This window comes from Podarcis erhardii, assembly GCF_964252035.2.
Source record: "Podarcis erhardii genome assembly, chromosome: 11".
NCBI classification, from domain to species: domain Eukaryota; kingdom Metazoa; phylum Chordata; class Lepidosauria; order Squamata; family Lacertidae; genus Podarcis; species Podarcis erhardii.
The window spans coordinates 24,038,036-24,110,124 of record NC_138501.1 but is presented as its reverse complement, the minus strand read 5'-3'; the positions used below and the strand labels follow the sequence as shown (position 1 = coordinate 24,110,124).

Sequence of the window (72,089 nt, the reverse complement as noted above, 5' to 3'; positions counted from 1 at the left end):
GGTGCCAACAGAATCTTTTTCCTAAGGATTCTTGCAATTGGAGGATATTAGTTTTGATCACACTAGGGATGAAAGACACAAGCCCCTATCCCTCCACAGATAATGAATTCCAGACGAGAGTCACTCTTCCATTCTACCATGTACCTGTAATCTATCTATTTATCTAGTCGGAACTCTCCAGAACTCTGTTCCAGCACCACTAAGGGGGCACCATTGCCATTGCCATTCGGAGAGAATGAAGGAGATGTTCATGGCGAGTTCTGGCACCTCTTTTTCTACAAAGATAGCACTGTAATATATAATTGATTTTTCAGTAGCAAATAAACCCAGAAGCGAAAAGAACAAATATCAACAACATATAAGAATACGGAGTTATCACAAAAGAGAAAATGTGACATGAAGAGATCTTGGGTAATGTCTGCTGATCTTACATTAATTAAATAAAAGTACAGTGGTACCTCGGGTTAAGTACTTAATTCGTTCCAGAGGTCTGTTCTTAACCTGAAACTGTTCTTAACCTGAAGCACCACTTTAGCTAATGGGGCCTCCTGCTGCCGCGCCGCTGGAGCACGATTTCTGTTCTCATCCTGAAACAAAGTTCTTAACCCGAGGTACTATTTGTGGGTTAGCGGAGTCTGTAACCTGAAGCATATGTAACCTTAAGTGTATGTAACCCGAGGTACCACTGTATCCTTCCATGGATGCTGGTGGGTGGAAGCTGTGTTTGATGATTTGTACATATTCAATAAAAGGATATCGTGTTGTGGAAAAGTTTGTGTTTTTTCTTTCTAGAACTACACTCTCCTTGCAGGGCAGTTTGTCTGCAAATAGAGTGTCCCATGCCTGCAACACACAGCCCTCATGTGTTTGTTATTTTAAACAGGGAGAGGTAGCTCACACTGCACACAGAACATTTGTATGTCACCTTTTCAAATAAAAATTCATTTTGGCCTGGCATTATGATTAAATGTTTTGTGACCTGGAAGAATGGCAGATGCAACTGACAGACTATATGGAACTGGCTGAGATGACCGGCAGAATCCGAGACCTGGGAGAGGAGAAGGTTGAAGAAGACTGGAAGAAATTCAAGATTTATTTACAAAAATACTGTAATTTGGTTGAATGTTAAGAAGGATGCCAGATCATAAATAATTGAGCACCACTAAATTAGATGGAATTAGGATGACAAGTGAGATTGAGGAAAATATAAATTTTTTGGAGAATTATTAGATTATATTTAAATGAGCGGGACATAAGAACGCAAACAAGATGATAAATTGCTGGTAAAAATCTATAATGATGTAAGTGGGAACGGGAGACGTGAGGGAGTCCAAAGAAGCTATGAAACTATGTTATGAAACATGTTACATTGTTTATTATTTTTGCATTTGTATTTAAAATCTTAATAAATATTTATAAAAAAAAATTAAATGTTTTGTGACATGAGGAGAAGTATGATTTTGGATTTTCATCCTAAGACACCATAATGTCTTGGAATGGCTCTGCTCATTCAGTCCCCTAAATGGTTTTTGGTCACTTCGCTGCCCTTTGAATTGTTCTTTTCCAATGGAAATCATCTGGTGGAGGGATTTTTTTTTAAAAAAAATTTGGAAACATATTTTTGAGTTGCTGCAGGAATTTAGTGGATGACTCAGATTAACCATTCCTGATTAGTCACTCCCTCCCCACTTCCCCGTGGCCTAAGCATCTGTGACCAGTAGAATAACAGAGCACCAGCAGCTCCCAGAACAAAAATATTAGTCCCTTTGAAAAATTCCATTTCTTTTAAGTGCCCTTGGCAACACGGCCTCTATGTTCGTTCGGTCACAAAATCCATGTCTGAAGCTTTTATGAAAATGAAATTAAACAAGTTGACTGTAACTTTCTTTTCTTTTAAGGCACACTTTAAAGGAATCCACTTGTTCCTCACCTCCACCCACCCCACCCGGGGTGTGCCAATGAAATGGATCAAGTTACATAATTGCTGTGAAGGAGAAAGTATAGGTCAAGACCAAATAAAAAAAAATGAAATAAGATACCCAAGGGAAGAATTTCGCCTTTGATCTGTTTTCTTAATGAGCTAATTTTAGTGGTAGGTGAACTACACTGCTTTTTTTAAACACTCCCCCTCAAGTGTTAGAGAAAATGATTCACACAGATTAATACAGAAAAAGAACATTGTTTCTAAAGAGGTGTTTCTCCTTGACATTGAAAGTTTGAATGCTGTAACAAATCCATGGTTTTTTTATGAAGGAATTTCACAGAGGTCCACATAGATAAATAGTCACCACTTCATATAATTCTATAGCATCAATCCTTTTCTTCTTCTTTGAGTGCATAAGTTCCCAAAATGGAGCCTGTTGAAACTTCATGAAGAATGTTACTCATTAAATTATTCTCAGGAAAGTGCTCTTGTAAGACATTGTTGTGGTGAAAGTCGTCATGAGCCTCTGCCCAAGTGTAATTGAGGCAGAGAAAAGCATCTCAACACACTCAGAAAGTGCTCATACATTTGCCAACAGAGTGGCCAGTTTCATACATCACTTAGCTATGGTAAGTATGGTGAACATGCAGATTGCTGGGGCAAAATCATCGATATTTTTCTCATCCCTTGCTTCTGCTCTGCTCTAGTACTGAAAGCTGAGCCCAGGATTGGTTTAACATTACATCCTAATCAGCACTCATAGTTTCTCTGTCTCCGAACAAACCTGAACCCAAACAAACCATGAGCTATAGCCAAAGTTTGTCTTTGGATTGCCACATATGGTTTGTTTGAGGGAGACATGAGTTTGGGTTCAGAAATAGCTTTAAGCCAAACCTTGGCCTAGTTCTAGTAGTGCAGTAGGAGGAATGAAGCACCACAAGTTTCTCCTTGTTAGCCAACATGTTGGGCATTCACATTTAAACCATTGTTTCACTTAACTATAGCTTAGCTTAACTATGGTTTAAAATGACATGTGATAATTTAGCTTAACTGTAACTTAAAGTGACACACAAACAAGGCTAATGACTCATTAAAACATCTCATATATTTTCTTAGGAGCAATACAACTGCAATGAAAAGCACTGGGTCACAAGCAATGACTTTTCCTGAAATAGAAAAAGAATGTTGTCGGGATACTGTTGAAGCAAGATCTCACAATAAGAAGCAATTGTGAATTGTGTCAATTTGCATTTTTACAGAAGTCAGTCCCTCTCTCTCTCTCTCTCTCTCTCTCTCTCTCTCTCTCTCTCTTTCAGGACACATGAGGCAAATGAAAATTCCAGACTTGCAAATGTGATTATAAAAATTAGCATGAAAAATCCAAGCTAGAGGGGGCTTCTTACATATGCTTATGTAGTTCTGGAGTCTAAAAAAGCCACCTGTCCTTTAGGGAGGAAATGAGTTCTTCACAGGAATGGAATCCAGTAGAAATCCTGCTGTAGGGCAGGAAACAGGCAGGAAATCATCTGTTGGGCAGATGGAGCTTGAAAGTTGGCTTGTTGAACTTTGGCTGGAAAAACTATCTGACTGAGGTTCGTCATGAAGAACAATTTGTAACTGAGAAATGTTGCACACTAGCATGCAGAAAATCTTTCCTTGAATGCTTAGAGAGGCTGTTTGTTTCCAAGGACCAAGACTGTTGAAAAGGAAAAAGAAAAGTGCTGGAGAAACAGATTTTGAAGCAAAAAGTATAATAGTTGGAAAGATGTGTCTCTTGTTTATTACTCTTTCCCAGTTCAGCACATACACATTTAAAACAATATTCCCTGCTCTCATGGATTTCCTGCTTAGGAAATTATGTTAACGAAGATCCACTTTAACTGAACTTCTGAAATCCTGGTGGTGTCTGAGGAGCTGGCATGTGGCAAAATGTTCAATCCATCCATTTGCTTGTTATATGCTTCACCATGTACTCACATAAAAACAGAAAAGAACCCCAAAAGACCATCTGCTGTCAGACAGCAGACAGCTGCGAATCTTTGCCACCCTCTATTATATCATTTCTCAGGACAGATGCCTGCAATAACTCATTCCAGCCTTGATGTTTCTGTTTCTGGCTATTTCATCTTTGCCTCTGGAAGTCTCACAGTCCTGTGGTAATCGGCCCTTCTCTTCCACTTGCAAAGACTAAACGTCTGGGTTTTATGACACTCAATTAAAAGCGCAACGTCCCTACAGCTCTGGCTGGTAAACATTCTATTCCTCTGACAACATGAGCAGAGAACGACTCTTGCAGTTGTTGATACTGAACTCAAAGGATGCTGTGCCTAGGTTTGCCATTCTAGTATGCAGAGATGAGTCCTCCAGTTGTTGTTGTTGTTGTTGCTGCTGTTGTTGTCGTCGAGATACAGTATGACGTCTAAACCACTTAACATTTCCCCCTACAATTCTAATCTCATTTGCCATTTTCTGTTGAGAGAGGCTTAATATGAGAGAAAGGTCCATGGGGATAGCACAAAAAAACCCTTTCTTTTCAGTACTGGGACCTCTGAGATGTGACAAGATGATTGAAAGAGTGCCTTTGAGTATGTGCAGAGTGGTCCTTCCTTTCCTTTGACTAAATTCAAGCACTCCCCAGCATCTGGAATGAGAACATAGCATCAAGGTCAGAGGATGAGAAGCCATCTAGGCATTAACCCTCCCAGTATTTTAGCAATGAAACACTGATCCTTCCAGGTCCAAGTGAGGTTTTTCTTCTTATGAGAGGGATGTCACAACCCCCATTTCATGCTCCATGTTGATTTTGTAAAATGTCCCTCAGCCCAAATCCATCCAGGCTAGACACCAATAAAAGCCTACTAGAACATTAGCACACCTGGCGAATTGTGAGCATGGCTACAACAACCATTAAAATCAGTTAAAACAGTTAATAATAAGATGAACAGGGTGGTTCATAAAAGGGAGGAGTTCGGGACACAGTGTTAAGTCTTATTTATGATATATAATTTTGTTTTGTTGTTATCTTCTTTTTTAAACAAAATTTTACTGTCTTTTGTTGTATTTGTATCCTTTTTTGTGTAAGTTGCTCAGATTTTCTCTCTCTATTAAGTGTATTTTAATAAATAAATAACTGGGACAAGCCAGGCAAAATTCAGATAGGCCCAGAAATAAGCGTTTTGGGAAATGCCTTGTCTTATTGCTAAGACACTCTGGCATGAATTGGGGTGGGAGTGGGGCATCTGTTGTTAGTTGTATTAAATCCCCAGGGTGACTGAAAATGTTCCTCAGGTTTTGGCAGTAACACCACTGTTTTTGTGCCACAGTTTCTGTGCCCCACTGGAACTTATGGTGTTAGGTTTTTGGCATAGAAACTGAGATAGGCCCCATGTGGTTTAGAAGTGAACTAATTTGTCACACTAAAACAACAAACCCTAGTTTCTATAAAACTGAGGACTGCAGGGAAATTATTCAAATCAACTTTATGTTATGGAACATGAGATCTAGACATGTATATTGCTCTTACAGTGTAGCACCCTGCTTGTGGTTAACGCTTAGCTGGAATGAAATATTCAACGCAGCAATAGAGAAATTAAAATAATAATTTATTTGTCAGACAAATAAATGATAGGCACAGTGGTATATGGTTACCAAAGCTCTGCCCCTTCCAGCCCTGATGGCCAGCACTTATATTTCCTCAGCCCAGCCCCCTTGCTCCTCCTTTGGCTGCCTCTGTCCAATCAGCCTGGTTAAAATTCCTATTGGCTGTTTGCTAGAACCAATCATAAAAGATACACCCATTTCCTATTACCTTTTATGGGAGACAAAGAGCTATATTTCCTTCTATCCATAAATGGCAGACAAGTAGCCATATATCTTACATTTGCTGCGACAAGGCACCTTAATTACCAGATCACCTTTTGCCCCTGTTGCCCCTGCATTCCAAAACAAATGGCTAAAACAAATGGCTCGTGGTATTAAATTCTATCTAAACAGAGATCTTGGGTTCACATTCTCACACACCATCAATGAAATAAGAATCTAACATTTCTTACTTTCTAAATCCTTTGCATAATTACATTAAGCCAACAAATCTCATACATAACATAGATAGCTTTTTAGAAGAAAAGGCCTTTGCAAAGTAAAAAGGAACTCAGTAAAAAACAGCTTCAAAAGAAACCTCTTCAGTTTACACCCCCCTTTCCCAGCCAGCTGCTTTTCCCATTAGCTCTTCCCAAAATTTATTGCCCTTTAACTCTCTCAGTATACCTTATACCTTAGGAAAATATGGCTAGAGTCTAATGGGAGGCACATGGTATCATTTTCTGTTAAACAATAAATCTTACTATTTACCAACTCTTAATTAGTGTTTTTGCAGCTTGATTGTATTCTGTAATATGTAGGGTCAGTGTAACATTTGCTCCTAGCCTGTAATTCCCTTTTACAACTTTGAGAAACTTGTCTCCTGCTACTGCTATAAATCGGGGGGGGGGGGCTTGTTCAGGAGAGCAGGAAGATAAACAACTTCCAAAGTACTTAGCCAGCTGGTTTCCGCCTGGCATGAAACATACAAACATTTGCAAATATATCTTTAAGCTCATTTTAAAATACAGGCCTTGATCAGATGCCTCAACAGTATTCACAAAATTGGAGGCACCATTTTTGTTTATCAAGGAGGACAGTGGTGGTCCAAGACAATTTCATGTGGGGGCCAATATTCACATATTCAGTGCCTGCTTCTGCCTATCTTCAATATCAAGTTGCCAAAAATAACAAGCAGCATGTTTTCAGAGCATCTTGAAAAAGCATGTCTATTTTGTGGCTAAATTATGCAGAGATTGACTTTTTATTCATGATGGCAACAGCCCCATCAGAAGGCACAATTTTTATATTTATTTACATTTGATGAATGCTGAAAATCATAATGAAAATTATTGTGTAGCCCCTACTTGAATGGCATATGTGTTGTGTTACGTTAAGTAATGTTCACTCTGAACATAGGAAGTATTTGAGCAGCCACACCTAAATTGATAATGGAAATAGTGGGGCGACGTTAGTCACCAAGTGCAATCACTCAAAGAAGACCTCATTACACATAATAGTCCTTTTGCCGTATGGAACTATGAATAAATATTTTTTCCCTATTAGCGATTCAGCGGACACTGTAAATCTACCCAGCTGAGTACATATGCTAAGCAAATTTCCCTTGGGTAATAAGCAGATATTATTTCACTACTATGTCTTGAAAATTGCACTCAGAATGGCACAAATTTGAAGACAGGCTCATTGTCTTCCTGGTTTTTATTTTTATTTATTTGTTAATTTCCGTTGCTCAATAACTGTTAGCTTTCCCATATCGTTGGTCATGTAAAGCCTTGGTAACTGACTTACAAAAGAGAGAGAGAGAGGAAATGTTACTCTTTGTATTATTAGAGAGTAGCTGGATGTAATCTCAACTCCTAGCATTTCCACTCCTCCCCAATACAGTCTTATGGGGCACAATCCAGCCAAATGGAACACTTTCCAGACCCATTGATTTCACCGGGAGAAAGTTAAGCATGTGTTTATCCCTCCCAGTGAAATCCATGACTTGTTGTACACTCTTATTCTTCCTTTTCCATTTTTGATCTTGCGCAGTCTGGGAACTTGGCATAATGTATGTAATTTATAACAAATCTGGCACACAGCTTGCCTGGTTTAAAGCAAATACGTGTCACAGTTTCTCAGGTTCTTAAATACCACAGCTAAATAATATACAAATGTGCATTAGTGAAAATGCCAACAACTGCGGTGAGAAAAATGGGAGAAAGAAGGTGGGCTAGCAATGTATTAAATGGGCCAGATTTTCAGTAAGGTCCTGAATTATACTGTAGGGGGTGTAATAAAATCTTTCTTTGATGTCCTTATTTATCATTATCTCAAATCCTCATCTATTTTTGTAGTTATCAAGCATTTCAGAGGACTGTGGAGGTTAAATAGTTCTGCATATGAAGGACAGCAAGTTCTTCTCCACAAGTATTGGCAACAATCCCGTGGAAAATATCTTCTTCTTTTTCTCAAGGATCCAGATGAGACCTTCATCTTCTGAATAGTTTGTAATTATGGAATCTCCAACTTCGTGGTCTTTACAAGAAAGGCACACACATACACAAACAAAGCGCGTTCTCCTTCATGGGGTCTGCCGAGCCACCCCTCTGTTACCAGGCAGGGTCTCTAAAGATGGCCTGGAGCAGCGATTGGTTCACTGGGTTGCTGGGGTAAAAGTTATGTTGCAATTTTGGTGGGAGGGGTAAAATGTTTAAATACTCTGCACACAGCCTGGAGCTTTCTCTTTGCTGCGTGCAACAGATCACCCGCCCACCCGCCCTTGAGTAAGGGGTTGTTGCATTGACCTTGCTATGCCTGTCATGGGGTCGTCTGCCGTTGGGGCAGGGGCCTGGTAGGAATTTTGTCCATCTGGCTGATTGGCTGGGCCATTTGGTTTTTGCCTACTGCATAGCAAATTGTCACAACTTGTAAGGTTGCGGTTAGGCATTGGTTATAAATTGGTGGAGGAGGGGTTAGGATAGGCTGGGCCTGCTGCAGAAAGGGAACTCCGTTAAAGGAATCCTGGGGCTTACCATCTTTTCGTCCAGTCCCTGGAATGGGACTAGGACCGGCAAGTCTTCGGGGAGCATGCGGGTGAGAATTGAGGGTCTGTGACTCAGCTCCATTTCTCCCCGACTTACTTTCCCCCGCACTGTCTTTCGGTGGTGCCCGGAAGTCAGTTCTGTCGCCAGGCGGGGGGACAGATAGTCTTAACCAATGCCTAAACAACCACTCACGGTTTTGTATTTAAATAAATTTGTGGCCAAAATTATGCCAAAAACCTTAAACAAAAATTAAGTGTGCGTTGTGAGTTATTTGGGGGGTGGCTTGGGGACCTCGACACACACACACACACACCATACACTTTCTGCTGGAATGACAAAGAAAGAACATTTTGAAATTCAAAATAATTTGTTAAAAAAGAATACTGAAAACCAAAAAAGAGACAGTAGAGAATTATCTATTATGGATGAGGACTCTAAGATGATTTTCTAAGCAGAGACTAAAATCAACTCCTCAAGAAATATGCAGAAAGTTTTCCCTTCCTGTGTGTCCAACCCCCAGTGCCAAATATGGGCTTTCTGTCTTCTGTAAGAGAAAATAGATGAAAATGCAAGTGATAAAGAAGCCCAACTCTTGTTATGTTCCCACTTAGAATGTAACATGTAAAGAAACAAAATGATTTCAAATGTGTGGGTAGGCATAGGTTGTCTTTTTTTCAGACTGAAAAAAAAAATGCATCCCCTCAAAAGAAAATCATATTTAAATGGTATGCACTTTGTAGACCATTTCTATGGATTTGTACTCTAAAAGACTATTTTTAAATGTTTTTAATGCACCCCCATGTATGCATTTTTATGTTAAATACACATTGTGGTGCACATTTTTTGAGATGTGCATCATCCATCTGATAACTGGATCTTGGATCAGGAAGATTATGTTGTTTTGCTTTAAAGTTTGAACTGTGCAATTTTTCCCTCCATTTCTACTTCACTGCCCGAAGATTGCTTTTCCTACTAAAGAAGGGTCAATAAAACTTTCAAGTTATGAAAAAAAATATGCACTCCCAATATCAGAATGGTCAGAGGGAGTCCTGTGCAGAACAACCACTGGATGGTTTTATGTGCTATAAGCATAGTTTTAGTAGTTCCAATCAGAGATGAATGATTTTTTCCTAGCAGATGTGCAATTATAAAGATGATTCACTGGGTTTAAGAATGTTTCTCTGTTTAATTTTTGCAGAGCACTAAAGACTCCCCAGAGCATAATAAAAAATTTAGATAGATCCTAGACATTTGTCAGACAAGTGAAATAATGTGCTTTTCAGCACCCACATGTACTCTTTACTTCAAATGTATTTGTGCAGGTTAATAAGGCATCAGCTCCATATTTTTACAGAGGTTTCCGATTCGTAATATTTGTAGGTTTATTAGCATTGAGTTGACTGTGAGGACGCAGGAAAGAGAACACAGCTGCTGCAGACTTTCCTAGCATGATGGGGAAAACATCATGCACCAAATCATTGTCTGCGGTGTGATTTTTAAAGCATAGTGGCTTTGTCAGGAAAAAGGCATCAGGGGCAACGGAAGACGTAGAACAAAGAGGTCACCTATGGGTAGTCTTATGACCCCAATGGCAGTTACCTTACAACAAGTAAACATAGCAGTTTCTAAATTGAAAGGCTTACTTGGATGTGTTGAGAACCATTCAAGGGTAATTGGAACCCCTGACAATATCAAAGTTTTGAAGTGAAAATGGTGGTCCAAAGGCCTTTTACACTAGTATTTCTTGACCTGGTTGCCCTCCAGATGTTTTTGTATTGTACTCCATGAATTTAATCCTGTTAGCATAAGGACTCCCAACTGTAATGGGACTTTCTTTTCTTTTCTTTTCCTTTCCTCTCCCTGTGTGCACCCCACATACCATGCAACCGTCCCGTTTTGAGGAGGACATCTTGGATTGATAGAAACCACCCCAGCTTCTGATCCCAGTCCTGGACTTTTGGCTCCCATGCTCTGGCTATGCCAGTTTCTACATAGGCCGCGCTGACCAGTGCAGCTTCTCCCAAGGCTGTGGGAGAGGAAGGCCATGGGTGAGTGGGTGAGGGGGCAGTGAGTGAGCAGGTCAGTGAGGGAGGGGGTAGTGGCAAGGGGGCAAGGGAGGAACAGAGAGCAGCAGCAGTGACAGGATGGGGTGCCCCAATTTACCCTCCCAAAATGTTGGATGATAACCTGTTAGGCAGCAGGGCATGGTGGGGGCAAGGGGAATGTACAGGGAGAGGAGGAGGGAAGGAACTCCTGTTATGCAGGCAGATATACTTGTGCTAATGGGATGACTTTGTTGACTACAGCTCTGTGGACTTCAACTTCCATCATCCCTGATACATTAGCTGGGGATGATGGGAGTTATAGTCCAAAACATCTGGAGGCCATTTAGGGCTTTAAAGTTCAGCACCAACACTTTGAATTGTGCCTGGAAACCTACTGGAAGACAAAGTAGGTCTTTCAAGACCGGTGTTATGTGGTCTCGGCAGCTGCTCACAGTCACCAGTCTGACTACTGCATTCTGAATTAGTTGTAGTTTCCGGGTCACCTTCAAAGGTAGCCCCATGCAGAGTGAGTTGCAGCAGTCCAAGCGGGAGATAACTACAGCATGCACCACCCTGGCGAGACAGTCTGCGGGCAGGTAGGGTCTCAGCCTGCATACCAGATGGAGCTGGTAAACAGCTGCCCTGGACACAGAATTGACCTGTGCCTCCATGTAGAGCTGTGAGTCCAAAATTACTCCCTGCACACCTGGTCCTTCAGGGGCACAGTTACCCCATTCAGGATCAGGGAGTCCTCCACACCTGCCCTCCCCCTTTCCCCCCAAAGGAGTACTTCTGTCTTGTCAAGATTCAACCTCAATCCGTTAGCAGCCATCCATCCTCCAACCGCCTCCAGGCACTCATACAAGACCTTCATCGTCTTCACTGGTTCGGATTTGAAAGAGAGGTAGAGAGAATCAAGCCAATGGCCTATCTAGTCCAGCATCCTTTTCTCACAGTGACCAACCAGATGTCTGTGGGAAACCCACAAGTGGGACCTGAGTCCCAGAGCCCTCTCCCATCCTGCAGTTTCCAGCAACTGGTATTCAGGAGCAGACTCCCTCCAACCAGGGTGAGGAGTCAGATTTTCCAAGGTTGTGATGTCTCCATTAGCAAGGAGGAAGAAAACAAAGGACTGGGTAGAATTTCTAAAGAACCCCATTTAACAATAGCCATATTTATCTCCCTATAGGATTCCATTCCTGAGGGCCTCAAAGGGCATCTTCACCAGAGACAGATTCCTGAAATGTTAAGCAATTTGACGCAGTGCCAGCATTTTCTACCGTGTTATACAAAAGCATGTTTGGTGGTCAAATTTATGTGGTGTTTGAAAACTAAGTATTAGCCATTAGGGGATTACAAGCATATGCTTTCAGGGATTTAATAACACTAATATGAGTTATTATTGGAACAGCAATATTTTTTCATGACAGTCTGAAAAAAAACCCTCAGGTTTGGCATCTCATATAGAGGTGAAACAGCTTTTCACTCAAGCCAAGGTTAATCTGTGACTATAATTGTTTTTCTCTCCCTTAGCTTTGAGTGTTGCAATCAATGATTGAATACAGATCTTTGTATCTTGAGAACGGTAGCCAGGTTTATCATAAAAGATGGAATTCTATATATCTAGTGTAGGTGAAATTAGAACAACTGTCCTTGAAAGGTTGGAGATGTCCTTCCTTTGTCCACCTTGCTTGCCCGCAGGAAGAGTTTGCTTTTTAATCAAATTAATTAAGGGGGGAAAGTGCCTTTTCTCTGTCTAATCAATGAGCAGAGGCTTGGTGTAGGGGATGTATCCCATCTTTGCAGTCTTTTCAGTGCTCCTCAGGGCTCTATTGAATTGCATTTAAAAAACTCATAATGGGGATCACTCTCAGTACACTGTCAACATAAACGGCATGTATGACTTTCATTCTCGTGTCCCCGATAATCCTTTGCAATATGAATGCTGGATGGCTTTCGAAAAATGTGATATATAGATAGATTTATTCCCAACTGTTTCCCTAACTATGTTCCTCCCTGCAGTTCTTAACAAAACAAGCCAGTTTTTAAAATTTGTGTCTCATCCGTGGTTCTCATAAGTCAAGAGAGTTGCAGTAATGTGCAATTAAGGTAAGGGCAAGTGAAGTTGACTTCCCCCATGCATCTTAAGAAATGGATTGGAAGAGACGCATCGAAAATGAAAGCCTGTCCTCAGCGTATAATCATTTGCAAATCATTCCATTGCAATGTGTTTCTTCAGTATAGATGGCTGGCTAAAGTCTCCCTGGCTGCTAGCCACACACCATTCTCCATCTCAGCCCTTGCAAGCTGTTTTAGTACACAGTGACAAGGAAGAGCTATGAAATGAAACAGAAGCACGATTAGCACTGGCATTGCGTTTTATTATTATTAAAGATACAAAGCCCTGGCACAATTTGATTCAAAAAAGAAAAATGTAAATCGACATCTTCAGCTTTTTCCCTCTCTCTTTTCTTCAGCAGTGCTTTTGCTTTCTTTTTATTCATTTCCTCTTTGCCACTTGGGTTCCCTAATAATCCTCAGTGGAAATATTTTGTTCATAATTATTGGAAATTAGACGTGATCCTGGAACAACCACTTAGTTAAAAAGCAGCTTTGTACACGCTGAAATTGTTTTAAGAATGCATTACAAATAGGGAGTGGTTTTGCCTGGTGTTTGGTGGGTTGACGGGAAAGCGGGGACTGGAGAGAATCAGCTGAGGAGCCCAGAGCTTCGATTTGGGCTTACTCTCTTTCATTTTCCCAGTATAGGTTGCCATGATCCAGTGCTGGTGATGTATGGATGTGGGCAGCAGGAAGCAGTAATGGGGACATCTTTTTAATTTTTTTTAAAAATAAGAATTGCAAAAATTCAGAGAATTGTAGAATGGATGGCAGCAGGTCATCAAGGCTAAAGAAGAAACAATGTACCGTATTTTTTGCTCTATAAGACTCACTTTTCCCACCTAAAAAGTAAGGGGAAATGTGTGCGCGTCTTATGGAGCGAATGCAGGCTGCGCAGCGATCCCTCTTGCTGTTCTGGCTTCTGGGATTCAGAATATTTTTTATCTTGTTTTCCTCCTCCAAAAACTAGGTGCGTCTTGTGGTCTGGTGCGTCATATAGAGCGAAAAATACGCTCTATTTATACATATATAATATATATACATATGACAATATATACATACAATATATACATACGACATACATGTAAAAATATTGAAGAAAAGCAAATATCTATAATAAAAGTATAAATACATAATAGAAGAACAGGAAATTATATATAAGAAGCAAAACACACACAGGTATAAACATAATTACGCCAAACAAATTATTTGGTTTGGGAGCCCCTTGTACAGAGGACACTGTCAGCTTTGTCCCTTTGATAAAAGCAAGGAGAAAACTTAGAATAATAGAGTTGTAGAGTCGTAAGGAGACACAAGGGTCATCTAGTCCAACCCTGTGCAGTGCATGAATCTTTTGCCCAGTGTGAGGCTTGAACCCATGACCCTGAGATTATGAGTCTTATGAGTTGACGGGAAAGTGGGGAGTGGAGAGAATCAGCTGAGGAGCCCAGAGCTTCGATTTGGGCTTACTCTCTTTCATTTTCCCAGTATAGGTTGCCATGATCCAGTGCTGGTGATGTATGGATGTGGGCAGCAGGAAGCAGTAATGGGGACATCTTTTTAATTTTTTTTAAAAATAAGAATTGCAAAAATTCAGAGAATTGTAGAATGGATGACAGCAGGTCATCAAGGCTAAAGAAGAAACAATGTACCGTATTTTTTGCTCTATAAGACTCACTTTTCCCACCTAAAAAGTAAGGGGAAATGTGTGCGCGTCTTATGGAGCGAATGCAGGCTGCGCAGCGATCCCTCTTGCTGTTCTGGCTTCTGGGATTCAGAATATTTTTTATCTTGTTTTCCTCCTCCAAAAACTAGGTGCGTCTTGTGGTCTGGTGCGTCTTATAGAGCGAAAAATACGCTCTATTTATACATATATAATATATATACATATGACAATATATACATACAATATATACATACGACATACATGTAAAAATATTGAAGAAAAGCAAATATCTATAATAAAAGTATAAATACATAATAGAAGAACAGGAAATTATATATAAGAAGCAAAACACACACAGGTATAAACATAATTACGCCAAACAAATTATTTGGTTTGGGAGCCCCTTGTACAGAGGACACTGTCAGCTTTGTCCCTTTGATAAAAGCAAGGAGAAAACTTAGAATAATAGAGTTGTAGAGTCGTAAGGAGACACAAGGGTCATCTAGTCCAACCCTGTGCAGTGCATGAATCTTTTGCCCAGTGTGAGGCTTGAACCCATGACCCTGAGATTATGAGTCTTATGTTCTACCAACTGAGCTAGCAGTCAAAGCTGATAGGTGTCAGAAGGTAGGCATGTGCCTATACATCTATGCTGGATCTCTGGATAGAGCCATATGTGGACAGTCAAGGCCCAGACCACCCATTCTTAAGACATCCAACCCTCAGTGATTGTTAGTTTCCTGCATTGACAGAACAGTTATCAGTTCATGAACTTCGCTGCCTTCATGGGTTGAAAACCTGCCATTTGCAGTCTGCTTCCCAGTAGTAGTATTACCTACAATAACCCTAAGTCAGTGATGGCCAAACTTGGCCCTCCAGCTGTTTTGGGACTACAACTCCCATCATCCCTAGCTAACAGGACCAGTGGTCAGGGATGATGGGAATTGTTTTCCCAAAACAGCTGGAGGGCTGAGTTTGGCCATCACTGCCCTAAGTGAAGGGAACCAACCTAATCTAGAATGGCCACCTGAATTGAAAGATATGTAGGTATTCTGGTTCAACTGCTTTGTGGGGTTGGCTGTTGTTGAGGAGGAGAAAGAGCAGGGAGAAGAAATAATCGCCACATTGCCTCTATGGGTGAAATGGGAGAACTTGCAAAGTGGTCCTCATGACTTGAGCAGTTGCTGTGGTCAAGATCCTATCAAACAAGAGCTGCCACTACAAGAGCTATTCTTCTGTGGGTATAGCAGTGTCAAAGACAGCACATGGGACTACCAGCCTATGAGTCCTGCATCATTAGAGTGTGCCAAGCAATGGGCATCCAATTTCCACAATGTTACTCCCCTCCCCTCCACACTGTTGTTCTCCCCAAGTCCAGTTAAGGAACCAAGTTGCTCAAGGGCCCTCAAAGAACTAGAACTAGCCTTTCTAATCTTAAGCTTGCTTTATTGCAAGTAAGTTTCTCCAAAGTGTGCAGAGAATTGCAACTTCAAATTTCCATGCACGGTGTTGAGAGTATACTCTATTCTCAAAGTTCTTTCCTGCCAGCATCCTGGACAACAAGTCCCTGCCTTTTAGTTGAGATGCTTATTTAGGATGTTAGTTTGAGGTCTCCCATGCTATTCTGCTTCCAATTTTAAGTTCTAGATAAAACTCGTACATTCCCTGGATATGCCTACATTTTAATTTCCAGAGCCAATTTTTAAAGATATGACATTGCAAATATTATCTCCTGGAAAGTTGAAGGAAGGCAGTAAACGAACATTTGGCACCAGGGGCTGGATCTGAAGAAGTGCAACATGTCCCAATAAGGTTTGTTTCTCAAATGTTACTGCAGGGAATCTTTTGTGTATGGTTGTGTATTCTAGCTGGAAACATATGATGTCAGTTTGCTGGCAAACCCCAGCTGCAAGCAGTGATTGGCCTTTCTTTTGGCAAAGTCCCCTGTGTAAAATCAATCACATCTTGGAGATCAGAACACATGCAGATCTCATTAAGAGAAAATCCATGTATAGTCTACAGCTGTACACATCAGTATTCTCTTATGTGGTTTTAGATTAGCAATACGCATATGGCTGCATATGCGCCAGTCATGTTAAGGGAAGAGTTTTTCATATTGTTACACACTACCCCAATCCCTGAGCAGTGAGAGACTTCAGGGCTTCCAAGTGCTTTTCCCAGGGTTCGGTTTCCTTGGAATGAAGGTCAGCAGAGACGGTGGTGTCTTTAGGATATATGCTTTTACTTTCACATACATACAATCTGATCATCAGATGGAGAAGCATTAACACCACAACTGAATTTACTTCTCCATTAGTTTTCTAGGGGAGCCCCAAATTTAGCTTTGGCTGCAGCACAGAGCAATACATGTCTTTCTATCTATCGGGCATCAGCCCGACTCACATACACAAACTCACATAATTAATGCTGAAAAACCTTTGCAATAACTGAACTTTGTAAACCTTTTGTGGAATAAGCATTATTTTTTTAGGAAAATGAAGTTGTAATGTTATTCTTAAAAAAACCACGGGCGAAGGCCAGGGCGGTCTCTCTTTTATATACCTGCTGGGTTTGACAAGGCATCTGACCCTCACCTGAATTTCATAACTCTCCTGACAGGTGATTTGGTCTGCAGCAGCAGTGTGGAAATAAAGGATGAGATTGCCCACCAGATACCAGACACACTACTATTCAAATTAGGCCCCAGTGTTTTTGTTACAATCCCCTTCTCAATTAAGCAATCAATTTTCATCTAGAATTTAAATCTCAAAACTTTCTTATTCTTATTTGTTAATTTGAGCAAGTAAACTACTGCTCTCACTTCATTATAAACAGTATTTCTACATGCAACACACTTGAGCAAACCTGTTCCTCTTTCTTTCACAGATATTTTGTTGCCATTTGCAACTGTAGCCATTTAACTCTTTGGGGAAATAATTAGCATCGCACGTCATGTGCATGGAAGTTGCCAAACCAATTAACCAACTAGAAGTATTACTGTTAATAGGACCATTTTTTCTATAACTTGATATTGCTGGATAGTTTTGATGAACTGCAAAAACATTTTTAGTTTGCTTTCTGTTGCCACCCTGGAACTTTTCTTCATTAGTGCCACTTTGTTTTGTACAATTCCTTGAAAATGAAGGAAAACAACTTTTCTGTTTGTATATGTTGATAATATAATTTTGGTTACTGAGAACAAACAAGATTGTAGAAAAACAAGTGGGTGCGGGCCTGGTCAGGACATAGGTGTCCTAACTGTGACATAGCTGACCTGTGTGCTTGCTTGCTTAATAGCTGTTGGGAACTTCAAGTGAGTTCAACTCAGAAGTGAGTGTTCCAGTTTGCGAATGTTCTTTGGAACCGAACATCCAACGGGACTTCCGAGGCTTTCGATTGGCTGCAGGAGCTTCCTACAGCCAATCAGAAGCCGCACTTTGGTTTCCGGACATTTTGGAAGTCGAATGGACTTCTGGAATGGATTCCGTTCAACTTCCAATGTACGACTGTATTCAACATTACGGTATGTGGTATCAATCACTGGGTTCTATGCAAGCAAGTTGTTGCCTTTTTACTAGGGTTTAGGATTACTGTTGAGCAGTCTAGCCCTAAGTAATTCTAATGTATTTGAAAGAGACTTGGTCCCAAATGCATAGGATTGCAACCTGCAATCTGGCAAAAGTTGAGTTCCTCCTCCTCCTCCTCCTCCTCCTCCTTACAGGTGCACAGAATGAGCAACACTTTCACAAAATAAATTGAAAACCTTGTTACTTCTTAACCCTCCATTCTTTTATATGTTTCTCTAATACAATGACAGAACAGTGAGCAGGGGGGGAAATAATTCATCATGGCAGAGGCACCAACTCTATAGGGCTGAGGACACCTCCAGGCCTCCTGGCAGTGGTAGAGGGCCCTTCCGGGCCTTGCAGGCTCCTCCCAGTGTGTGTGGCCCCACATGTGTGTGTTGCATGTGTGACGTCACACGCACGCAACAAGCCCTCAGCCCAATGTCTGGTGGAACTCGGCGTCTCTGCATTATGGTTTGTTGTGCTCAGGTCTTGCTTGTGGGCTTCCAATGGGCATCTGGTTAGCCACTGTGAGAACAGGATACTGGACTAGATGGGCTGTTGGCCTGATCCAGCCTTTGAACTGATCCAATGAACTTTTCCTATGTCCTTATGTCACACTCCAGGACAAGAAGAGCGGCTGAGCTTCTGACCTGTGATGGTTGGAATCATTCAGCTCTGAGTGGGATGAGATAGGAAGGCTATGTTGCCTCCTGATGACACAGCAGCAGGTAATATTCAGATTTGGGGTCTCTCATCCTGGACTCCTCCCATCCTCTTTTATTTCCCACAAATGCTGTGGCTTCTTGACTTTTCCCTCATCCTCCATATCTGCCTCCTTTCTCACTTTGATCCCTCCCTTCGTGGGCCAGACCTAGTCCAGAGTCCCCTTCCTCAGCCAGGCTCCAACTTGCTTCCTCCTAAATGCCACCAGAGTGGGACTCTCCCTTCAAATTGAGCAACTGCTTTACTCTCCGTTTCAGCAGTGAATACTCCCTGAAAATGCCTGGGGCAGGATGCAATTAAGCAAAGGGCTACATCTGGCTCTTAGGCCAGAAGTTACGCACCTCTACTGTGGCATTACATGTGAACTGGGCCAAAGAGATATTGCAGTGTGACTTTTAAAATCCAAACTTGCTTTCTTTCCCCCGGTTTATTTAGAAGGTATGGGGAGGATGATGGGACAGCAATTACACCATTCTACAACTCAGACACATTCAGGTGTCTTGATATTTTCCAGCACTACCAATTAACTTTTATTATCTTTGAAAGACATGAATTTCATATTGTGGTTGTAACAATTTGCGTTTAATATACCTCTAAATTATATTTAAGCTATTATACATGGGACACATAGCACAGCAATCTAAATATCAATAGATGGAACAGATTAATGTAAAGCCCAGGACTGAAGTTGTCTCCTTCACCTGTTGAAAATGTTTCCCACAGGGTCTCCCTAAGAGGAAGAAAAGAACCAAACTATTATTTCACATGTGCTCATAAAAATGTTATCCTTCATATCTTCATGGGGGAAAATGTCACTCTTGGGAAATTGTTTTTTTATAGTGTACCCTACAGAGGGAGATAATCTGTGTATTACTTCTGAAAGAGAGGCAAGATTGCTTGCCACGTCTCGATAGCTTGAGATACAAATCCTTTCTTGGAAATACAGAGACAGATAAAAAGAAAATAAACAGGTGGATAATGTAGCCTTCCTAAAATAGCAGAGCCATCTTGCATTTTGCTTTTTTTGCCCAAACAAGGAATTTTATAATATTTAACTGGAGTAAACATAATACTCTCTTATTAATGCTTCCCAGAATTACTGCTAGTGCACGAAAATAACTACGAGAACTACACAGAATGAATGAAAGATGAGCAGAAAATGGGAAGAGGGTTGGGGTGGATGAAACACAATCTCCGCTTTCTTTGCCATCACTTGCTTGCTTTGGGCTGCGTAACATTTCTTTGTGTTGCATTTTAGTCTGCAATATTTTGTGGGATGGCTTCCCCCCCTCCTGCCTACCAAGATGTCCAACTCAGTTGATTAATTTTGCTTGCTAAAAACCATCGGTCCACACAAAACTAAAAACCAGCATGTCCAGAGATACATTTTAACATACATGATCCCCAGCACATTGAGCCCCATGTTGTGCGATACCCCCCCCCCCGGAACCACTGAACGGAACTGAGAGAGAAAAGAAAGAAACATTATAGCTAACATATGTAGCCCTATCAACCGGTAAGTACAGGGGGTTTCATTCTGGGCCATAGTGTGCGACTGTGGAGCACACATAAGCCTCCTCTACCCCACTCCACCCCTTTTTCTGGCCACTTCTGGGTCACACATCAATTGGACACATGTAAATTGGTCATTGCCTGTAACACATGGTCTCCCTACTGTTCAAAGAGGAAACTGTCTGGAGAATTCTTTTCAAATTAGACCAGAGTACTCTGCACCTGTATATATTTGAATCTGAATATCATTCCCATTCTTATCAGTAGGTGCTTCCTTTGTGTGTCCCCGCCCCCCACCTATTAATTTGTTATTCTGTTATGCCAATGAAATATCAACAGGGCATGCATGCAGATATCTGCATGCGCACCTCTCCCCACCCTGGAAATGCAGAAAAGCACACACGGGGCAATGATAGATTTGCTTGTGTAGCTTTCTGGCTTTGCGCAAATCTGAGGGAAAGCTATATAGCCAGGCTGCTTTGTTCAGGAGCTGATCGGAAACAGTTACAAGCATGGCTAGAAAAGAAATGAAAGCACCGAGGAAGTAGTGGGTATTGAGAGGGGAATAGAAAGTGATGACTGACCCACCCACACAAAAACACTAAAACCACAAATTGTCTGTGATTCTGAGTGGAGTGGTTTGGAGCCTGATCTCTCCCTGTGCATTGGACTATGCTCGTTCAATTTACAGAGGGAAAGCATCAAGTTTGTGTTGTTTGAGGGTAATGTTATGAGGACTATGCAAACAATCACAAACACACAGTAAATTCCAGTGTGGAAAAGTCCATTGTAAACTTAACAGAATTTGCAATGACAACATGTTGTGACCAAGAGAGGGCTATTGTCCTCTGTGAAGTGCCACTGGGACTTGCTCCACTTTCCTACATCCAGACTCAGATGTCAACCAAGGACGTTGGCAAAAAGGGTGCCAAGCAGAAATGCCATCTCAGAGTGCTACTCTTTTGCCTGCTGGGTAGGAAAATGAGCAACAATTGGAACAAGGGGTCTAGAGAGAAGGGAAAGGAGAGATGGTGGGGAAGAGAGGAAAGGGCAAAGCAAGGTAAATACAGAAAACAGACTGAATCTGAGAGTTATATTACTTGAATATAAAGGCAAAACATAGGTTCTTTTGAATACATGAAGACTCTTGTCTTATCTCTTTTTAATACTATAAATTCATTATGCAATGCTCAAACTAGTACTTTTGTTTAAGGTGAGGAATGCTCCTGAGCTTACCCATGCAAATTTCAGTGGGGGAATTAAGGAACATGTTTGCATAAATAGATACAAACTACTTATGAATATGTGTGAATAGCTATTATGGAGATGCAGAAGCAAGTATCCTGGCAGATAATTCCCCCCCCCCACTCTTTCATTCTCAGAATGCATATGGTATACATTTTACTTTTAAAGGAAAATAGTATTTTTATTGCTCTTACATGTTACAGACCATCAAAAACAGTAAAACAAACAAAAACCACTACACCACCCTCCACAGGATATGAAAATGGTATAAATATCACGGTGAGCCATTCCCATGACTAGATACCGGTATACTCTGATTCTATTTGATATATACAGGAAAGGAGAAAATCCTAACCCTACGGAACCAAGTCTAACTGAATTCAATAGGGCCAATTTCTCAGTAGACATGGATAGGATTATGCTGTAATTGGATGAAGGATGTGGGGAGCAACCATTTCTTGGTCTTATTACCCTACGCCATCTTAGAGTTTATGATTTTTATGGATGACACTTCTGGACATTCCCATTAGTCTTTTGGTGTCTGGGACCAACAGCGTCACAAATTCTCTGAGCAGGTACTAAGGGATTGCCGGCTCTTGACCATCCCAATCCAAGCAATTCAAAAAAAGCGTAGACTTCTCTTGCAGAGCCAGCAGATGTTCACTTGTGTGGCAGGAGAGTCTGAAACCAGATATGTTAGCTTTCTGAAACTTCAGGAAATTGAAATATTCTGAAACACTTGTTTAAACAAAGTTTACAGCAGCTGCCGCACAAGTGGTTACTGTAACGAATTACTGTTCCAAACTCCATCCTATGCACACAGCCACCCAGAGCTCCAGAAGGAGCCCACGAGGAATTGGGAAACATTGGGAAGAGCAATTGGGTGGATAGAGAAAGTAGCCAGAAGATTCAAGCAAGAGGCAAGATGTAATGTGGCCAAAAATTCAATGGACTTTATTTATAGTGGTAGAAGTTATTTCCCATGAAAATCTAGAAAAGTGCCACAAAATTATCATGTGTTATTGGATCCATAAATGCATAACGTGGAATTGATTAGTTAGTCAAGGTTTGATCAATGGATCACTGACCCTTCCAGAAAAAAGAAGCAGCAAGATGGGAGTGAAAGGACTAATATGTCAGTGTACTGTGAGCTATTGACCACCAGGGCTTGACTTTATTATTATTATTATTATTATCAATATTTATTCATATAGCACCATCAGTGTACATGACACTCTCAAGGTAACTCATCAACAACGCAGAAGCTTACAATCGAAATACATGCTGGCACAAAGCTGCGATTTGCAATCCATTCTGCTTTAAGGTCTGCAATTCTCTGCATTAGGGTTTGTTTTTCTAACTCACAAGGGGGCAGCCTATGGGTCACATGCAGCCATTGGCCCAATTTAATGTGAGTGGCAAGGGGGTGGGAGGAAGAGATGCACAAGGGGCTTACCTCACCAACCTTTGGCTCTGTATCCATACACATCCATAATTTGACTGCGACCCAACCCAATAATGATTTCCGCCCCCACCCCATCAGTATGCAGCCCCCATCACATTGAGGGAATGCAGTCCTTAAAAAACAACAATGAAGATGGTCCACCTCTGTTCCAATTAAAAAGAAGAGGGGTGGTTAATGAGCCAAACCATCGGATGCAGGAATTTTGTAATGTGTAAAGCATATTTGTGAATAGAAACCTGTTTCCATTTGCAGAATGTTCTCATTAGCTTGGGGTTCAAGTGTAAGATGTGTTTCAGGGTGTGGGCTGTGTGTGAAAGAAGAAACCAGAAACTTAGTACAATGATGCATGAGAAAAGCAACACACATCTGAAAATAATATTGGGCAGGGGCTTCCTACGAATACTAGTAGATGGCCATTATATTCCTCCCCTCACCGCTGATTCAGTTCATGACACTTGAGCTAAGGGGATGCAATATCACCTTTACTTCTGACATTGATGACTTCACTGTGCTTCTCCCCACTGCAGTGTTATCTATCAACCAAACACGTCACTAAGAACAAGCAGAGTGTTCTTATACTGGCCATTAATTTAGCCATAATAGTTATGGAGCTCATATTAAAAACATGGCAGATGTCTCGCATTTAAATAATTACGTCTACTAATCATGTCTCTGGCACTTTTAATTTTCACATTGCAATCTGTCGTGTTTGCTCCCATTATAACCATGGCAGGTCAGCTCAAATTAGTCCTGTTTGATGGGAAACTAAGGGTGAATGATAGCGACTTGCTCAAGTCCATAAAGTCAAGCCCACTGAAGAGGAAGGACATGAATCATGATCCCCAAAGGCCACCCAGGCTCACTGAAGAATGGTGGCAGAGAGCCACTGCAAAAGTCTCAGGTGCTTGCAGACGGTTCTTAACTACCACACACACACACAAAATAAAAGAAGTTCCACCTGTCCATACAACAAGAAGCTTACCTGCTTAAAATACTGCTGGGCATTCTGTAGCATAAACACTGACAACCGGGAAACACTGGCCTGTGAGCGCTCCATTTGGAGAACAGCCTTTATCAAAGGTGTCATGGGTGTCAAGACAAAACAGAGAAATGTGCTAAGAGGAAAGCATGCTTGGCAAACCGTCACCATGATAAACTCCCATCCGAAAACCTATGCCTCCACTGTGGAAGGATGTGTGGATCCAGAATTGGCCTCCACAGTCACTTATGGACTCACTGTTAAGACCGTGTTCATGGAAGACAATCTTACCTGGCTACTAGTGATCACCAAAGGAAAAGAAGGGCATTCTGATGCTAGCAATGGTGTGTAGATACAGAAAAATATCTGCATGCATGAGGAACATCTGTCCCACAATAAAATTAAACACCCATCTGGAAGCTCCCAGAGAAAGACATTTTTATGTGGAATTTTTCCAGTTGTTCCCCTCCCCTCTGGTCTCCCAACCATGTTAATTTGCTGGGAATCACAAGTGGGGAGACTGCTGCTCCACTCTGGTCCTGCTTTCCACAGTATCACCACCCATATTAAAATCTCAGATCGGCTCTTTGCAACAGAATGCAGGTAGTAGAATTATGAAGTGGAAGGGTGGACTGTACCATTTTGGGATACAGACACACTTTGAATCATCCCATTTTATTTTATTTTTAAATGACAACTCTCTACATGGTACCTCAAGGAGAAGGCTTTAGCCTAGCCTGCTCCCAACTGCACTAGTTTTTACTTGTAGGAAGATCTTTATGTAGGAAAGCATTACAAATGTGACACGCACACGCACACATCTGTAGCCTGAAGTGGTACGGTCTCTTCTATTGCCTCAGGGTTTCCTTGCTCATCTCACTCTCTCTTCGTTCTGCTGCATGTGTAGACCAGGCCTTGGTGCGGTGCCTTAAGGGAGATTCCTTACCACCATCCCTTCGTCTACAGTAATCTGAATCTCCAGGGCGGCAAAAGCAAGCAAACAAATAGCAAACAAGAATCATGACCGCAAAACCAATACGTTGATTGCCTGTTTGGAAAGGAATTATGCACCTCAGGAAACACTGCTGCCTTTCTTTCCCCTTTTCAAACCAAAATGTACTGTCAACAGCAGGTACCTTGGCCTAAGGGCATTCATGAGTCAGAGATGCCGGCTGCCTCGAAAACATAACATGGAATATGGAGAGAGAACACACAGAGGAAGTTTCAAGGTGTTTTATTAAGCTATACTATAGCATCTCAGGAAAGGCAAGTTGTTTGCCAGACCTCACAGAAATAGTCACCTGTGCAGCAAACTATACCTAGTTGCCAGGTTACCAGAAAGAACGGGCAAGAAAAATCTGTTTAATCATGAAAGACTTGTCTAGAAATGCTATTCTGCAGCTGTTTAAAAGTTCTGTGGCTGCTATTCTGAGACATTAGCAGAGGTTGCCTCAGAAGTTGCTGCTTGTACATCCTCTTCTCTTTCCTAGTGCAAATGGGTATTATTAATGGAATTTGGTATCAGTCAGGGTGTAAATCTACAATGCATTTTCTGAGCTCAATCCAAAAGCAAAGGGTTTCTCTCTTGGAATGTACAGAGTGACTTTCTTACACAGATTTCAGCTCTGAGGGAATGACTTACAGGCAAGCCTGATATCCAGTCTCTTCCCCATTATTAAATACCCTGCTGGTAAAATGTGCATGCACTGATGAACAGACTACTTCCCACACCACCTGCATGGCTCCATCAGGGCTCTGTTGGCACTGGTTCAGGAAGCAATAACATGAGCCAAGTAACATGCTCCTTCACACATGACCTCTTCCCATTCTGGGATCTCCTGGTGCTGCTGCATGTGGACAATGTACACAAATGTATCAATGATCTGGATGGGGCTGGTTGCACATCCGATCAGTGCCATCTTGGAAAAAGAAGTTGTGGATTGGGTGTAAAAGACCATGAAATTTACCTGTTCTTTGGACTGTAATTTCTTCTCTTTGAACTTGAGTCTCCCTAGGCCTAGTCTGACACTCTAACCACTACATCACACTCCCTTTCATATACATTCCACAGTGGCATAGGATTACACTGAGGGTGGGGGAATGGTTTGGTGGGGATGTGCAAAGAGGGGGATGTAATCTGTGTATGCGTAAACTTGCGATGTGATATGGAGTGAAGGGGTTTTTTGTAGTGGTGGCTGTGTCCCATTAGTAAGGGATGACAAAGATTGTCTCACCACTTAACCAGGGGAGGAAAGTTTACCGCAACTAGTCTTCCTGAATACCTAGAGCTTGCTGCAGAAATACAAGGAGAGACTGTTTCCTATTTTTCTGCCACATGTATGGCAAAATATTGAAGTTCAAATTCCATCTCCCCCTGCTTTTAGTCCAGTGGTGCACTTCCCAGCTTTCCAAACTCCTTCCTGTGTGTAGCCTGCACACAGCATGTGGTTTTCAATTTGTAATTATTCTTGTTAATTTTTTGTTTGTTATTCCCTTGCCAGGCCTCCCTCGCTCATGTTTGTCTCATTTTAACTTGGCAGAGGCAGGATTCACCACAAATATTAAAATGCATGTGTACATGCCTTTCACAATTGCTGCTGGCTTCAATCACACTGCAAGAGACAGAAATTAAGATTAAATGAAGTCAGACAGACAGGACAGACTGTTAAAAAACCACAAAGTTCGGTTCACTAATATTTTACAGCACAAGTTGCTGTAACCTCCCAAGAAGTCATGATTAGAACATTTGTTCATCGTTCCCTCTTTTTGTATTCGCCTGCCAGTTCCTGAATCAGCTTTGCTGTATGAGAGCCTTAGTTGTTTGCACAGAGGCACATCTGCTGCCCCAACTGAAAAAATGAGGTTACCAAGGGCTAAACAAGATGGGATGGTAGTAAGAGCTGTCATCTCCTCTTGAGAGAAAAGGACTACATAGGTGAGAAGTGCTAAAAGCTTGTGCTTCCTTTTCCTCTCCCAGGTCGTGCTTAAAAGTTTGTGCTGTCTGCTCATTTCTCCAGTTTCCATAGAATCACAGAACTGTAGAACTGGAAGGTACCATGAGGGTAATCTAGTCCAACCCCCTATAATACCGTCTCCTCCTTTAAATTCCTGGGAGTTTACCTTAGTGAGGACCTCACTTGGAAAATCAGCATAACTCAGGCGGTCAGAAAGGCCCAACAGAGACTCCATTTCCTCAGGGTCTTGCGAAAGAATAATGTTAAACAACAATTGATGAACTCCTTTTACCGGTCACAATAGAAAGTGTCCTTTCATATTGTATCACAGTGTGGTATGCTGGCTTGACAGCCACGGACAGAAAGTCTCTACAGAGGGTGGTGAATACAGCACATGATATCATGGGCTGTCCCTTGAGTCTGCTAGATGACATTGCAAGGGATTGTTGCCTTAGGAGAGCAAGAAAAATTCTCAGGGATGATTCACACCCTGGCCAGCACCTCTTTAATCTTCTACCCTCGGGCAGGAGATATAGAAGTATAATCAGCCATACCAACTGGCTAAAAAATAGCTTCTATCCATGGGCTGTTAGGCTGTTGAACGGAAAATAACACAGCACAATTGACTTGCAAGGTGATGTGTTGTTCGATAAGAGATTGAGTGTTTGGGGGGGGGGGGCTCATTTAATTTCATTGTACACAGGTTGTACAATGACAATAAATGTATTATTATTATACAGGAATCTTTTGCCCAACCTGGGCTTGAACTCACAACCCTGAGATTAAGAGTCTCGTGTTCTACCAAACTGAGCTATCCCAGATTAAAGGTTCTTATATGAATTTACAAGACCCCTAGCAACTTGGGTCCAGAATATCTGATTCCTTACAACCCTGCCCAATCACTGATATATTTGGGGGAGTCTCTTTTGGTTACTCTTGGGTACCGAAGTGTATACAGGATAACCTTTCATGCATTTAATGACAATCGCCAATGGAAGTTTAGGTCATATGTGGGACATAAGTATACCTAAGTTGCTGCGTTTAGAGATCATATTCCAAACAGTGGTCGGGAGCTTGTGGGATTGGGTGCACAAAAATTGGTCAGATCATGGTTAGCACAAGCTGTCTCCCCTCCCCACATGTGGCCATCATGTCGTGAAGTGACTATAGGGAAAGGGGCAAGACAGAGTTAAAATTAAATTTGGGGAACCAGGATTCAAATGATGCTGACCAATGTTCCACATTTTACCTTTTTAAGGTGTGCTTGTATAATGTTTTACATGTACACATAAAAAAGCAACCAGAAACATGGTCTTGAATGCGAATTCCAGATCATCTGCATTTACTGTAAGTGTTACGGCAGCTAGCATTAAATACTCTGCTCACTAAATCAGATATCTGAGCTAATACTGAAAAGTTAGTAGGAAAATGGCCCAAGTTATGGTAAGGGGTGCTAAAATACTTGCTAGAGCAATACTGTCTACCCATTAGGTCTATCAGCTACCCAGCACATCATCAACATGATATTGTTTAATAGGATTTGGAAATGCAGGATAATCTATCTCCCAATATAACATTTGGAATGACTTAGTATTTCCACATGTTGAGTGGAGCCAGGGTTTAAAATCTGGTATCATGCTTGCACATAGCACCACCACTGCTGAGCAGCCAAATGACTATTTACAATTGTACTGCCTCAGATGGAAAGATTTTGGATAAATTGCTTGCCCTGCGTACAGACAGATGAGCAGTTTGGAACAAAAACAAAGAGCTGAGCCAACATGCTTGCTGGGAAACAGTGTTGCAAGCTAGAAATATCCAATACTACTTTTTCTACTGACATATACTGAGAAAATTTAGTTTATGCATTCTTCCAGTATCAGGATTCTGAAACTGTGAGAGAAGGATCTGTGGAAGATAGACCAGGCAATATGAAAAACAACTTTCCCAGACTCACAGTTTTTGCTGATATTACTTTTTATTGGGCAAAGAATTTATTGCTTTAAATCTTTTTTATTAATATATAATAAATCAATAAGATTTAACGTCACTGTGTCATGAAATATAACATCCTCCGCAATGTATTTAAAATAAAATATACAATTGAAAAAGGGGGAAATGGACATATCTATATCTTTCAAGTTCATGCCACTTTTCCCATGTGTTCGTTTATAAGCGTATTCCATCCCATTTCATCATTAATCTCTGCATTCACACCCATGTGCCTTTAAATATGTGTTTAAATGGTATTCTGAACATATTTTCTCACAATGTGTACATTTATAAATGTATTCTCTCTGAAAACCCGCATTTCAAAGTGTATTCTGTCTCAAAATACACATTTTAAAAATGCACGTTGACATAGCTTTTGAGCAAAGAACTGCATCACAAAATTCAAAGATGTGCATCACGGCAGACAGCTATGTCATTTTCCACCCTGTTTTCTGATCTGCACTGGCAAGGGAGGAGGAAAATGGGTGGGGGGTTTTTAGGGTGGAGGACTTTGTGTTACAACTTTTGCCACCTCCGGACTGGCATAGCTCAAGGGTTGCACCCTTAGAGAGTCCATAAATCCAGTGAATCCAATTATCAGCAGTGTCCTGCCCCTACTCCACTCCCAAAATGCCCTGTTCCTACCTTCCACTCTCAGTGGGAGAACCATTAGCAATACCTTCTCCCACCCACCCCAAAACTAGCAGTTGTCCAGTGCCATCACCATGGAGGAACAGAACTGCATTACTAATTATGCACTGTTGAATGAATTCCCTATTAGGCACTTGAGAGTGCTATTATTGGCACTGGATATTGTTAACTCGCTTATTGGTGTGTTTGACACTCATTTAACCATTCAGTATATCTTAAATAAACTGGATTTGTTGAACTTGCCATGCTATAATGTTGTAATCTGTCACAATTATGGTGATTGTCTTTAAATCACCTGTTCTGTTATCATCTTAGAGCACAATGCCTGTGCAGAAAATGCAGCATGCAGATAAATTAACTATGACTTCCAGATGTAGGAAATTGGAGTCAAACCCTGATTTATTTATGATTTGTGCAATTTCAAATTTCTGCTCAATTTCATTACAGTTTTTTGTTGATCAGTAATCCAGCCATCTTGGGTAATAAATAAACAAATAGTCATGGCCTCATTCAGAGGCTACTAGAAAGAGGAGAAATGCCAAGGGTCCTGGAAATTCCTAAATTGTCCTGAATCAGTCCCCACCAACTGGATGGAAAAACTGTACATTTAAAAGCTATTATTAAATAATTCTTAGCTGCTGTGGATTTTGAGAGGAAAAGCTACCTTCACTTTTATTATTGAATAAAACTAAGGCTAGGAATAAAACTAGGCTAAGAAAAAATACTGTAACACAACATCAGATGACAAAAGCATACATATAGGAAATAAATAAAATGGAATATAGGAAAAATAATAGTATATAATTTAACTGCAGCTATACACACAGCACCTGTCAGAAGCATGAGGATCTTATATATGGTCAAAAATGGCTACAGTCATTCATGAAATAGGTATAGCTAGGGACGGACCCACTCCAGTCAGATGATAAGCTAAGTTAGATGATAGATATTTAGTGGGTGGGCACTGTGAATCCATTAGCTTCAAAGCCTTCTGCGTGTGCACATTAATATTTTGAAGCAATTGTAGCAGCACAGATATGTTATGCAAGAGGCCGAAGGATGTCTGCACCATACTTCAGTTGTCTGAAGAAGAAAGCAAGATTTAAGAGTCTGTTGAAATGTTGAAATGTACAAACCACTTCTGCATAAAAGAAGGAAGGCAGAAATATAACAACTTGGAACTACATTAGTCTTCACTTATTGAGCTTTGGAAAAAACAAGCCCCATTCATCAGCTCAAGTGTCACATACTGTAGATTGTACTGCAACCTTTAATCTATTGTGATTTTTTCAGATTTGGCTGCTGATGTAGAATGATTTAATATGGCAAGATAATATATTATGACAATTTATGTCTTTGTTTACAAAGATAATTTTTGGTTTGTATAATATGACGTCTCTTTCTCTGTCCCTAACCCCTTCACCAATCTGTCTGGTAATGTTGGTATTTCACCAGTTGGCATAATACTTGAAAACTTGCTGCATTTATTGACTCAGTTCTGTACAACTCTCCATTTCTGTCCCTGTGCCAACAAGGGTGTGTGACACTGACCTGGAGATTCTGCACATGAGTGGCCTCATGAAAGTTTGGGGTTTCCAGATACTGTACTTGCTACATCACAGGTTTTCACATCAATGCTGGTGGTGGTGATGATTGTGATGATTTATATATTGTCCTTCATCACAAGATCTCAGGGCGGCTCACAAGATAAAAATACAGTGGTACCTTGCTTCCCGAATGGCTTGGCTCCTGAACAAATTGGCTCCCAAACACAGCAAACCTGGAAGTAAGAGTTCCAGTTTGTGAACGTTTTTCAGATGCTGAACGTGCGACATGGCTTCTGCGGCTTCTTATTGGGTTCAGGAAGCTCCTGCAGCCAATCAAAAGCTGCACCTTGGTTTTCAAATGGTTTCGGGAGTCGAACTGACTCTCGGAATGGATTAAGTTTGAGAACCAAGGTACCACTGCACAAGATAAAAGCATAAATTAAACAGAAACAGCAAAACAATACCACCACCACCCCCCTACAAACACAGGCTGTAGAATATTAATCAGTCAAAGTCCTGGTTAAAGAGGAATGTTTTTGCCTGGAGCCAAAAGAAGGTGCAAGGTGAGCCTCCCAGGAGTGAGCATTTCACAAACGAGGAGCCACTGTAGAAAAGGCCTGTTCTCATGTTGCCACTCTCCAGACCTCATGTGGAAGAGCCACACAGAGAAGGGCCTCAGATGATGAACACAGAGTCTGGGTCAGTTTATATGTGGAGAGGCAGTTCTTGAGGTATTTAATTCCTAGGAAGCTACAATTCACTGTGTCAAACCATTGCACCATCTCACCCAGGGGCTCTCCTAGGTTTCAGGCAGGAATCTTTCCAAGCCTTACACAGTGGTTGAACTTGGAGCTTTCAGTGTCCAGGGTATGGATGCTTCTACAAGTTAACTCTGGCCCTTCAGCTCTACGGATGACTTCAGAACCTTTCTACCACCTCAGTAGGCTCAGAATGTATTTTCCTGGTGACAGCCTTCTCGCACAATGGGGCCTTTCTTCCAGCTAAGTTTCAGATTAATATTAGTAATTTCATAAATGAATCACAAATTGGTTCCAAAGAAGTGGTTAGCAGATACCATTTATATAGAGGGGGCATATTGGGTTTGGCATATGTTTGCTGCTCTCTATCAACACACCTGAAAGTATTTAATGCTTTTTCTTCTCGGTGTGCCATATGCATCAACTCTAATTATTGCCGATAATTTGTCAGCTTTATTACAGCAAGAATTAATTATGCATCATAAATGTTTAACAATACAAATATGCCAAATGTATAAATAAATGTGGTTTTATTACCAGGCAATAAACATATAATGAAGAGTACGCAAATACATCAGTTCTTAATATACGAGTTCTGCCATTCCGTAATGACATCAAATGCAATAAAGCTATCAAAGAGCTCAAAATCTTAAAGTATAATAAGGCTTGACCAAAATATTTACGACACTTGCAGCTTCATTTTTGTCCTGGATAATAGAGGTTTATGTTTTCTGTCCAATCTCTGCTCTAATCAGATTTTAATCATATGAACTAATCTGAAGATTCACCAGGCATTTCTTTCCTATGATGGGATGTTCTGTGGGTCTGCCATAAAACATACATTTTGTTTGACGTTATCTTGTGTTATTAATATCCACAAATCTGCCTTCAGCAGTCTGTTTCAAACCCCAAAGACTGAAGGGCAATAAATATACATCGTTTTCTTTATCGGTCAGCTTAATTACAAATAGATGCATGATCTGATCTTTGGTTTACAGACAAACCCTTTGCTAAAAGCACAGAAATGCTTTTATTTAAATGCTTTAAGAGCAGTAAACTGGACCAGAGTGGGGGCAGGACCTTTAGACAGCAAAGGTATGAAAAGATTAATGAAGGCAGACAAGGAGATCGAAAAAAGGCTAAGGAAGGGAACACAAATGAGAAATGGTCTAGTTCAGATTTTTAAAAAATGGTTTTCAACTATGTGAGCCTCAAGATCATGCACACACCCGCTTCATGTAACAAAGACTGGAAGTATCTGCACCAGGTTTTAAGCTGACCAATGTTTCCCATGATGTCAAAACTCTGGGAACTGTATCTTATTTAAACTATAGTTTCATGACAAGCCAAGATCTGAAAGAATTGTGTGATGTTGGCTAGGTCTCATTAACCATGTTTTAACCCAGGCTGGATAACCATTTTTTCAACGTGAGGGATTCATTATCACCATTGAAAGACACATTCTAGCCTGGCAAAGGCACCTGAAGAGGGTATGGAACTGTATGGGGATGGGTGTGACCCGGGGAGACTCCTACAGCCCAGGTGGCGCAGTCTAGAGGGCTGCATTTGGCCCTCAGGTCCAAGGTTCTGTTCTTCTGATTTAAATGCAGAATAATTTACTTGGAAGGGCCTCGAGTATGGCATTCCACCCACAGGCATGCCATCCTTGGGCAAGCGGGTACTTTCAGAAGTTCCATGGGTGCCGATCACAAAACGGCTTTGCATTAAAGGCTGTCATGGGGTGTGCTGCAGAACACAAAATGGCTGCTACATCTAGAAGAACAGAAAAAGAGACAGGGCCACAAAATGGTGCAAGTGTGCCTTCCTTCAGCTCCCCAACTGACTCCTGCACTCACTCACAGAGAGAAGCTATTTGCATCTCTCTTCAGTTTAGAAGGGAAGGAATGGTGGGTGTCCAATCCTGGTATCCAATGAAATGGAGAGGGGTGTGTGTGTGTGTGTGTGTGTGTGTGTGTTGGGTGCTGGGGGACGGGTTGTTCAAAGTAGGAAGGCTGAGCCAGTGGAAACAGGAATTGAGCAGGAAGAGCAAACACTGTCCTTTGCATTGCGGATTTTTGAGGTGATATTTCCTCAGACCTTTTGCCAGCACCATAGTGCAGACACACCAATGCCTGCAAGTGCTATATTAGCAACCCCTGTACACAGCAAGTGAGCCAAAAGCTCACAGGTTGTTGGTTAAAAGCCACCCTGTGCTTTACTTAAGTTTTTTAAGCAGTTACAGATAGGTAGCCGTGTTGGTCTGCCATAGTCAAAACAAAAAAATTCCTTCCAGTAGCACCTTAAAGACCAACTAAGTCAGTTCTTGGTATGAGCTTTCGTGTGCATGCACACTTCTTCAGATACGTATCTGAAGAAGTGTGCATGCACACGAAAGCTCATACCAAGAACTGACTTAGTTGGTCTTTAAGGTGCTACTGGAAGGAATTTTTTTTTTTTTAAGCAGGCAACTGACTAATTCTTGCCAAATCCCTGTACTCCGTTACCTATTTTGATATAGCGTGTTCTCCTTCATTGAGAGCACGTATTGCGGTGGGGGCTAACAAGATACCCACTGTTGCTGGGCAGGAAAAGAGTTTGGCCACCATTATCATTGAGCTTCCTGTTGCTGGGGAGATTTAAATGTTGCCATTTCGTGACTTGACAGCCATAGCCTTTAAATACCCTGTGCGCAGCTTTGAGCTTCCTCTTTTCGCTGCACGCATCAGATCACCTGCACTCCCTCCCTATTTTCATGTTGTTCGCTTGACCTTGCTATGCCTGTCATGGGGTCGTCTGCTTTGGGGGCAGGGGCCCGGTAGGAATTTTGTCCATTTGGCTGATTGGCTGGTGCCATTTGGTTTTTGCCTACTGTGTAGCAAATCGTCACAACTTGTAAGGTTTGCGGTTAGGCATTGGTTTGGGAATTGGTTGGTGAAGGGGTATGGATTGGCTGTGCCTGCCCCTCCAAAATGCTGCTGCTGCAAGGGTTTTCTGTTAAAGGAACCCAGGGGCTCGCCATGCTTTTGTCTGAACCCCTGTCAAGGGGCTAGGGCCACACAAGAGCCCCTGGGAGCATTTGGGGAGAGGTGAGGCATGGTACCCAGTCCCATCTCTCTCCCCAAAAATGTTTTCTCTTTTTGACTTTGCGGGCGTGTGAATGTCGGTCTGTCCCCGTGTGGGGTCAGATAGTCGCAACCAATGCCTAAGCAACCACTCACATTGCTTGTAATTTTAATAAAGTTGTGGCCAAAATTATGCCAAAAACCTTAAACTAAAAATCATGTGTTAATTGTGTTTTATTGGGGGGTGTCTTGGGGAACTCGACACACAACACATACCATGTTTCATTGTGATACAAGAGCTCTTTAAAACAACGTCCACACTGTTTGTTGAATGAGATGTCTAGAATCATAAACAGGCTATAGATTTTAGCATGAAGCCAATGGCACAAAGCAGAAACATAAAAAAAAACACCTTAGTTTCATTGGTATGCATTTACCACAGTCTTGCTGGCTTGCATTCTATCCTCCAGTCAACTACAGAGGAGGTGATTGTGGGTAGAAATCAGAATGCAGAGATTGCATACTGATTAAGGTTTCCATATGATAGCATCTTATTGAAGAGGGAGTGTGAGAATCCAGGGAGTGATTTTAATGCAAATCATTAGACTCTTGATATTTTATTTATCATACACTTCCAGCCAAGCAGAGGGGCTGGGGGTTTACATCTGTTCAGGCTGCATTCTAACACTTGATGGAGCAAATTTGCCTGAATGTGAAGTTTCTTCACAAAGTTCCAAGGGATGTGATTATTAGCCATTAATGAAATTAAGATTCTGCACAAAGCTTTTTGTTCAAATCATGATAATGAAAGCACGTTACTTACGAATAAAAGAATTATCCCTTGTTCAGCTGGTTTGAATGTGCCAACTCTAATGTTTTATGGGGAGGAACCAAGGATAGCTTGGGGCATTGACCTACATATCCCTGTTGGTTAATTTATTTGTTCACATCTATTATCTATTACTAGACATCCACTGAGATCAGTACATCTGATATTAAAAATGTTGCACAATGCCAACGTCTGATAAACAATTATTTGGCTTTCAAATTGCTTTTCAAAGCCATCTCACAAAACAAAATTCCATAGGAGGAACCTTTGAATGGCTTGGCCAACTATGCAGTAACTTTTATCAGCTTCCTTGCAATGCTCATTGGTGGGGAACTGAATGGGTATTCACTGCACTTTTCCTTAAGATGTCCCTTTTTCATATTGAAGAAATGCTGGAGGGTATGGCGTTATCCTTGTGGGAGGCAGTGGAAGATAGGAGTGCCTGGCGTGCTCTGGTCCATGGGGTCATGAAGAGTCGGACATGACTAAACAACTAAACAACAACAACAACATGGCGTTATCCTACCCCTGAGCCGTTTGAAGGCAATCCTGTATAGGGAATTTTTTTATGTTTAATGTTTTATTATGTTTTTATATATGTTGGAAGCTGCCCAGATTGCATAGGGCAACCCAGTAAGGTGTGTGGGGTATAAATAGTAAAATTATCATGGGATGTCCCTATTTTCATTGGGGAAACTTTGGAAGGTATCTCCCTGGCTCGAGGGCCCCATAACTCCACATCCTACAATATTTCATCTGATGAAAATAGAGACGTCCTAAGGAAAAGCGAGACATTCTGAGATCAAATCAGAAACCAGGACTGCTTCTGTAAATCTAGAAAATAGGGACACTGGGAGGGTCTGCTGCTCCAGACCATCACCCCTGATTAGGGGCAGAGGTCCTTCAGATCAGAGGCAGGCTAGGGCTCCCCAGACATCCCCTGTGTGGAAAAAGAAGACCTCTAAAGGTCCAGCGAAGCATTGCCTCCCTAGACAAATCTGTACTTCAGGGTAAATCAGGCTGGGGAAAAGGAGAGGGTAGGATAGGAGAAGGTTCAGGATAGGGCTGCCATACGTCCAGATTTTTCCAGACATTGCCAGGATTTCAAAGGCGAAATTGATGTCCAGGGGGAATTTCTGAAATGTGTCTTTGTCAATCGAAAAATCGCGGGGTTTTTGGCGTCAACAACTTTTGGGGTGTTCTTGTTTTTACTTGTTGAAATATGGCAACCCTAGTGCAGGAGAGCATGGCAGCTCACCTCTGTCTTCCTCAGCTGAGCTCACTCTTTCTCAGCCTTAAGGGCTTGCTCCACCATTGCTGGAGGGGAGGAGTGCCAAATTTTGTCTTCACCCAGGGCACCATATTGCCTAAGTCTGTCCGTGTTGTAAGGAAAGAGGCAGTCTTTCGGATATTTGAGGCCTAAGTCATTGAGGGCCCTAAACACCAACGTTTGAATTGAATTGGGTCTATAAACAAACTGGCAACCAGTGCAGCTGTTTTGAAACAGGGGTTATAAGATTTCTAAATGGAACCCCAGCCTGAAAATGGCATTCTGGGCCAGCTGAAGTTGGCCCAGTTCGAGGGCAGCCTTACACAGAGCCCGTTGCAATAATACAGTCTGGAAGCTACCAGAGCGTGGAGTGCTGTGGCCAAGTCATCTCCGAATGCCTTTACACTCTCAAGCAAATGCCTTTCAAATCTCTTCCTGTAATCATGATTCGATACAGCCCATGTTGAAGTTTTATCAAACCATGCCATCATGTGAACGAAACAGATGGATGGCTGAGAAATGGGCATGGGAACTGAGTGGGGTGTTGAAAGTCTCCGGCTTCACATATTTATAATATCAACTTCAAAATCGTTTACAGCATTGCAATGCACACCACAGCTGCCAAATTCATGAATTAATGTAGCATATATTTGCAGCTGGATGGCATGAATCTATTCAAATATTCACCACAAGCTGTACACATTCGCAGCACATAAGGATTTATAACTTGCTCAGAGAACTCCCCGGGCATGGCATTATCAGATGGGAAGACACTAATATTTACTAGTTTTTAGGCTGCAGTCCTTTACACATTTTCCAAGCAAGTTCCACTGAACATACTTGGATTTATTTCAAAGTCTATATGTATAGGATTGCCTTGAAATTGTGGCACTTCCAATATCCCAGACACAAGCTCCATTACAGTGGTACCTCAGGTTAAGTACTTAATTCGTTCCGGAGGTCCATTCTTAACCCGAAACTGTTCTTAACCTGAAGCACGACTTTAGCTAATGGGGCCTCCCACTTCTACTGCGCCACCAGAGCCCGATTTCTGTTCTTAACCTGAAGCAAAGTTCTTAACCTGAATCACTATTTCTGGGTTAGCGGAGTGTGTAACCTGAAGCACATGTAACCTGAAGTGCATGTAACCCGAGGTACCACTGTACTTTTAATGCAGCATGCACAAAGATCGACGCAGTTCAACCTCTTGATCTGCATAGACTTAAACATACTTAGCTCTATACAAGATCATGGTGAGAAGTATATTTTGGGCCTTTGTGCTTCATCCCAAACTTGTTAGGATTCTGGGGTAAGTGGATTTGTCCAATATTTCTCACCACACAAGTCCCAAGTGTCAGAGATCTCCAACATGTGTTGGATCTAGCAGCATTTGATACCTCTCTTCCAATAACCATAAATCTGGCTGTTAACCAGAAGGTTGGTGGTTCAAGCCCACCCAGGGACAGCTGTGGGCAGGATTCCTGCATTGCAGGGGGTTGGACTAGATGGCCCTCAGGGTCTCTTCCAGCTCTACAGTTCTGTGATATTGATCCTCCTTGCTGACGGCAGTAAGTTTTAATCGTTTTATTGTTAGTTATTGAAGTTTTCAAAACTCAACATAATCGAACACAAGTGCGGCCACATACAGAATCACAGGGCATTACTGGCCTTGTTGATATATTGATACATTGTATATCTTTTAAAAAAATCCTTGTAGGTATAACAGGGGTATTACCATGCTGTTCTGATAAAATAGTCTAATAATAATAATAATAATAATAATAATAATAATAATAATAATAATAAATGCCACCCATCTGACTGCTTTGCCCCAGCCACTGTGGGTGGCTCCCAACAAAATATTAAAAACACAATAAAGCCTCAAACATTTAAATAATTCCCTTTAAAAGGCTGCCTTCAGGTGTTTTTTTTAAAGTAGTAATAATCATTTCACAGTCATATAGTGCAAATCCTTGTATATGTTGTGTGTTTCTTTTCTTTAAGGTTTTGGGTGTGCTTTCCACTTAAGGCAATTTGTCATCATTTGGCACAGGAATATTCCAAATCAGCACCCTTTCCAGTAACAAGTGACCGTGATTCTCACTACTACTAGCATATGAGCATGTTGCAATTGTTTTTCATTTGGTTTGTAAGCAATACAAAAGCCCCTTTAAGAGATGAGCTCTCCGAGATGATATGCTCTTATCTCTCCTGCAGCAATGTGTTCTGCATAATTTCCTTTCGGCTCCCATGTCTCACATTATTTACACATTTGGATTTTTCCCTTCTCCCCCCACCCCCCGCAATTGCCCTACCCTAAAAACATGAGCTACTATTTTGTCACCACCTGGAGAGAGAAAACAACCCCTCCTGTATCCTCTGAAGAGATCGTGCAAATGACATGTGTTACTGGGATGACCTAGCTAAAGACTTCAAATGCATTCAAGAGTAGATAGACTGGCCAATCCAGTGTGTCTAACTGTCAAAACAATCTTTTAGCCCCAGCTGCAGAGCTGGGTGTGACCGTGACTTTAGGGAAATCTAGGTGGGACACTGGATCTTGCCCAGACAGGAATCCTTTTGTGAAACCACAGCACAATCCCATTTCAACAAAGGCAGTCATGAGCATATCAGTGCCAGAAGCTCTGAAAAGTGTGAATTAAGTTATTGTTCTTGTGTGTGTGTTTAGTATAGCTGCTAATGTTCTGAATATTAAATATGGAGCAAGGTGCACACCGATGCTTTTGAATAAATGTAAAGAAGAAGAACAATATTTGCATGTGCCGGAAATATATTTGTGGTTCGAGGACCCGACCCCCGCGAAGTAAAATGAAGACACAGGGACACGTGATATAAGGTTAATGGGCTAGAAAAGGCCACAACTTTATTGATTACAGCAATGAAAAGGTATTGGCTTAGGCATTGGATCGTGAAACAAGTGGGTTTATTCACCAGGGGTTCATCACCTGTTGATGCTAATCCAACTATAGGCTCACCCCTGATGTCACCGAGGGTCGTGCCATGGCCTCCCGCCAAGCAGGCTTTGGACGGAATACACGACTGCCAGATTCCTTTAACGGAATACCCCTAGAAATTGAAGGCATAGGCGATGGCCACACCTAGCACTTCGACACACCACAACACAACCGGACACTGAGGCCTTCTCCAAGAGGCTTTTGGAGGTTCCCTCACTGTGAGAAGTGAAGTTACAGAGAACCAGGCAGAATGCCTTCTCGGCCATGGGCCCCTCCCATTGGATGTCAAGGAGATAAAGAACTACACAACTTTTAGAAGACATCTGAAGGCCGCCCTGTATCAGAAAGTTTTTAATGTGTGGTGTTTTATTATGTTTTTATACGTGTTAGAAACTGCCCAGATGGGCAGGGTATGAAGAATAAAATTATAATTATTGTTGTTGTAACATAAGGAGAGCCAAAGATCCCACTTCCTCCCTCCCTCTTGAGGTAAAAAGGCTTTTGCCACACCCCTTAGCACCCTCTCCCTTGGACAGGAGTGCTTTCCTGGGATCCAGAGACAGCATCCAACGTGCTTGCCCCACCCTGGAGGTCAGCACAACTTGCCTTTCTCTGGGACCACACCTTTCAACTTATTGCAACCAGTGTACATGTCCCTCTCAGGAAACCAGCGCAGCCAGGTTTTCTCTGACAAGCCCACACTTGCACATAGAATCACAGAATGGTAGAGTTGGAAGCAACCCTGAGGGTCATCTAGTCCAACACCCTGCAATTCAGGAATGGGAGCTGTCCCCATACAGGGATCAAACCTGCCACCTTGGTGTTATCAGCAGCATGCTGTAACTAACTGAGCTATCCAGGCTGACACAGGAACATAGTATGGACCAAGTCACTGGATCCCTTTGACCCCCTAGAGTTGGCACGTCTGTCAGTATCTGCTGGTTGGTGCCCTGAGGTCAGTGGAGGAAGCCTTGGACAGTAATCTACTGATGATTTCCACCAGGACAAAGATTTCTGCTTGTGCAAAAGGGATTCCTCACTTCTCCCCCTGCACCAACCCCAAATCTGTTCCAGAGGCCTGGGAGCCATTTCCAGGCTGTTTCCATTCTATTTCCCTTTCTGACCTAATTCAGTATTTTCCTCTCTGCCTCTCAACTTTTCCCCTTTTTAAAGGGAAATTCCCTTATTCCAAATAGTATTCCTTGCAAGAAAATGGAAAAGTTGACAGCTATGCTCTTAGAGCTTTTCCCTACTTTTTATTTTTACTGATTTTGCTGATACCTCCTTCTTGTACATGGATGTCGTGGTTTTGGATACATAATGGCAGTCGGAAGTTTGCAAATAGAGCATAAAACGAGAAGTATTACTTAATTAACTAATTAGTTATAGACCATACTTTTTATAAAAAATAGAGCAACATACGAAATTAGAGTAACTTTGATTAAAAAAAACAGTGAAAACTACAAAGCATTACTCCCAATATATTAATTATTGTTCCTAAATGGAAATCGTAAGTATGTTTTGTGATCTTACAAAGAACTCTCTACTTTTTAACCTTCCTTTTCAGACATGCATGAACAATTATCTCCTGCCTAAATTATATTATTTGCAAATTTTAGTAGCACATCAACAATAAACAAATTACTCCCTCATTTATATCTCTCATTAGTGTTTCCACCTCAAAAAGAAATATATTGAAATTCTGGAGTTCAAGCAGTTGTAAAGGGAAGCTTGAATAGAACAGCTTACCAAAATCTGTCAGCAGTTGAAAAACTTCCAGGCCTCTTTTCTTTGAAATAATCTGGCTCTCATTTTCTAATGAGAACAGCATTCCCATCGGAGCCTCGTTGATGCAAATCTGTCAATTTAAAGTCTTGGAGCTATAGTGACAACAGAATCAACAAACAGCAAGTTGATACGGAGAAAGAAAATACACCTGTTTTACACTTGCCATGATAAACTGCTCAGTTGTTCGAGGGTTGACAGGTTATTTCTGATTATAGCATGGGGGGTGGACTGGAAAAAATGGGGTGCACACAAAAATACCAGTGCTAAGAGCTGTCAAAGCCTCCAATTACAGAATCACATTCAGGGGCTTGGAATGCAACCTTTCTAAAACAAATGAGTTGAGAAATAAATTCAGTTGTTTGTAGAGAAGCAAAGGGTTGCTTTCTATTAGGGATGTGTGCACCGACCACAAGTTTCCATTTAGAGTCTGATTGGGGCCTTCTGTTCTGCTCCAAAGTGCTCCAGAGGCTGCCTGGTTCACCTTGGAGTTCAAATCTGAACCGTGATTTAGAAAAAGCAGTTTCACGCCTCCTCCAATCACTATTAAAGGTAAAGGGACCCCTGACCATTAGGTCCAGTCATGACCGACTCTGGGGTTGCGGCACTCATCTTGCTTTATTGGCCAAGGGAACCGGCGTACAGCTTCCGGGTCATGTGGCCAGCATGACTAAGCTGCTTCTGGCGAACCAGAGCAGCACACGGAAACACCGTTTACCTTCCCGCTGGAGTGGTACCTATTCATCTACTTGCACTTTGACATGCTTTCAAACTGCTAGGTTGGCAGGAGCAGGGACCGATCAACGGGAGCTCACCCTGTCACGGGGATTCGAACCGCCAACCTTCTGATCGGCAAGTCCTAGGCTCTGTGGTTTAACCCACAGCGCCACCCACGTCCCTTCCAATCACTATTATGGGGAAATAAAAAACAGCCCCCCCCCCTTTTTGACAGAATTGGACATCTGCAGACACCATAGCCTTGCCTGGATGGATAACACCTGACATATTCCAGTCAAATAGGTCCAAGGTACCATTATTCTTTCACTTCTTCAAAAAGGAATTGTCTTTAAATAAAAATAAAAATACTGATTCTTGGGAGACACCACTTTCTACGTCTGTCCATTGGAGAACTGTCTTATTATTCCTGCTCTCTGTGTCCTGCTTCTTAACCAGTTAATAATCCATAATAGGACCTCTCCTCTTATCCTATGACTACTAAGCTTACTCATGAATCTTGGCAAGTGACTTTATCAAAAGATTGAGGTTGAATCCTGACAAGACAGAAGTACTGTTTTGGGGAGATAGGAGGCGGGCGGGTGTGGAGGATTCCCTGGTCCTGAATGGGGTAACTGTGCCCCTGAAGGACCAGGTGCGCAGCCTGGGAGTCATTTTGGACTCACAGCTGTCCATGGAGGCACAGGTCAAATCTGTGTCCAGGGCAGCTGTTTACCAGCTCCATCTGGTAGGCTGAGACCCTATCTACCTGCGGACTGTCTCGCCAGAGTGGTGCATGCTCTGGTTATCTCCCGCTTGGACTACTGCAATGCACTCTACATGGGGCTACCTTTGAAGGTGACTCGGAAACTACAACTAATCCAGAATGCGGCAGCTAGACTGGTGACTAGGGGCGGCCGCCGAGACCATATAACACCGGTCTTGAAAGACCTACATTGGCTCCCAGTACGTTTCCGAGCACAATTCAAAGTGTTGGTGCTGACCTTTAAAGCCCTAAACGGCCTCGGTCCAGTATACCTGAAGGAGCATCTCCACCCCCATCATTCTGCCCGGACGCTGAGGTCCAGCGCCGAGGGCCTTCTGGCGGTTTCCTCATTGCGAGAAGCAAAGCTACATGGAACCAGACAGAGGGCCTTCTCGGTAGTGGCGCCCGCCCTGTGGAATGCCCTTCCAGCAGATGTCAAAGCGATAAACAACTACCTGACATTCAGAAGACATCTTAAGGCAGCCCTGTTCAGGGAAGTTTTTAACGTGTGATAATTTTTGGTTTCTATGGAAGCTGCCCAGAGTGGCTGGGGAGGCCCAGCCAGATGGGCGGGGTATAAATAATAAATTATTATTATTATTATTATTATTGTGAGAAGCAGGGCATTTTTTCCAGCTGGAACTCAGTTCTGGCACCTCTCAGGCACCATTGCCATTGTTAGAGAACAAGGGAGGTGTTCGTGGTGAATTCCAGCACCTCCTTTTCGAGAAAAATAGCTTTCGTAGATTTTCACGGGTACAGGAATGCAGGTTTTGGTGTCCTCAGGTGTCTTCCCGTGTAAAAGTTGGGGTGTCTAGGCGACGTTTCGACGAGGTCTCACTCGTCATCTTCAGGCTGGTGCTTTCGGCTTCTTGTTACTGGAACAGAGCAGGATCTCAGTGTTTGAGTTCCTATAAATACTGTAGAGGGGGTGTGGTGTATAGCCTCCAATGTTCTGGGCAGAGAGGAAGTTCCCAGGTTAGTGTGCCTTTTCTTCTTTTGTTCCTTAATTACTTGAGAGATATCTTGAGTGATTTCTTGAGTGATATCCTGAGTACCACTTAGGTGGGTCATTAGGTGTGGATTAGTTGTTAAAGTCTTTGTTGTTAAAGTCTTCTTAGCCAATCCATGGTGGCACCTCCGGATGCTGCACCCCCCTGCAATCCCTACACAGATCTGGCTGACACAAGCCACAAAACCACAGCTCGCCCCTATACACGAAGCCAAGCCAGAGCACAACTAAGTACAGTACAGCCATCTTCTCAGGAAAACTCTTCACAAAGTTCAAGAGGTCAAGACACAAAGACTTTAACAACTAATCCACACCTAATGACCCACCTAAGTGGTACTCAGGATATCACTCAAGAAATCACTCAAGATATCTCTCAAGTAATTAAGGAACAAAAGAAGAAAAGGCACACTAACCTGGGAACTTCCTCTCTGCCCAGAACATTGGAGGCTATACACCACACCCCCTCTACAGTATTTATAGGAACTCAAACACTGAGATCCTGCTCTGTTCCAGTAACAAGAAGCCGAAAGCACCAGCCTGAAGATGACGAGTGAGACCTCGTCGAAACGTCGCCTAGACACCCCAACTTTTACACGGGAAGACACCCGAGGACACCAAAACCTGCATATATATACATAATGTATACATTTTCCAGCACCGTGCCACATATGAATGTAGAGTGGTACCTTGGTTCTTGAATGGCATGGCTCACGAACAAATCGGCTCCTGAATGCTGCAAACCCGGAAGTGAGTGTTGTGGTTTGCGGACGTTTTTCAGAAGCCAAACATCCGATGCAGCTTCTGATTGAGTGCAGGAAGCTCCAGCAGTCAATCGGAAGCCACACCTTGGTTTCCGAGTGGTTTGGGGAGTCTAATGGACTCCTGGAATGGATTAAGTTTGAGAACCAAGGTACCACTGTAATGCCATTAGGAAGCAATCCACACTCAATATCTGCTGGGGTAAAGAGGGCTTGGTATAGGTAGACATCTGGTTGAACAAGCTGAGCCTGGGCTGAAGTAGAGGCAGAACCACGCCAGCTGACATCCTCCAGCCTGTCCTGAAAAAGGACATCCCAGGGACATGACAGGTGGGAGAGGACAAGCGGAGACTTACCCCTGTTCCAAACTCCTTTCAGCTTGGTCACAAGACCTTGCAATCCAGCAGAAGTTACACTAGCAAATGTTGTGTGAGTCAACCACTGTTATAAAGATTTGTTTTCCATCTGCTAGACATAGGGCAACTCAGCCAGCCACCTCCTGACAGGCCTTTGGAATATGTAGATGTAAGTTACACCGTCCCAATTTACCCCAGTATAAATGATTCTGGCTTCCTACAGTTTGGGATCGCTCTGACAAACCTTCATCTGATATGCCAAAGGTTAACGATAAAAGACTCCCTATAACTGGAAGCGCTTTCATCCAAACCGAAACCAATTACTAATCACCAACGCATACTAGCATGCCTAATTACATAAACTATGAATGTGTGGGTAAAGGAAACTTGGGTTCAAATACCTGCTGGTCCATTACGCTCGCTGGGTGGCCTTGGGCAAAAAACACTCTCTCATTGCCGAAACCTACTGTACAAGATTGTGACGATTATGTTATCGAGGTAAATAAGAAATTAGGCAGCACCTTTTAATAGGGAAAACAATTGGCAGTAAGACATATTTTTTAAAAAAAGGATCACTGTTGATTTAGGGAGAAATGACTTCCACTGCTCAATGTACTTTAAGATGCATACAAACAGCTTAAACATAGAGATGCTGGAGGAGTTTGAAATTCACACATTCTGAAGTGATCTGCCCTGATTTGCACTTTCTGAGCTAATTGTGCAGATTGGAATGCAGCTATTCGCTGGATTTTGAGCTTCTCTGAATGTTGCTTGCGGCACAGTTTTCGGCTTGAGAAACGTATCAACAAGTATCTAAAATGCATAATCTGAGGTAAAAAAAAAGTTCAGGACTGCATTTTTAAAGTTAAAATACATGTAGACATGCATATCACAAGAGACTATACATTCAAAAATATATTCAAATGTATTAAGTGTTTTTTATTATTATTTAAAAATCCACAGATGAATGCAGAAATGGGACATTCTTGTGAACGAAGACCGGCTAACGTGATAGGGACTAGAAAGAGAATGCTTTTCCCATCCCTAGTTAAAGAAAGGGAGAAAAATCGAGTTCCTCAAAGGTAGGACACCTGTGGTATATTTTTATACTTTGGTTCTATGTCTGTTTGCTAAAAGCAAATTTGCCAGATTTAATGGCTCACGGTATAGAGTGTACCAGTGTATTTAGCTTCTGGGTTAGAAAGCCAGAGGAAATGGTCACAGAGGATTTTGTTCAGAGATCTAGAAATCTCATACCAAACAACTGTACAATTGACTGTATCAGTTTCAGATCTTCAGGCTTTGCAACTAAGATATGTTGAGTCCCACCACCCAGCAATGCTATGAATTGGCCGCTTTTTCTGGGGTTGGTTTTTTTTTTTGGGAAGCCACTAAATTACTGCAGGAGAAAAAAATATTCCAATTTGCCTCACATTTGGAAATGTATTTGCTTTAAATGATCTACACTGATATTTTTAAAAGGGTTCAGGAATGATAAAAGGAACTTCTGGGATGTAATTATGTTGCACCGAAAGCAGCTTCATAGAAATTACTTCTTATTGAACAAGAATGTCCCAGGGAGGTAGCAGCAATTTCCATCAAAATAAACCACAGCAACATTATAAATTGCATTGGCACAGAATGTAATGGCCAGACAAATAAGGTTTAGACTAACATTGGGTTTGGAGGGATTTTACAGATGCAGACACACTCAATTCTGGCCAAGGGAACGGATTCTGCTATATATACACCCGCTGTGTGCAACAGCTGCTGCTGAGTTATAGCAGACATGCTCAACCCAAGGTCGGATACAGAGAGATGCCACATAAATCAGAGACAGCCATCTTACTTGTTCTTTCCTTTTGGAAGAACAGCTGCACTATTTACTGTAGCATCGCTAGCAATCATGTATGTTAATGTCTCATTTCTGAATTGGGGTTTTTTTTAGCCACTAAAATGTGTGTAAATAAAGGTTGTGGTTTGCTGTGACAAAGTTGTGATGTTTCACTCCTTGCCCCTCCTAAGTGATTAGCATATGGTTTCTTGGTTTAGTGAGAAAATATTTTTATTTATACAGTCTATTGTCCCATGGCCTGGGGGTTTGTAATTTAGTCCAGGGATGGCCAACTGGGGCCTCACAGTCTTCATCTACCTGCCTCTGGCATTGATATTTTGGTCCCAACTTCTCAATGTACAGGGATCTCCAGGGCATCCATTCAGTTCCCCATGGGAGGGTTTCTGCCAGTTGCAAGTATGCTTTAGATATGGCATTGTAGCCTGTGCTGTGCTAACCCTTAGAGTTTCACTTGGGGAGGAAGATGCAAAAGAAGCTGGCTCCTGGCTTTTCTGAGTCCTGTGATTGAAACTAGTGCTCTGTTGATAGTATATCAAAGCCTCCAGCATTTCTCAGGTGAAAATAGGGACATTTCTCACTTGCCTCAACTGAGGTACCTCAACCCCCACCCCCACAGAGCATTTCCTATCAGAAGATAGGCAAGGGACACCACCACTAAATAAAAAAGGTAAAGGACCCCTGGACGGTTAAGTCCAGTCAAAGGCGACTATGGGGTTGCGGCGCTCATCTCGCTTCAGAACAAAGGAGCCGCTGTTAGTCATGTGACCAGCATGACTAAACCGCATCTGGCACAACGGAACACCACGACAGAAACCAGAGAGCACGGAAACACCTTTTACCTTCCCACTGCAGTGGTACCTATTTATCTACTTGCACTGGTGTGCTTTCAAACTGCTAGCTTGGTAGGAGCTGGGACAGAGCAATGGAAGCTCAGCCCGTCATGGGGATTCGAACTGCTGTCCTTCTGATTGGCAAGCCGAAGAGGCTCAGTGCTTTAGACCACAGTGCAACCCGTGTCCTTTACCCTTCACCACCACTACACCAATGAGACACAGAACACATGTCCTCCCACACCAATAAATAAATTTTAGAAAGTGGTGAGATTAGATGTGGATGCACAAAGCATTATTATTATTTTTTAAAAATAAGACTCCTCATGCTCCCCCTTTCTTCCTGCCCATGTTCTCCTACATGTGGGAGAACAGAAGCAAATGAAAGCAAATTACAAACCAGTTTCTGTTACCTACAACTCGGTGTACATATTTTTCCTTCGGGTGGGGGTGGGGGTGGATTTATTTTAGAAAAGGGGAGAAAAGAATCCCAAATCCCCTAGCATCTGCTGCTCATCAGTTTCAGTCAAATATTTCTAATAGTGGAAATATAAAGATCCAGCTGTTAGTATTCATCATGTTTGCAATCTTGAGTACAATGAGGAAAGAAAAAAAATCCTCAAGGAAATGCAGTTATTTTAGGAGGTTTGGGAAGATGGTTATTTCAGGCAGTTTCATCTGCTTAATTTAAGGCACAGGTGAATGGAGGCTGTTGAAAATCTCTGTCCTTTAACAAGCAAAAAGAGACCAGACCAGGTCATTTTCTTGGTGTTCACTATTTCTTTGTTACTTACCACCCCCCAACACAGATTCTATAATCAGATGCTTATATTCCAAAGACAAAGTAAGCATTTAGCAAGCAGTGAACCATGTTGTTTTTCATTACAGGAGATAATTACATGCAACTAGAATGCTTATTTGTTAGTTGTAACTGCTTGTGTTGTCATCTTTAAAGACTTCCTGCAAGAAAAGTTTCGGAAAGTCATTAAAACATACAACAGAGTAACATGTGATGAGACCCAAGGGCAATTAATGGGACCTCCTAAGTCTGGTGGGGGGCAACCTAAGGCCCTGAGGCTGCATATAACCCTGAGAAGAGGATAGCAGAGAAAGACACAGAAAAGGCTGTGCCTCACCCAATTTCATCCCTGGCCTTGCCCACTATTGGTACCAGCCCTATTCAGTGTCAACATGCAGCCCCTGACAGATTTCCTCCCCTTTTAAAATGCAACCTAAACAGAAAAAATGCTTTTCCACCTCTTTCCTAAGTAAACATCTGAACTGAGATGTAGCTAGACTTCTCTATCTCCTGGTTGTGAAAACATAGCAAGACAGAGAATAGAGACATCTTGCTCATCAGAAATGAGATTCAGGTATATTGTCCTTTGTGGAGACTTAAGGTAAAGGGGACCCCTGACCATTAGGTCCAGTCGTGGCCGACTCTGGGGTTGCGGCGCTCATCTTGCTTTATTGGTCGAGGGAGCCGGTGTACAGCTTCCGGTTCATGTGGCCAGTATGACTAAGCTGCTTCTGGCGAACCAGAGCAGCGCACGGAAACGCCATTTACCTTCCTGCTGGAGTGCTTCCTATTTATTTACTTGCACTTTGAAATGCTTTCGAACTGCTAGGTTGGCAGGAGCAGGGACCGAGCAACGGGAGCTTACCCCATCATGGGGATTTAACCCACAGCGCCACCCGCGTCCCTTTGTGGAGACTTAGTTGCAAGTTATTAGTGAGGGAAAATGTTAAGCAGAATGACATTAGGTTTGCCAGTCACAGTTGACCATAGCCGAATAGGAAGAAAGTATGAATTGTCTTCCTAGGTTAGATCAATGGTTCATCTAACTGAGGGTTTCTCAAACTTGGGTCTCCAGCTGTTTTTGCACTACAATTTCCATCAAACCCCAGCTAGCAGGACCAGTGGTCAGGGATGAAGAGAACTGTAGTCCAAAAGCAGCTGGAGACCCAAATTTGGGAAACCCTGATCTAACTGGGAAGGCGGACTGTTGGCTCATCTATCCCACAAGGTTTGCTTGGGGAAATGTGCTTGGTCTGTCTCAATTTAGAGAAGCTTCATGTGCCCATTTGAGAGCAGGTCTATTGATGGTCAAAATTGCTAAAATAGGAAATCAGTATCCATCTACAATAAGCTGCTTATTGAAAGAGGTTGGAATCATCTTCATCCTACTTGCATTTTAGCTTTCCAATAGCTTCTTCACTGGCTATGCCTTAGCTATCATTCACTGCAGTTGGAGACTGGATGATTGACTATCAGTCTGATGCAGCAAGACAATGCTCATGTTAATAATGGGAAATAAAAACATGGAAATGCTAACCAAGAAATAGTCATATAGAAAATGAATTGCTACATGTTAGGTAGCAGTATTAGTAGTCATGTTTAGCGGGCTGGCCGTACCAGAAGCAAAACTGATTTACAAAACACATTGAAAATGCTGAGAGAGCTTTTCCTTCCCCATACAATCCTGGTGGCCCAAAAGGCAAATATAATCCTATTTTTAAGGGTTCAGAGGTGACCTCCTGTCCACCATTGAAACTTCCTGTCCATCACTGAATCTGTTCAAAGGTAACTTCCTGCCCACCACAGAGATATATTTGGGTTCTTTTCCAACAGTATCACCCTTTATCTTCACGAGGATTTTTGCAAAACCAGCTATATGTGAACAGGTTGGGATGTCAGTAGAAGTCAAAGACGAAATAGGAATCAGATGGTGGTGGCTCCCTTGGAAAGGGGCAGTCTTTCTGTCCCAAATTAAAAGGGAGAGTTTTTCAAGCTGTCTCCTTTTCATTATGTCTCACACAGTAGGACGAACACTTTCTGCCATCCTAAAAGAGGGTGAGAGAGGGAGGGAAACAGGTGCCCTTTTGCCAAAGGAACAACTTATATTGCAGGGAGGGGGGAAGAAGCAGAAAGCTGCAGACTGAATTCCCATTTCTCCAGCTTGAGTTCTGCTCCAATCCTTGCCCTGTGGAGAGCAAGCAATATACCACAAATTCACAGCAGGGGATCGAACAGCATATGCTTAGCTGCCTGAAAATCACTCAAATCCCACTAAGAAAAATACCATATGGGGATGCTTTCTTCATCTGATACAACTCCAAAGATTTTAGTTATGTGCAGATCTCAAAAAGTTTTTTCTGTTCTGTTCTTCTTCTTTTATTAAAAAAAAAAAAGACTTTCATGATGACAGAGCCAGTGAGATGTTCTTTCCACTACACATTTACAATGTCCTGCTTCATCCTGACAGTCACCTTCATCAACTGTATTGTTGCAGGCCACCCCAATCTCTGAGCAGTTATTTATTATTATTATTTATCACATTAATATACTGTCCTATACCTGCAGGTCTCAGGGCAGTTCACAGTACAAGATTCCAGGGGTTCCAGGAGCTTATCTAGAGTCCGTGTTTCTTTTTTGGAAATGAAGCACGGTGAAGAATCTGGGCAGAGAAGGCTCCGTTGTTGTTTTTTTTAATTGCTTTTATTTTTTTATCTATGTCATTTTAAATTGTAATTGATATTAATTCTGTATATTCTAAGTTTTAGATTTTATGATTTATGTGGAAATTGTTTTCCATTTGGATGTGTACTTTTTGATGTGTTTTATTTATTGCTTATGACTTTTGTTACGTTGGTACAGTGGTACCTCAGGTTACATACGCTTCAGGTTACATACACTTCAGGTTACAGACTCCGCTAACCCAGAAATAGTGCTTCAGGTTAAGAACTTTGCTTCAGGTTGAGAACAGAAATTGTGCTCCGGAGATGCGGCAGCAGCAGGAGGCCCCATTAGCTAAAGTGGTACCGTAGGTTAAGAACAGTTTCAGGTTAAGAACAGACCTCCAGAATGAATTAAGTACTTAACCCGAGGTACCACTGTAATTATGTAAATATTGTCATGTTGTAAGCCGCCTTGAGCATTGTTTTAACTATGGAAAGGCGGCATACAAATAAAACGATGATGATGATGATGATGATGATGATGATGATGATGATATTTATGATATATTGGTTATTTACACATGTATACAACCTGAGCCTGTGATGGAGGGGTTCACTGCATTAACACCCCAAAGGGTCTTGCTTTTCCCATAGGCAAAGCCTTGGATTCAATCAGAAATCAAACACCATGATCAGCATCTTTGACTTTCAAGCCTGCAGCTTTGTCTCCAAGTCACATCACAGCAAACTCTGCCCTCCAACTCAGGCTCTGTCTTTCTAACTACCTAGATGCTAGAGGAGGGGTCCTGCCTATTTGTTGTCTGGTACAGAGCTCCCTTTCCTTTATTCTCTTAATGGCTCATCACCCAGGCAATCACCTCAAACGCAGGAAGCTAGCCTGGCTTATATTTGGACACTTGCTGGCTTGATTGGATTTTAACACTCACAAATTCATGACAGTATTGATGGCAAAAGACCAGCATGGTTTCCAGGCTTTCATCACTTATGGAAGATATTTAACAGCCACATCACATTACGACAGTTGTGTCTCACACCAAATGTAAACGAACTGTGAGAAATACTCTATTAATTGAATGGGGAGACGCTATACGTACTTTTCCTTGTTTCTTTGTTTGTTTTGTAACACAAGAAAATCTTTAACAAAAACTAATTTAAAATAAAAACAAGAACGTGACCAAAAACAGCCACAGCACATGACTAGACTGCTGTACAGTGGCAGGATGGATAGATCTCTCACTTTTACTTTCTCTCAGCTTCTCATTTTTCAGAACTTAAGTTCAATTTGCACATATCCACATCAGATTACATTATAGTCTCACACTATATGGCCAATGTGCATTTATCCTAATATACTTTTTTGTATGTATTACCCCCTAATATTCATGTTTTTACAAGCAACTTCCCCTAATATAATGAATTTTGGGGTGATCTTTACATTAATATATTCATTTTTTTTTATTCTTGAACACATTTTTCTTTGGGGAAGAGGTGGGCTGGAGAACTGCATCACAAAATCCAGAGAAGTGTAAATTTTGAAGGACGTTTGCTTTTTGGCTGGCATATTGTTTCGTGTGAATCGGGTATGTTGGCATTAAAATGTGAACTGAACCAAATTTCTCCCCCAATACAAAAAGAAAAAGGGAAGTAATGTCTATCACATGGAAACGGGCTAAGCTCAGCAACCCATTGTTTAATGTTTGGGACTTTCTGGAAAATAAAACAAGCAGACCAGACTGGAGTGACAACAAAGACGCCTTGGACACAATCTACAGAGCAGGCTGTTCCTTTGCTTTGCTGAACTGATATTGTGCGACTCTTCATCGTGTGTGGCCAGCTGACCACATCTCTGGCATCCCCACCTGTTCCTTCTCCACTGTGCATTCCAGAGACCCACCGCAAAGGACTCTGGAATGCACACAAGGTGAGATGTTGTCCTACAAGGTGAAATAGCTGTCGTTTTTGTACCACTTCTGCGAAGTGGTTCAGCCTTCTGTGCCTCCTGCATATCTGAATAGGAAAACTGAAGGATAAGGATCCGAGCGGAGGGCAGCTATCTCTAGGTGCCCGTTTCACATATGCTAATGGGAAAGGGGGGAGCTGGTGCAGCATACCGCAAAGATAATGCCATCTGATGTGATGTGCCATCTAATATTTCAGAATGCATAGCCGTGATCTGATAGAGGACCAAGTTTACTAAATGTTGCTTTCCCTAAACTCTAGTTATCAAAATCTACTCTGTCAGTCAAGGAATACTCATGCCAGTGTAACTGCATTTAAATGACACTCCAGCTTATCCAAGCATCTGATTATTTCAACAGTCCCAAAGTCCTCTGAGCCGTTTAGATAGATGCAGCACTAATAATATTTTCTGTGTTGCTAAAATCCCAGTAGTTAGAAAATGTGCTGGGAAGTTAAAATGAATTCATTCAGAAATCTCCCTAAAGTGCAGTGGTAAATCTAAGCACTGCAGTACAACTACAGGAAGAGGAGTAGAAGCCTGTAAATATATAGATCTTGAAGGATTCCTTTGCTCAAAATAACTTTTTGAAAATCCAAAACACATGCCAAGAGCGAGCCAATAAATGGTGGAAATTCCTGCATGCTAATGAATTTCTGGAGAGAAGTCATGTATGTCATCCATCAAATAACTAGGAGTGGCTCACCCAAAACTGCAGCAATCGCCTCCCAGCAAGAGTGGCACTGATGTTTAACCGGAAGGGTGAGGGAGCAGTGAGGCTGGGATTGTGGAGACACAGTACAGCCCTGATCTCACGGCCACCTCACCCCTCCTGGTAGGGGCAATGATACCTCTGGTGGGAAGGTATTGCTGCAAGCCCTCTCCCCCCAAGGCAAGCTGATCTAACAAATGACAGACAGCAGGTTGAGTTTTTTTATATTTTGGGGTCTTATTGAATTCATTAGAGAACACTTAAGCATAAGCTGCTGTCATTGAAAACCTGCTGGTAACAGCAAAGATTGCAATGACAAAAGACTGTACGCTCCATGAGTCAAACTGGTTAAAGAGAGCATTAATAGTTGCAGAAATGAGTAGGGTGCCTGACATAAGACAATTTTCAGAAGTTTTTGGGACAACTTTTGTATTGTGTTTTTTAATATTCAGTTGGGAGCCACCCGGAGTGGCTGGGGAAACCCAGCCAGATGGGCGGGGTATAAATAAATTATTATTATTATTATTATTATTATTATTATTATTATTATTATTATTAACTTTTAGAGTAGCAACTGCATTAGTTTGCTGTAGTAAAAGCAACAGCTATACTTCTGGTAGCTTAGAGACTAACAGATATATTGTAACTGTGGATGCAGTTAACAGTGGTTATCTAGAATTTGTCGAGCAATGACTGCAGTGAGAGTCATGCAATCTGCTAACATGGTGACGCTCACTTTAAAGCACATAGCTGCTGTATGCCCATAGGCACGTGGGCTCTCTAGAAATGTAGGACATGCTCATATATCCTGGATGTTATTCCTAGGTGAAAAGAAAGGTTTGTTGCCTGGATTTTTTGCAAGCATGCATGCTTGTCTGCTTGTTAAAGTGAGCAGTGTGCATTGTATGTGTTTTATAACTCCTGCATGGGCAGTGGCATAGTGTGGGTTGCCAGTGTCCAGGGCCGCAGGGGGTGGGTGGAAGAGAGGGAATGGTGTATGCATGTGCATACAACTGCCTAACGGCATCTGCATCACCCAGAAGATCACAGCCACAGAGTTAAGAAAAGAAGAGTTGTTGTGTTGTCTGGAGAGGTCGCTTCCTGGTTCGTATAGAGAAGCTGTTTTCAATAGAGCCCGGCAACAGAAGCACGCAGCACTAGGTGTTGAAATTTTGCACCCCCTAACAATTTTGCACCTGGGGCAACTGCCCCTGTGGTCCTCCCGCCACTGTGTATGGGCATAAAACTACTTTGGGAATGGTTACAATGCTTTGTCTCCTAATTTCATTTTCTGGTGAGATGGGTTGATCCTAAATCAATGTTCCAAATGTCCACATGAAGGAAGATGGACTTGAAGGCAGCATGTGTGGGATTGGCATCTCTTCCATCTGGCCTCTCAGCACTGAGGAAAATAAGGTCATGCAGGTTCCTCCTCAACTGTATGGTGCACAGAGCCCTTTGATGGCAAAAGAAAAAGGAGCCATTCCCAGTGGCCAGCAAAGGACCACCCACACAGCCTTAAAACACACGGACCACTGACTGATGTGTTTAATGAGTACACAGTAAATTTTTGAGCGGTACAGCTACATGAGCAGGTCTCTGAAAGACTCCTGTGTTAACAGCATTTATTTTTTTTCAAATACTGCTCTGCTCAGCCTGTGCCTTCAGAAGAAAATCTCCATGTGTTGGAATGGGAATAAAAAGACAAGGTAGAGAGAGGAACTGAGGACAGAAAATCTGGGTTTGATTCTTTTTTAAAAAGAAGAAGCTATAACTGAAATGCATATTACATCCTTTAGGCCACATTAACTGTATTTCTTACTTCAGTGCTTTAAGCTCTGTAAAATGCTTACTGGCAGAAGCATTCATCCGGTTTTAATTTAGGTTGCTTGGTTTAAAAACTAGTCTGCAGTCTTCTATACACTTGTCAGGAAGTAAGCCCCACAGAACTCAAGAGAACTTTCCTCTGAGTTGACATGTATAGGATTGTACTGTAAGATGTTGTGCAAACTCTTCAAAAAAATCTACAGATTCGATGACATTGGTGATCTCCCAGTCTCTTTAGGCTGAGCACATCAAATCTGGCAAGGTAAATATTCAGGTTCTTGTCATATTCAGTGTTCTGATATCAGAAGTATAGGATTTAGGCCCCACAATTCAGTATTGTGTAAACAAACATCACTGTAAATGTGAGTCAGGGGAAATATATTAGCAGGTCAAATGCAGTATGGACTGCTTTTCCGTTTAGGAGAGTCATTTTAAGTTGGATTAAATTTGCAGAGTACAAAGATAAAATAACCCTTCCTGGAAGCCACGGTGGTATAATTAGAAAGAGTGACATTTTGGAGATATTTGCTGTTGGTTGCCACTGTTCAGAAGAACTTTGAAACGCCTCCAAAATAAACCTTCACAGCTCACTGCATGATGCTAAGCACTGCTGTCTTCTACATATTGGGTTATGGATAGAAAATCAGAACCTGAAAGTAGAATTTGGTCAGGAAATGGTGCAGTTTTAGTTTATAAGCGTTTATATATTACCCAAATTAGGAGCAAGGAGTAAAGAAGGAAAATACTTTAATATATTAAGGGGAAAAGAAGTCCAGATTAATGATGGACATAAATATGAAGCTATTGATATTCAAAGACATATCCAATTTTACGGTGGCTTTTCAGGTATTAGCATCATTTGGATGAAGGTTTAATATTTCAACCATTGCTTTAGATTTATGTCAAGACATTCATAAAGCAATCAATGGTGCTAGCTCATAAATGTAACAGAGAAGATGGAGCACCTTGCGAAAAACTTTCAGAAATCCGCATTTGGCTTTGGGGCGCATTATTGTTCTTGACTCCCTGGCTGTTCATGGAAGTGGATTCAATTTTGTGTTTCAATTACAATGAGAAATGGCCAGACCAACGTTCATGTTTAGAATAACATCCATTCTACAAGTCTGTCATTCCAGTGGACTTGATTTTGTGGTACATATGTAATGCGGCAGACCAGTGTATGTTCATTATGGCAACCTCTTCCGTGCAATGGAAGAAACATGGTAATAGTTTCAGAATGGCTGTTATTACCATACTTCAAGAGCTCTTACAGAAAACCTATTTCCCACTTCATCCATTAGAATAAATTGTGGAAACATTTCTTTTGTTTCCTGAACTATTACCGCATGCTTTGGTTGAGCAATAAAAAGAACACAAACCCTCTGAATGCTTCTTATTCACTCTTTCAACTATATATTGGCCTGCTTAGTGCACGGGGAAAATAAAATGCAATATGGAACTTTAGAAAAGCCGTACCTATGTCCTGAATAGCAAATTGCATGCAAAGTAAATGTCAGGTGCTGTGGTTCATGTAACAGATTGTGCCTTCATTATTCCATACAGGCTCAATGGCCAGGCACTTCCCTTCATCTTTCATGTAAACCATCACATAATTTTTTAAAAAAATACAGTGGTACCTCGGGTTAAGAACTTAATTCGTTCCGGAGGTCCGTTCTTAACCTGAAACTGTTCTTAACCTGAAGCACCACTTTAGCTAATGGGGCCTCCTGCTGCCGCCGCATCGCCAAAGCACGATTTCTGTTCTCATCCTGAAGCAAAGTTCTTAACCTGAAGCACTATTTCTGGGTTAGCAGAGTCTGTAACCTGAAGCGTATGTAACCTGAAGCGTATTTAACCTGAGGTACCACTGTATAAATATATATATTATTTATTTTCCATTTAATAATGTACAGTCACATCATTATTAGCCACTTTACCTCCCTGGCTCTTTAGAGCCTATCAACTTCCTTCCCTCCCACCTCATGGCTTTCAAAATTAAGCTTTATATCATTGCATTTTGAATGTTTTCCAATTCTAATTTCATTTATTACAAAATAACTCAAAATTTGAATAAATATAGAAAGGTATAAAGCTTCTTGTTACAAGTCTTCAGATAATGCTTCTAGTGATGTTAATTGCTTACAATAATCTTTTAGGTATCATATAAATTTACTCCAGTCCTTTTGGAATACTTGATCATGCTGGTTTCAGATTTTTCCTGTCAGCTTCACCAGTTCTGCAAAGTCCATCATCTTCTTCTGCCACTCTTTTGTTGATACTTCTTGTTGTTTCCATTTGGGGGCTAAAAGAATTCTTGCTGCAGTTGCTGCATACATAAAGTCTTTTATCTTCCTTTGGTATCTCTTCACCCACTATACCCAATAAAAAGGCTTCTGGTTAGGTAAACCACCACATAGACTTGTCCTGGAACTTAGACTCATGCAGAATCATAAGCGATTCAACCATTCTTCTCCAGTCATTTACAAATATGAACCCAAGCCAGAAGGTGACTGGTTAATTAGCTCTGAACTCAGCATGAATTGGCTGCTGTTATGCTTGCTTTACATTGTTAGGATGACAAACTTTTGCCATGCCATAGGGTGTTCAACAGATTATATGAGTCTTGACGTCTGCGGCAAAATTCCTTTTTTAAAAAAAACTCCAGAAGAATATTATGTCACATGCAGATGCTTTCAGTATGTGCGTTATAAATCCAGCACCCCATATCAGTCATCGTAAAACATCATGAAAGTGGATAAAATTCAGTGCAACCTTTGTACTGAAAATCAGAGTGGCTGGAATTGGCATGGGGGGGACGGGGGATGGACAGCGATGGCTGTTGCTTTCCTCACCTGCTTGTGGGTGGCTGAGAGATTGGAAGGAGGACAGCGAAGTCTGGAAACCTGGGGCAGAAACCTGCCCACTCCTTTTCCACTAAGTCTCTAGGAGGATGGCAAATGAGAACAGCTTTGTGCCATGTGCTCTGGAAAGCAGCACTCTGCACTGAAGCTTATTCCATTTAAAATGGCAACGACTGCAGCAAAGTAATGTACAACTACAGGTAGGGCTGGAGTGTGGGGGGTAGATCTAATTCAGCTTGCATTTAAATGTGAATTTACCCTATCTGCACTTTCCCGAACGATATGTGAACCGAAACATTTGTTTGAATGCAAATTTTCACAATGCAAAATTATCCAGTCAAGTAATGTGTACAAAAATGCACATGCTGAGATCAAGTGTGCATTTAAATGCATATGTTGGTGAAAATAACATACCAACACTATGGAAAACTGCTTTGCAAAAATGTGTCTATTAAGCAAAATTGCATACAAAGATTAGGAGAGATTCAAACTAAGATGCTGGTGAATTTTCATGAGGACTTAGCACTTTTCAGCAAACCTATGTGGAAATGTGGAGAACTGAATTTCAGATTGGAAAAATGAGAAATTAGAGGAAACATGATCAATGTCCTGGAAGCCCTGATTGAGGACTAAATGGAATCTACTGTTAGTATCCTTTGTAAACCAATTCAAACAACTTACCGTATTTTTTGCACCATAACACTCACTTTTTTCCTCCTAAAAAGTAAGGGGAAATGTCTGTGTGTGTTATGGAGGGAATGCCTACGGGTGGCATGCCTACAGATTTTCCTCCTCTAAAAACTACGTGGTCGGGTGCTGTTATAGAGCGAAAAATACGGTATTTGCTATACTGTAGTGTTTCTAAACCACGTTGGTGGTGCTGTGGTCTAAACCACAGAGCCTAGGGCTTGCCAATCAGAAGGTTGGTGGTTCGAATCCCCGCGACGGGGTGAGCTCCCATTGCTCAGTCCCTGCTGCTGCCAACCTAGCAGTTTGGAAGCACGTCAAAGTGCAGGTAGATAAATAGGTACCACTCTGGCGGGAAGATAAACAGTGTTTCCGTGCGCTGCTCTGGTTCGCCAGAAGCGGCTTAGTCATGCTGGCCACATGACCCGGAAGCTGTACGCAGGCTCCCTCGGCCTATAGAGTGAGATGAGCGCCGCAACCCCAGAGTCGTCCTCAACTGGACCTAATGGTCAGGGGTCCCTTTACCTTTACCTAGTGTGTTTAAACAGTGGGGAAGTCTTAAAGATCGTTAAGCAAGAAAGTGGATGAAGATCACTGCATCCTAGTAGGAAGCAGGATCATAATGAATTGGAGGCGGAAGTCAAGTCACATTCTTTGGGAAGCCTGTGAAAAAGGGTAAATCAGCATTTTAACACCATTCAAAGAGGAGAGAACCCAGGGGTGAACGTAGTATGGAGCAATTTCGTGATGGGGAAGAAGATTTTCACAGCATCCTTTTGGAGAGATTGAAGAAGGAAAGGGCATGGGAGCACTCAAGGCAGGATTCCAATGGTCACACAGAGAATATAAAGGCAACACTTAGAGATTTCCAGAACAAAGAGCAAAGCACGAAAATGTTCAGTTGAGGTTTAAACACTGCCAGAAAACATCCATTGGAGAGCTCAGAGCATTGACTGCTGCTGTTCCAGTAATGTCTCTTTTATTCAGTAATGACCCAGCTGGGGACAGTGATTTTGGGGCAGCTCATCATTACCCACAGCAGGCACCGGCATTGCCGAGGCTTTTATTTCAGGCTGCTTTTTTGCTCCCTAAACACACAAAGGAGCTCATCTTTCTTCGGCAGCCAGACAATAGCTTGATGCCACTGCACTGACACGGAGTGGACAGAGGCACCCTGATCTTTGCTGATGCTTTGTTTTGTTTTGTTTTTTCCTCTGGACTTTACACAAACAGGCAGAGGGAAGGCAGAGGCATGCAGAGCAACTGAAATGAAATGTCAAGCGCTCTCTTGCTGGTTTGGTTTTGTACAGTCAATGCAGAAGTAAAAAAGAAAGAAAAAGGGGGAAGTTCACAGCAATATGCAGACAGGGGTTGGAGCGTTTGCGTACAAATTGGCAATAGTACCCAACTCCCGCTCCGTAGAAAGATTTCTAGCTTCAAATGGAGAATGCAAAAGCTGCCTTAAACTTCAAATATCCTGACTGTGAATTGAAGGGCATTGCACAGCTGGATCATGCCATGAAAGCATCCCCATTTGACTGCGCTGATCTCTCCACCAGGGACCCTAGCCTTCAGGACCTTTGATGGTTAATCTCTCCCCTTCAGCTTGAGCCCCAAAGTCCACAGAAACTGACTATAGGTTATTCTCAGTTGTGTTGATCCACCATTATTAAGATGCAGGTCATCATGTTATGCTTCCAGGGGGATGGCCAAGGACAGCCTAAGCAGTAAGGATGATCTTATGCGAGCAGGCACTTGGTTACCAAGGATAAACACAGAATCCTTTTTAATCACATATTGATATTTTAACTAGGTTTTACATATTTTAAGCTGCTCACATTTATCGCAGTCAAATTTGCATATCGGATAGATGGGCATAAATTTAAATAGCAACGCTCAATGAACAGAGGCATGAATATTGCTGGAGGTAGATGAATACTGAGACCTGAACCTTGCTCTTGGCAAAATAATATGCCAAGCTCCTTCATTCTCAACCAGTAAGAATGATATGTTCAGCCCAACTACAATATGCTTTTTGTAGCTCTGAAAAGAGAGAAAGACAAAAAGGAAATGAGGAAATGGAATAATATTGCCAATTTTAATTCCGCCTACTCCAGCCAAGTGCGAGGTTCTGGAATACATGAAAAACATTTGATTTAAAAATTAAAAAAAAGATAGTCCTACTGATCATCTCTGTGTGGGATGGGGTGTTTCTTTTGTTTATCTAGACCACACACTTCCACCATTAGGGATACTTAGGGTGGATTGCTCTCCTGTGATAATTCTCACCCTGTTTCCTTATGCACTGTTTAGGGGATCACTCTGGAAGAAGCAACTATGTAGATGAGTAAGGAAGAAAACTGGATGCATCTGTGTCAAGGAATGCAATATTTACTGATGTAATTAACCCTCCCCCATTGCTCCCCCCCCCATTTAATTTTTGATAACCTGATGCTTTGACTCTGTAATTAATATATTATTTTCTTTTGCGCTATTTTTTTTTAAACTATCAAATGTTAATTACATAGGTGGACCTTAGAAGCAAATATACACACACACAATGCCTCCTTTGAAATGAGAAGTATTATCTTGCAGCTCCTAACCCAGTTCCTAATCCATTTTACTAAAATGGAACCCGATAGACAAAACATAAGAAATGAAGTAGAGTGATTGTTACACCACTTTGTCTGGGGTGTGTGTGCAATTTTACAGTCCTTGTAATGATTTTTTAAAAAATGTTTTTTGTAGTTGTGGGTGATCAGTACACTATTTTGCTTTGGATTACTAGGCAACAACTTCCATTACCAAAAAATTGTCTTATTTCTAGGAAAGACAATGTTTTGGCTAGAAGCCACAACCCATGCTCCTTCCACATGGATCAGTGATTCTCATGTTACCCCCACAACACAAGAAGTATTAATACTAGTCACCAGCACAACATGGAAAGTAATACTAAAGTCTATCAGAAACCCTATCAAAAGTGAGGCTATGACAGGAAGAATGCCGGCCCAGTTGACATGTCTGCATTGCTTTCTTGCTTTACATCCATGCAGTAGGAGTAATACCAGTTTGTCCAGCCTCTTGTGATTAACTGAATTTGAGGGACGCGGGTGGCACTATAGTCTAAACCACCGAGCTTCTTAGGCTTGCCGACTGGAAGGTTGACAGTTCAAATCCCTGTGATGGGGTGAGCTCCCATTGCTCTGTCCCAGCTCCTGCCAGCCTAGCAGTTCAAAAGTACGCAAGTTCAAGTAGATAAATAGGTACCACTGTGGCGGGAAGGTAAATGGTGAATGAAAGCCTTGTGCATTATGTCACCAAATTCGGAATGGAATAGAGCTTAGGCAGGGTGGTGGTTCTTGGAGAGATGGAAACAAAGCTAAGCAACTGAAAGAAGACTGATAAAGCAATCTGCTCGTAATAGAGGTGGCTGTGTATATCAGGCATAGTGCAGAAATGGAGAAGAGAGAGTATGTTATGATACAGAAGGAGAAAATGAAAGGGGTTTAACAGACTGGGGTGGACTGACACACAGGGAAAAAACATGCTATAAATAAGTCAGAAATTAAATCGTTGTAACAAGAGAAAAAAACCCTATGTAAAAACACTATAAAAAGGTTTTGTGCTCTCTGGTGCCATCTGCTGTTGCATGTTTATGACACATTCAAACCACTGTTTTTTTGCTTAATGTATCTGAGTCCTGGATCAAAAGAGACCTGTGGTTTTGCAGACAGAAAACAGAGAACATAATACAGAGCAAAGAAGGGAAGGTTAATACAGAATGGGTTAAACAGAATATCCCACTTTAAAATTGTAGCAAATCAAACATAACTTTCAGTCGTTAATATAGTGGTACAACACTCAGTTAATAAAAACGTAAAAAGTAACCCCACTGGGCCATTTGAGCTGTGCACCTGTGTGAGGTTTCTCTTTGCACTTGACGCTGGCAGGGAGCCAGCTCTTATCTAAACCACCATCTCTCTCTCTCTCTCTCTCTCTCTCTCTCTCTCTCTCTCTCTCTCATTCCTAACTGACATCCCACAGAAATCCAAGTCTCCATGGTTTCTCTCAACTGAGCATGCTCTGCTTTCGCACAAACTCATTTCAATTAGCTGGTGACAGGCCTTTGGCAGCACTCGCCCTTCAGACCTTGTGTGGTTGATGACAGTAAGAGTTTGCCACACGCAGCGATTTTTCTTCCGACTATCTACAGAATGTGCACTTTCTCCTGAAACAGGCCAGTGTGATACCACTAAGAAGTTTAATATTGAAACCGCATGCTACCTGACAAGTTGGGAAATAGGTTTATAAATAACACACGTATCATCTTAATCAGAGAACCAAATAAACAATGTTATATTTCATCCTTGCTTTATTTGCATTATCTCTGTGTTTCATGCGACACTGTGAACCTTGGCATAAATATTACTTTGAACACTTTAGTATCCTTTTGCTTGCAGAGGGGAAAAAAGACTTAACCCCCCCTTTTTTTGAGGGGGTAGACAGACTAGAAGGCTTATGTAACCCTAGGAAAGGAAGAAAGGTTGTTGCTAGAATGATAAAAGTTACATTTATTGCTTATTCTTTTTCACAGTAAATCATACAATTTTAAAACTCACCTGAGAGTTTCTAGGCTCTGCAAAAACCTATTCTCTCCTAGAAACTTCACAGGTCTAATACTTTTGGTATAAGCCAAACACCTCTATATAAAAGTCAAATAAAATTCTTCAGCATCAATAGATTTTTTTCTTCAAAGTTTTATCTTGATTGGAAACTCGATGCCCTTTTACTCTTCTCCCCAGTTATCTGCTCCCTTTGACCTTCCTAGTCAGTTCATCTATTAAGAATAATGCATGGAGAGAGCTTCACCTCTCTGCTTCTGCATACGATTCACAGGTAGTATATTTCAAAGTCCTCCGAGCACAGTTTCATTTAGTTATTTATTTAAGGAATTTATAAATTACTCTCCATCCTATTCATCTTAAAGAGATTTCTAAAAACTGTTGATTGATGTTTTAAACCATATTTTTTTACCCTGCTCTTCAGTGGCTTACAAAGAAAAATAAAACAGGCAGGGCAACCAACTTTTACACAAGTAGACCAACTGAAATCCATGACCATATATTCATTAATTTCAATATGCTCATTCTAAAGAAAAGTTAGTGGGAAATGGACATTTTATGTTGTACTTTTATGTTGCGAACCTCCCCAAGATCTATGGGAATAGGGCAGTATACTACTACTACTACTGCTACTACTGATGATGATGATGATGATGATCTACCAAGCATGAAGGCTCTCACCTTCTGTAAGCAAAACCAAATTTCAGGGATTTACTTTCTTCTTTTTGCCAGCTACTTAGCAAATTGAACCCATTCCATAACAAGGACTTGGGCAGCTATCATACTGCTTCCAAGTTTCATGTCACTTTTAGGTGTCCAAACTTGATTACTGTCTTCATTTGTTAGAATATTTGCTGCACCCTTAATTCTGATTTGTACATAACATCATTCTTGGCCATCTTCCAAGAATAGGAGCCAGAAAGACCCCTCTTTTGTTGTATGGAGATGATGCAGCCAGCCTCTCTCGCTCTCGACCTGGCCTGAAATACCAACTAAGGAAGTTCTCAGATTATTGCTCTGCCAATGGGTTATCCAGCAGTTATGAAAAATCAAAAATACTGGTTTTTGAGAAAAGATTTCCCACATGTAAATGGGCACTGGATGGCCATAACCTAGAGCAGACCAAATGCTTCCTGTATTTAGGGCTCTTATTTCATCACTCAAAGTCCTGAAGCAGACCGCCTATCAAAAGCTGGAGATAAGCAAACTCACTATACTCCGATTCTTTTTTACAAGGGGAGGCCATGATGTTCCATCAGCCATAAGGGTTTTTAATGCAAAATCTGTTTCCCAACTTCTCTATGCTTCAAACGTCTGGTATAATGGTTCATTTCCCAAGCTAGATGGGTTCCAGGCAAAGTTTCTTTGGTTCCTATTACAGGTCCCAAACTGTGTCCCAAATTCAATTCTATTTCTGGAAACAGGTAAATGCCCACTCTGCACCAAAGCATGGTGGGCTGCCTTGAGATACTGGCTCAAGATCTTAGTATTTGGCCTGCGGAAGGGATTATTAGTACATTTAACCAACAAGACGTTTGTCAGACCATGGCTGAAAACTATGGCCAGAAAAGCCACCACAATTGGACTGTCATCATCCCTCATATCATCTGGGTTATGACACTGCCCTTGAATCACTGAGGCAAAGGCTTTGGGACATCTCACATAGTGACCTGCGATCCCAATCTTATGTAATTTGTAACCTGGTCGCAGCTGGAATCCAATATGGGTATGACTTTCAGATATCCTCATACCTTAGGAATTTGTCTGTACCTACCTATTGGCGTTTATTTACCAAAGCCAGACTAAATGTATTTCCCTCGGAAGTTCTAAAGAGACATCCCCTATCAGAATAGGTTTTGTTTATGTTCCCAGGACGCCGATTGTATGAAACATATCCTACTGCGTTGTGGGCAATATGAGCAAGCAAGGGATCAACTGATCAAAGCCTTACTGGCAAATTTGGCGGGAAAATCTGAAACCTCCCATATTAAACATCTTTTGGAAGACAGGTCAACTGATATTATACTGGCCGTGGCAAAGTTTCTTTCAGAGGTTGTAAGAAACAAAGATCATTATGCCCTAGATAAAACAAAATGATAAAACAAAAACAATGCATTGGTTTGTTCTGTCTGTCTGGTCGTTTTAACTGTATCTAGTTTTGAAATTGTTTTGTGGGTCTTTGGACAGCAATAAAGTTTTGATTTGATTTTTAAATATATATGCAGTATATAAATTTCAGTAGACTATGAAATTATGCATCATTACAGGGAGGGAGCAAGTGATTTCACAGATTATGAAGTTATGAACTATCTCAGAGCTATAACATTCTTCAGAAGAAGTTTATTTCAGATCTTTAGCTCCTTTTTATGCCCAGTGTTTGGAGAAGTGGTTTCTTAGCCTTTGAAGTTTCCATTTCTGTTTCGGGGATGAATTTTTTAAGGGCTTCTCAAATGAAATCGCTAGTCTTCAAGAATTCTTTATGCATGTGATGTAATTAAATTGGGATTTCAATCACCCACATGACACTATATTCCATCATCTTTTTACAGAAGTCATTAACCTTCATTTCATCTGATGTGATCACTGAATGAGACCATATTACTTGGATATTTTTTATTATTATTTTTTTTTTACCGGCAAGAGGACAAATGACATCAGCAAGGCAGTTTCACTCTTATAATTTTTTTTTTGAATGTTTTATGGTATTTTGAAAGAATTAAAATAAATACTGCACTGCAGATCCATATGTGCTAACTATCCATCTGATTTCATTTATGATCTACAGTGTTTGGGGGTATTGCTCCCTGCCCCAATTTTCTTCCTGCATTATCTTTTTACTCAGCTTCAGGGATTTAAATCAATAGCATGCTATAAACTTTTCTAACACACAGCATCCATGATCCATTCTTTTCTCCTGTTACTTATGCACACACACGGGAACATAAGCAGCTAGCACAATAGGATGTTAGGGAGAATGTGAGGTCCGTGCTGCACACAGGGATGGGGAATAAATTAGTTTGGTTTGCATTTTAATGTGAACATTGCAAAAAAAATTACTTTCCAAACTAATAGGTGAGCAGCCACCCTTTGAAATTTGCATGACTGCAATCTTCCAGCTAAATAGTGAATGCACATAATAATATTGGTATTACAGGAAAGTGAATCCAAAATTGTATATATTAGTAGAAAGAACACAATTTTTTTATGGGGAAATTCCTTGCGAAATATGTATATTAGGCAAAATTGCATATAAATAAGGACCCCTGACCATTAGGTCCAGTTGTGACCGGCTCTGGGGTTGCGGTGCTCATCTCGCTTTATTGGCCATGGGAGCCGGTGTACAGCTTCCGGGTCATGTGGCCAGCATGACTAAGCCGCTCCTGGTGAACCAGAGCAGTGAACAGAAACGCCGTTTACCTTCCCACCAGAGTGGTACCTGTTTATCTACTTGCACTCTGACGTGCTTTCGAACTGCTAGGTTGGCAGGAGCAGGGACCGAGCAACGGGAGCTCACCCCATCACAGGGATTCGAACTGCCGACCTTCTGATCAGCAAGCCCTAGGCTCTGTGGTTTAACCCACAGTGCCACCCGCGCCGCTGCATATAAATAGACAGTGACAAAAGAGCAAGGAAACATTTTCGCTTGCTATTTAAAAGGCAACAGGGAGAAAAACTTCTCAGCCTTTCTCGGGAGGGAACTGCAAAGAGCAGACATACTTTCCCAAAAAACAGGTTACTGAGAGCCTTCATACTTGAAATGCGATGCCAGAAAATTATTGAAGTTGATGAGGAGGTTTCATATGGGTGAAAGAGTCACGGACACCAGCTCTACCTCTCTTTCAAATCAGAACAAGTGAAGGTGGTGAAAGTCAGTTGGAGGCAGGATGGAGGATGGATGGCAGCTAATGGATTGAGGTTGAATCCTGACAAGACAGAAGTACTGTTTTGGGGGGGCAGGGGGCAGGCGGGTGTGGGGGATTCCCTGCTCCTGAATGGGGCAACTGTGCCCCTGAAGGACCAGGTGCATAGCATGGGAGTCATTTTGGACTCACAGCTGTCCATGGAGGCACAGGTTAATTCTGTGCCCAGGGCAGCTGTCTACCAGCTGATACACAGGCTGAGACCCTACCTGCCCACGAACTGTCTTACCAGAGTGGTGCATGCTCTAGTTATCTCCCGCTTGGACTACTGCAATGCACTGTACATGGGACTACCTTTGAAGGTGACCCGGAAACTACAACTAATCCAGAATGTGGCAGCTAGACTGGTGACTGGGAGCGGCAGCCGAGACCACATAACTCCTGTCTTGAAAGACCTACATTGGCTCCCAGTACGTTTCCAAGCACAATTCAAAGTGCTGGTGCTGACCTTTAAAGCCCTAAACGGCCTCGGCCCAGTATACCTGAAGGAGCGTCTCCACCCCCATCATTCAACCCGGACACTGAGGTCCAGCGCCAAGGACCTTCTGGCGGTTCCCTCACTGTGAGAAGCGAAGTTACAGGGAACCAGGCAGAGGGCCCTCATGGTAGTGGTGCCTGCCCTGTGGAAGGCCCTCCCAGCAGATGTCAAAGAGATAAACAACTATCTGACATTTAGAAGACATCTGAAGGCAGCCCTGTTTAGGGAAGTTTTTAATGACTGTTTTAATGTATTTTTAATATTTTGTTGGAAGCCGCCCAGAGTGACTAGGGAAACCCAGACTGATGGGTGGGGTAGAAATAAAATTATTATTATTATTATTATTATTATTATTATTATTATTATACCTGAGAAAAATATTTGGGAAATAAATCCTAACAGCAGCTGAGGACTGAACATGGAACACCATTGAATCCTTAGTGTGTGTGGTTTTTTTTGGGGGGGGGGGTGGAAAGCTGTTGGGGAAGGGAAATGCATAGTGAATTTCAATGGATCAGAATGTAGTCAATTATCATTTGAATTTCATTCTTTGAATGTTGTGATACAGCTCTTGACTTCTTCCTTTTTTAGCATGCCTTTAAAACTGCATATTTTGGGTGGGTGATAATGCTTTTAGAAATGCGTTCTTTTTTTGTTGGAATTATTTTCTAAAATACAAGTTTAAATTATTGGTTGGCATCCATCTGTCTCGGGAGACAATGGAAGAGTGTGCCTTCAGGGGCAAAGTCAAACCTCTGAAATATAATTTAACTGAGGATTATTTTAAAAATTCAGGCATAAAGTTGAAATGAAACAGACTTTAAAATATACATAAATGAAGGTGGCGCAGAATGGAAATAAACTGATCTTATGCATTCCTAGGAAATGGAATGGAGTATCCAAGGGAAGGGAAGGGAAGGGAAGGGAAGGGAAGGGAAGGGAAGGGAAGGGAAGGGAAGGGAAGGGTGGCATCTTGAACAAGAGCACTCCACATTGATTGTTTAAAGTCACCCTCGTATAATGATACTGTAACTTAAAAAAACAAACCTGCATGATCACACAACATTAAAAACCAAGGTAGACATTCATGAACTGCACACCTTTTCCTGCCAAAATAAAATACACATGGCTAACCCATTTGACTATAATTTCCACTTGTATCCAATCTTAGAATCTGTTCAAAAATCCTTTATTTGAATGGCAAATGTGATTCGTCTAAATTTACATTATGTCAAAAGTAGTAGAGAAGTCAAGACATTTAAACAGTAGAGAAATCAAGATGTTTAAACAGCCAGAAGTCTACCCGGATAAACCTTACACCTGGCTAGAGGAAATGTTTTAAGATAAATAATGTAAAGTAAAAGTTAAATTTGAACATAGCGATTTGGATATCTCCAACACTAAGCTTTCCTTTTTAGCTTTTGCTTGGCATAAAGCAATATGAATGATTTATTCTCCTAATACAAATAATATATCTATATTTTTTTTTTGTATTTTACCCAAGTATATCCATTTTTGTACACATTACCAGGCAAGCAAAGTGCATTGCTAAATTCAGAGCAGTGCAAACTTCAAAGGATGACTGTGTTTCGATTCACTTATTGTTTCAGAAAGGTGAATGAGGTTGGTTTGTTTTAAAATACAAACTCGATCAGATTTCTTCCCTATCCCTACCCACACCTCTTCCGTGGATACAAATTCAGAATTCCCAAAAAGGACTAAGGGGGAAGCAGGCTATAACATAGCCTTCGTTCCCCTCTCGTTGGCCATCCTATTCCTCTTGGTCTGGAGGTCTGCAATCTTAGAAGCTCATATTTATTACTTAGCCTGTACACGTTGCTGCTTTGAAAACCTGTGGGCATTACTTAGCTTCCCACTGCCAATGTTTTATCATCTCAAAATAGGAAAGTTAGTTATTATAATTATTAATAATAATAATTTCCAGTGTCGTCGATTAGGATTCATTAATGGGTTTTAAATACCTTGACAATCTATTTTGGTAAATGCCTTCGTGTAATTAGTGAGAATGACAGCAGTAGAGGAGCAATTCTTTTCGACAGTGTTTCCTCCAACATACACTATTAATTTTTCTTGTGCATCACACTCCAGAGAGGTTGCTGTTCTTCATTTTAGCCAAGGATGCCTGTGGCTGTAAAAAGAAAGGAAGGAAGGGTGAACTTTAAGCTCAGTCACATGGCAGTACCAAGGCAGTGGGGATCATAGGCCACAGTCTCCATGGATCGGGGCATCTGGCATGGGCAGATTTCAAATGAAGAATGCCACAGCGGTCTAGCCAGGCAGTCAGTCTAGCATATGGCAAGGGAGGGAAAGTGATGAAATTTCCAGGAACAGGCAAGCATGAGCCATGGAAAGGAGCCAAGCCATAGTGACTAGAGCCAAGCCTAGTCAGACCACAGCCTGATTGTTCAGAACAGAGAAGAGCAATCAGCTAATGCAACTAGGAAAGCCAGCTGTTTAAATTGCATTAACTGATTTTAGTTCTTTCAGTACTGCATTTTTCATATTGTTGTAACTGGGAACTTTATGCTGAAGGACGGTCAAATCCAATAAAGAAATAGGATCTGTTAGTTGGTCATAGTTTGGTCACCAGCAGGCGGTATTCAACCCAGGGTGCGTACTGCAGAGAGTTAGGGTGGAAGCAGATGATCAAGAACTGAATCTTCACTATTACAGCTGCTGTAACCACATTTGTTTAGGGGGTGGGGGAAGGCGGGTGTTGTCTGGCCACATAGAAAGGTCAGAATTACCACAACCCAACACTGTGGATATGAAGAGTGTTCCTTTAACACAGCACAGCCCCTCAGCCAGTCTGTGTAAAGTACATAGCTTCAGGCCATAGACCCAAGTTCAAATCTTTGTACACTTAGATTTCACTCATTATTATTATTATTATTTATTAAATTTGTGTACCACCCTTCATCCATAGGTCTCAGGGCAGTATATATTCTGTGCTTCATGAACGATACACTTGGTGGAGGGGTGGTAACATTCCAGTGCGTCTGATCACTATAGCCTGCCAGAGGAGTAAGTTTTTCAGTCAGTTATACACACCTGGACATCTGTTCTACAAATTTGCTTTGTGCATCAGTGACAGAATTATACATGACAATAAAGGGTGCATTTGCAAAGTTCAAGTACATTCCCAGGATAGATGTCTCTGCTTGCCTTATTTATTTATTATTTGGGGTCTTCTTTTTACCCCTTCATAAAATCTTGTCCCAGAGCAGGTTACAGTACTATTTAAAACACCCAGTAACAGCTAAAATAACCAAAAGACATAGGTGGAATCTACACAAATATAAAAAACTTTTTTTAAAAAAAGCGTTTCTAAAAATACCTTGAATTTTCCATAAGGCTCACCATCACATTGTATCTTGCAGTTAAAACACACTTAAAATGTTTAATTTTCAGCTGTATAGCTGAGTCCTATAGAATTGTACAGTCCAATTCAAAAACAGTAAAATGACCAAGTGGAAGAATTGCTAAGAACACAGAGCTTAAAATATATAACATTTCAACATGTCTGAGAGAA

The 72,089-nt window shown here is 41.6% G+C and overlaps 1 long non-coding RNA gene across 1 annotated transcript; it reads left to right on the top strand.

Annotated features, from left to right (window-relative positions):
* The first annotated feature begins 21,019 nt into the window (after window positions 1–21,019).
* On the top strand, window positions 21,020–66,804 carry LOC309352268. The gene is made up of 3 exons (XR_014161214.1): window positions 21,020–21,249; window positions 46,271–46,389; window positions 66,688–66,804. It is a non-coding gene; the product is annotated as an uncharacterized lncRNA (long non-coding RNA).
* The last annotated feature ends 5,285 nt before the right edge of the window (window positions 66,805–72,089 follow it).